General features: G+C 35.2%; 2 protein-coding genes and 1 long non-coding RNA gene across 7 annotated transcripts in view; 1 reads left to right on the top strand and 2 right to left on the bottom strand.

Annotated features, from left to right (window-relative positions):
* Positions 1-2,669, bottom strand: part of LOC104585734 (large ribosomal subunit protein uL2-like) — a 3,534-nt gene extending 865 nt beyond the window's left edge. Inside the window, exon 1 of the mRNA XM_010242704.3 lies at positions 2,103-2,669. Within this exon, the coding sequence (XP_010241006.1) occupies positions 2,103-2,542 (440 nt within the window). The 5' untranslated portion in view covers positions 2,543-2,669. The remainder of the gene's footprint in view (positions 1-2,102) is intronic.
* An 8,194-nt stretch (positions 2,670-10,863) lies between these two features.
* Positions 10,864-42,832, top strand: LOC148803903 (uncharacterized). 5 transcript variants are annotated; one of them, XR_016080267.1, is made up of 7 exons: positions 10,864-11,120; positions 11,217-11,374; positions 16,278-16,350; positions 35,225-35,280; positions 38,912-40,885; positions 41,461-41,619; positions 41,731-42,832. It is a non-coding gene; the product is annotated as an uncharacterized LOC148803903 (long non-coding RNA). The 5 variants fall into 5 exon arrangements; XR_016080266.1 differs by having other exon boundaries at positions 10,865-11,120; positions 38,912-40,575; positions 40,808-40,885; positions 41,503-42,832; XR_016080264.1 differs by having other exon boundaries at positions 10,865-11,120; positions 38,912-40,575; positions 40,808-40,885; positions 41,461-42,832.
* Positions 25,566-27,197, bottom strand: LOC104585764 (small ribosomal subunit protein mS79 (rPPR3b)-like). Its single transcript, XM_010242740.2, has one exon. The coding sequence runs from the start codon at positions 27,046-27,048 to the stop codon at positions 25,906-25,908; it is 1,143 nt and encodes a 380-aa protein (XP_010241042.1). The 5' UTR covers positions 27,049-27,197; the 3' UTR covers positions 25,566-25,905.
* Positions 42,833-68,666: the final 25,834 nt, after the last annotated feature.

Here is a 68,666-nt window from a genome sequence, read left to right as displayed (position 1 = left end):
GGGAAAGGTAGGGAAACCATTACAAACCTTGTATTGGTTTCCCCGACGTTTCCCTTTCCCCATCTTTTCCTTCAAACCAAACATAGCCTAAGGAACCCCTAGCTTTAACCTTGGTCGTTTTAAAGACAGGCTTTTGGTTCCCTCTTCTTCATATTTTTTTATTTTGTAAGAAACAGTAAATTCCATTGATTAACTTAAGTACAACTGTCACCACTGAATGAATGGTGGAGAACCCTCAAGAAAGATTCTTACAAAACAACACAGAACAAAGCCACCCTATTTACTCCCTGTTTTGCTAAAGCATCGGCATTACCATTATCTCATCTTCTAGTTCACCTGACCTAAACCCCAAGCCCCCGAGTTAAAATCATAATTTCCTTTAAGTACTGCCTGAAAGTCTAAGAGTCCAAGCTTCTCTTTTGCAGCCAGCCAATTACCAGCTTGGAATCACCTTCCACTTCCAACTGTTTCAATCCTCATTGTTTAGCTAATCTGAAACCTTGGAGTAAAGCCAACATTACTGCCCTTAGAGAATCTCCTACCCCAATCGGGCCCAAGAAAATGGGCCAGCACTCTTCCTCATCTCTAAAAACACCCCCGATTCCAGACAGACCTGGGATACCAGCAGATCTCTTCCTCATAAATTTGCATCCTTTTTTCCATTCAAAATTCAGAACATGAGGATTACAATACTAACCAACCTTTCCCCCACCACTGAAATTAAGAGTGCAACTTGAGTAGACTCACGTTGAATGAGCATTTGTTAAAATTTGAGAAGGTTAAGGCCAGATGCAGTGTAATTTCTTCAAACCAGGTACCTGACATGAAGATCACCAGAGCAATACACTGCTAAACCTAATCATTCACAGTTCAGAAGTTTAACCACATATTTCAAAGAGAAATCCATAATTTAACAGAGGATATGGCATTGAACAGAATAAAATCACAGAACGGGATTCATGTAGACAACCAAATATGAAGGACAAGGCCTAGTTGAGTTGAGATGCCTTAAATGTAAACTCCTTAGTGTAACTGTTAACAGCAGCACTCCTAGTCCAATTTGATCTCTTCTTCATAGTATTCAAAGGTCTAGGAGGTTTTGAAGAAACATGTAATGAGGCTTCATCAGAAAAGGACCTCTGGTCAGACCTAACATACCCCGCAGCTTTCTCTTCTCAGCCACCAATCATATTTTCTCTATATTGTTATCCAGAGATTAAACCATCTCTACAAGATTTTCTGGTTTGTCATAGATGTGTTTTCTTGTATTCCAAATAATAAACTAATTAATGCAGATATGATTGTCAAGATCAAGAAAAACGTATCATTCTCAAACCCAGAAAATCCTTCCTTTTCCTAAACCATGAAACTACAGATGGTTGACCCAAGAAACAATCCAGCAGGCTACACATACTAGATCCATCACTGAACAGATGAAACAATGTATTGTGACAGACATCTTTTAATGGCCAAGAATCGCAGCAATTCCAATAGAAGTTAGAGAACACATTCTTAGGCACGACAGTCAAATAACATCTAGTTTCTCATATCCCGAATGCCAAAACACATGTCAGTGCCAAACGGGCAATGCAGAGATCAGATAAGCATCTTGCAGCGATAAAATTACAAGGTAAAAAGTTAATAGATTGCCTCCCATCCACAAAGGATATGCTACAAAAACTCATAAGAACATAAAACATGCAAACCATCTAACGACTGCTCAGAAACTAGAAGTTGTTATATACCAGCTTAGATAATAAGCTGTCATGGAAAGCATTCCTGTTACATCCAACATAATGTATGCAACTACAAGAAATGTTGGTTAAGCTGCATTCACTACAGATCCATTACGCGTGCAGCTAAAAAGGAGAAGAAAAAAAACAGATTTTTTATAATTAAAAATCCTGATTTATTTCGAAGCTATAGTCTATAGCGTACAAAGTAAGTCAATAAGCAATAAAAGGAAGATTAATCCTACATAAATGACAAAAAAAAACGATTCCTAAAAGAAATGAATAAATGAAACGGTACAGAAACAATGAGAAGAAAATTAAGAAAAAAACATCAAAATCAACCCAAATTTAGTTAAAGTATATACATACCTGGTAGTACCATTATCCGGGTTATGGCTGATAACAATCGCGTAATCTCCAGAAGATCTAGCGAAGACCCCACGGTCACCGACGTGGTGCTCGACGTTGCAAACAACAGCTCCCTCAGGGACTGATCGGAGTGGAAGAACGTTACCCACCATGAGATTAGCCTTCTTACCACAGTAGACGAACTGACCGGTATACATGCCCTCCGCAGCGACGAAAAGCTCCTTCTGATGCTTGTAGCGGAAAGGATGGCGGAAGGTTACCCGAGCGAGTGGTGCACCACGACCTGGGTCGTGCACGATCTCGGTGACGACACCCTTGAGGTATCCATTGCGCTCACCGAAGTCAAGGCTTCTGAATCTGGCCGGTCCCTTACGGTGGTGGGTGTGGGACTTGAATACTGATCCAGCACCCTTACGCTGCGCTCTGATCACACGACCCATCTCCTAGGGTTAGGGTTTTGCAGCGGCGGAGAAAGATGAAGAAGCTTCAACACTAACAGTTCGTTTTATATCGAAGTCCCAACCCTAATCTTACAACTCAACTATCCATTGACATTGAGTAAGGGTGATCATGGGCCGGGCTGGGCCAGGTTTGAGGGCTATATACTATTATCCGAAATTGTCCCTTACGTTTTTACCAATTCTGTTAAGCTCATTCTCAACTCTTTTTTAGTGGTTAGATACATTTTTTTATCAAAAGCTTACCACGTGTTAAGACGATTTCAATTTATTAAAAAAAAAAGAATAAAATGGTTAAAAGTATGGAATAAACTTGGGAACATTTTAGAGAAAAACAAAATTTACTAAAAAACTGATGCAGTATCGGAAAATGCCAATAAGTCCCAAGACACATAAGAAGTTTGGATAACATTATTAATCCAACAAAGTAATCAATTGCCGAGTTAGTATCAGCACGAAACTTCAACCTTAGTTCGAAATTATCAACTTAGCACGAGCACAAAACTCGTATCTTAGTTTGAAATTACCAAATTAGTACCAGTGCATAACTTCTATCTTAGTTCAAATTTACCAAGCTAGTATTAGCGCATGACTTCTATTCTAGTTCAAAATTACCAAGTTAGTATTAGATCGTGATTTCCAAATTTTTGTTCAATTAGGATTTTCTTTTTGAAGAGTTTTAATAGGATTCTATAATGTAGTGTTTTTATAGATTATGAAATTTTCTTATAGGAGCCATAAGGGTGTAAGTCTATATAAAGAGTAGCTAGGGGAAGGGTCAGACAATTTTATGTTGATTTTCTCTTAAGTATTCAGTGAATAGTTGTTCTTCCTGTTTATTTCAGCTTTTGTTTTTTTCTTTGAAACTTTTCTAAGCCAGAAAGTTGGTATCAGAGTTCAAGTTTGATCATTCTTTGGATTGTGGTTTTCAAGAAGAAACAAGTGGCTCACATTATGGAGCAGAAACTCAACAATAAAACACAAGAAGAGATGGCAGAGCTAAGAAGACAGGTCGAGACATTTGCTCAGGAGTTGAAATTGTTGTGTTCCTGTTCGGAAATAGGGGACAGTGACTTCGATGCAAGTATCTCCATGTGTTTCTTTTCATCATCAAGGCAAGCAACCAGGTCAGTTGTAATTGCGGGTAGTGACAAGAGACGGTGGGAAGCGGGTCTCAAGGTTGAAATTGCGAAATTCCAAGGAGGTATAACTCTCGAAGAATTCATGGATTGACTCTTTGTGGTAGAAGAAGTCTTGGAATTCAAGGAAGTTCTGAAAAATATGATAGTGTCCTTAATATTTAGAGGGTGAGCAGTAGCATTGTGGCATCAATTGAAGATTATGTGACAGAAAAGAGGTAAGGAAAAGATTAAGACATGAGAGAAACTCAAGGCAAAGATGATGTCAAAATTTCTACCCCCTAATTATATCCATTTACTTTATCAAGAATTACAAAAAGGCAAAGAAATGATATAGAAGATGAACATACAAAGAAGTTTCATTTATTAGTAGCCTAGAATAAATTAGCTAAAACTGAAGATCAATTGGTGGCTAAGTATATAGGTGGGCAACATGCTCTGATCATAAAAAGATAAAGCAACCAACCTAACCAATTGGGATGAACCCAGACTAATATGGCCAAACCACCCCCATGTAGTTATCCCAACCTGCCTCTAAATTCAACCACCTAGTCGTAGTCCAGTTGGCTGAACCAAAACCAAGGTTGTGGACCTGATCAAAACCAGGTGGGTCTACCTGGACTAAAGTGCTTTAAGTGTGGTAAACTAAGCCATAAATTGTTAAATGCTCAAGGGTGGTAAAAGAAAAAAGGTGATCTTTGTAGAAGACGAGAGTGAAACCCAATTGAAAGCATTTGACTATTCAATTGAAAGTATTTGACTATTCAACCTCACCTATGTTTGACACTTATAATGAAGAAACCTTAGAGGGAGAAATGGTGTATGGGGATATGGGAGAGGCCTTGGTGATGCAACGATCATTTATAACTCCTAAGGATGAATCATCAGATTAGCTAAGGAATAATATCTTCCACACCACGTGTACTATGGGTGGGAATGTAGCAAGCCTTGTAATTAATAGTGGGAGTTGTGAGAATATTATAACAGAAGTAGCCATCCGCAACATGAACCTAAAATCTCAACAACACCCTCACCCTACAAGCTTGTATGGCTAAAAAAAAAAGAATAAGACTCCAGTCACACAACGGTGTTTAGTGAGCTTTTCTATTGGCAATAATTATAGTGATCATGTATGGTGTGATATTGTATACACAGATGCTTTCCATTTGCTACTTGGGCACTCATGGTAATTTGACTGCCATGTAGTCCATGACGGGTGAAAGAACACATACTCTTTTGAGTTTAAAGGAAAAAGACTGATCTTATGTCCTTCACAAGATAATATCCTAAACCGAAACCCAAAGAGGGTTTTAGCCTCTTTGCCATGACTGAATTCACAAATGCCTTAAAAGAGACAGGTGTTGTATATGCTTTAATTGACAAGGGGCTTGAGCTGAAAGGTATGAGGTTCTAGAAGATGTGAGATCTTTACTTAATGAATTTAGTGATGTGTTTCCTGAGGACTTACCTATAGGATTACCACCATTAAGGAATATCCAACATTACATAGATTTAACACCGGGTGCTAGTCTCCCTAGCAAGGCCCATTATATAATGAGTCCTACTAAATATGATGAGTTACAAAAGCAAGTAAATGAATTGATTGCTAAGGAGTTCATATGAGATAGCATGAATCCATGTGTAGTTCCCGTTTTGTTAGTGCCAAAGAAGGATGGCACTTGGAAGATGTGTGTTGATAGTCATACAATTATTAAGATAACCATCAAATACCAGTTTCCAATTCCACGCTTGGACAACATATTAGATCAGCTTTCTGAGGCTAAGGTATTTACTAAGTTGGATTTGAAATCGGATCACCATCAAATTAGAATTCATCCTGGTGATGAGTGGAAGACAATGTTCAAAATGCGGGGTGGTTTGTATGGATGGCTAGTGATGCCATTCGGTTTATCTAATGCACCAAGCACATTCATGAGGGTCATGAACCAAGTTCTCAAGCCTTTTATTGGTCAGTGTGTTGTATACTTTGATGATATTATCCACTGATATGAACTCTCATATAGACCATTAATATGAAGAAGTACATCATTGCCACAGATTGGGCCTTATTCCTAGGGTATGCCATCTTAAGGGAAGGAGTTTTTGTAAACTTAGAGAAGGTTTGTGCCATTATTGAATGGCCCATCCCCAAGACACTTATTGAAGCATGAATTTTCCATGGTCTTGCAAGCTTTTATGGGCAATCTATTAACAACTTTAACACTGATATGGCACCATACACATATTGTATGAAGACTAATACCAATTTTGTGTTCACCACTGAAGCAGAAAGGGCCTTCATTGAGATTAAGGCACGATTGACATCTGCACCTGTGCTAGTTCTTCCCAACTTTGAGCAACCCTTTGAGATTGATTGTTATGCCTCTAAGGTTAGAATCAGTGTTGTTCTCAGCCAAGGTGGTCGGCCCATAGCCTACTACAATGAGAAATTAAATGGATCACACCTCAACTATTCATCTTATGATGTAGAATTTTATGTCGTGGTGCAAGAACTCCAATGTTGGTGACATTATCTCATCTATAAAGAGTTCATCTTATAATCAGATCATGAAGCACTTAAGCATATTAGGGGCCAACATAAGTTGAATGCAAGACATGCTAAATGGGCAACATACCTCCAAGAATATTCGTTTGTGATAAAATACAAATCGAGTGTACACAATCAAATTGGAGATGCGCTCGACCGAAAGAGAGCCATGATATCCATGTTTCGAGCATATAGGTATCGGGGTTTGATACTTTCTGTGAATTATTTTTCACTGACCCTTATTTTGTTGGTATCATAGAGGATGTGTAAGCAAGTAGTAGGACATGCTTTGTAGTATATGATGGCTTCCTATTCAAGAGAACCCACTTATGTATACCTGATTGCTCATGGCGGCTGAAATTGTCAAAGAGCTTTATAATTAATGAAGGGCATTTTGGGTAAGACAAAACAATTCAGCTCGTTTCAAAAAGTAACTATTGGGCTAAGATGATGAGAGACATCACGAGGTTTGTGGAGCATTGTCACATATGCCAAGTCTCTAAGGGGACAATAACCAATGTTGGATTATACATGCCCCTCCTAGTTCCTAAAAAACCATGGGTAGATATATCTATAGATTTTGTTATTGGGTTATCACATACCCAGCGACAAGTATATTTTATAATGGTGGTTGTAGACCATTTTTCAAAAATGGCTCACTTCATGGCATGTAGGAAGGCAATGAATGCCTCACTTATTGCTGGTTTATTCCTTAAAGAGATTGTCAAACTCCATGGCTTGTCATCTTCGGTTACTTCAAATAGAGACTCCAATTTCATATCACACTTTTGGAGAAATCTTTGGAGGCTAATGGGTATCTCATTATAATTAAGTAGTTCATATCATTATCAAATGGATGGCCAAACAGAATTAGTCGATAGGAGTTTGGAAAATCTTTTGAGAGCCCTTGCAACTAGCCATGAGCAATAGTGGTATCTCTTATTAGATTAAGCTGAGATTGCTTACAATAGGTCAAAAAACAAGAGCACCGAATACATCTCAGTTGAGATAGTATATGGGGCCAATCCCCGTAGCGTCCTTGATCTTTCTACTAGCACTTGGCTAAACCCAATTCATGACAAGGCTGATGATATGGTGCAGAAGCTTAAGAACCTCTAGAAAGAAGTCCACAACAAGCTGGAGATAGCCAATGCTAAGTACAAACATGATGGAAAAATGAGGAAAGTAATATTTGATGCGAGAGACTATATTTGGGCCATTTACCGGTTGGGCAATGTGGAAATCTGTCACCAAGAAAGGTTGAACTGTGTGAGATAGTTGAAGTCATCAATGAGAATGCTTAGAGATTAAAGCTACCTAGCCATATACGTACCCATGATGATCTTCAATGTCAAACACGTGGTATTGTATATTGGCTATCATTTAGATGACGATTTGAATCAAAGGACAGATTCTCTCCAACCTAGGGAGGATGATGCAGTATAGGAGAAGGCCAATAAGTTTCTATGCAAGTTGGAACCACTCCAAGACACATAAGAAGCTTGGATGACATTACTGATCCAACCGAATAATCAATTACCTAATTAGCACCAACACAAAACTTCTATCTTAGTTTGAAATTACCAAGTTAGCGCCAACGCAAAACTTCTATCTTAGTTCGAAATTACCAAGTTAATGCCAACACATAACTTTTATCTCAGTTCGAATTTACCAAGTTAGTGTCAGCACAAGACTTCTATTATAGTTCAAAATTACCAAGTTAGTATTAGATCATGATTTCTAATTTTTTTTGTTTAATTATGACTTTCTTTTTGAAGAGTTTTAATATGATTCTATTATAGAGTGTTTTCATAGATTAGGAAACTTCCTTGTAGGAGCCATAAAGGTGTAAGTCTATATAAAAAGTAGCTAGGGGAAGGCTAAGACAGTTTTATGTTGATTTTCTCTTAAGTATTCAGTGAAAAGTTGTTCTTCCTGTTTATTTTAGCCTTTTCTCTTTTCTTTGAAGCTTTTCTAAATGTGGTATGTTTCTGTACTATACCAAAAACTATATGGATTCTAGAACAAGTACATTTTTAGCATCAATATTGTTTCCTCAGAAAACACACCACATTGGCACCACATTAGAAGTCCATTTTTTGGAAAACATCTGCTGTTTAGTTAGTCATTTTTCTGAAAAAATATTTTCTTAGATCACATCTTGGAAATGACATTGATTCCAAACACTGCCCAACTTAATGGGTGACCCTTCAAGGGATGCAAGGTGGTATGAGCTGCCCTACAAAAACAATTTAACTCAATCCTCATGAATTATGAAATAGGCCTTTTGGATTCAAAGGTTGAATGAAAATTTGGTGATAAAAATAATAAAATTTCCTAAACAACATTGAGAAGATTAGGGGTGGTGATGGGAGTGGATATGTAATTTTAGTGATATTAAGGGTCATTTTGTCTCAAAATTCCTAGATAGATTTTCTAGAGGAAACATTGAAAATGTCGAGATTATGGTCAATAACATCAACTCTATAATGACAGCTAATCAAAATGAGGAGTTAACTAAGGAAGTGGAAGAGAGTGAGATTTGAGAGGTTCTTAATGAAGGAAGGTGAAATCCATCATATGGATGGCCAAACCTTGCTAGATGGTTGGGCGGAATTTTAAAAATTTTCTTACAGCCTTGTAGGAATCGTATTCCCTGATTTAGAAAAACTGTATTTTTTAAGGATTGTTTTTGCATCGAAAATGGATCAGATCTAAAACCAAACTAAAGGGAGAAGTATAACTAATACAAATTCCACAAATGTAACTCCCAAAATGGTAGTTCACGCCCAAACTGAACCCCAAAACCAGCCTCCACTGAAGATGGCACAGTAGATCGTACAAGGGAGGTGAGTATGAAATATTTCTGATATTTTCTTGCAAAAATCAGAAATTAGACTGATCAAGATCAGCCACAAAGGTGGAGAATGAATTAGGGTTTCTGGGGTAGCAATAGCAGAGAGAAAGAGTTGATAGCAAAGTGATGTAACTGGAGCAATTCGATCTCTCATTTTTTTAACCTTAAGGAGTATCACTCCTAATCGAATTAGGAGGTTCATAATCCAAATCTTTATTTGGATTTGTAATCTCTTAGCGAATAAGACTTATCCTCTTATCCTAATGGATGATCCAAACCCTTATCCAAACCCATATTCTCCCAAGTCACATGACTACTACTTAAGTTGTCATGTGACCACTCGATTAATCCAATTAATCATGGGCTTTAGGCCCATTAAGCAAGTAGCTCACGTTCCTAGGTAGTTGTTGGCCCATTTAGGCTCAATTTGTATGGCCTAGGACCCCAACAATGACCTTACATAAGCCCATATGGGTTTGGCCCAGCCTCTATGAAAAGGCCTAGCCAAATTCACTATTAAGTACAGTAAACCCCTGAGTCCATCAGTATGGGCTCTTAATGGGCCCAACATTTATAGTTAAATGATTATTGCATCCAACCATCCTATGAAGGTCAAGGATAATGGACTTAAGTAAGATATAGTCCATTAGGTAAACAACCCTTAATGGTCTCTTACATTCAACCTCTCAGCCCATAATGATCAAACACTGCCCAATAGAGAAGGACCTCTCCCCTAACTACAAAGAGCAGTGTTGCACTCTTTGCTCAAATGGGTCCTGGGAATTAAAACCTTTTGCAAACACTTTTCTTAAATATATATATATATATATATATATATATATATATATATGTATATGTATCATATAAATATATTTTACAAAACAAATCTCAAACACGGTTGAAATCGACTACCGATAGTTTTGGTTTCCATCAGAGAGAGTGCAGTCCCGATCATTCACTTTGTCCGACAAAGGGGTTAATCCTGTCACTATGATCACCCATTCGAGTGAATTCTCAAACTGCCCCAACATATCCAGGTTTTGACTCCCAAAGGATCTCACTGATTGGCATATCAAAAATAGCTCGATCCGACACCCAATGCAGTACCATAATCAAGTCTAGGGGTTATGTGTAACTTTCCAGTTTTGCCCATCAATGTCCAAGGTCCAGGGCATAACTGGAAAATTGTTCGGGTTCAATTCTTCAAACAAACACACACTACATGTGCTCTGGGTCCAACCCTAGCAGTTGAGACAAGTTGCCCCAACTTCTTTGGCAGCACACTAGTGTCAGCATTGGCAAGATAAACTCCTAAAGTCTATTCAGTGGCTAAGAACATTCTAAACTAACACGAGTCTCATAAGTGTCTAGTTTAAGGGGTAATTACACAGAAACACACCAATGACAACATAAAACAATTATATACTTTTATTCATTTACAATAAATGCATCTGTACATTAATCTGATTGGAGCTAAGAGAATACACTGTCTAACACTTAACTCTATGGAAGATTGTAAGGCACCTGGCCAGATGGATGAATGTCTTCTTTTTTAAGAAGCTCTAGGATATCATTGGCCAGTTTGTGGTTCAAGTTGTGAAGGATTTCTTTCACTATGAGGAAATGACTAAGATTTAAATAGGGCTTTTATTGCTTTGATCCCAAAATGTGAAAATCTTGAAAACATGGATCACTTACGACTAAGGCTACATTTGGTTGGAGTGCAAATGCTGAGTTGTTGCAAATTTGCACCTGTTTAGTAAGGGTTAAAAAATATATCAATTTTCGATGCAAAAATGTGCATAGACAAAGGTTTGCATCGAAAATAAGGAAAAATATTGCTTCCTCAAAATGAAATAAAATTTTGCACTGATTGTTGGTCGAAGTAAATAGGTATTCTGATTGCATTGATTTTGAGTGTTTTCTCCAAACCCTTGAAGAGAAAGAGAGATAGAGGTGGGCGACTTTGAACCGTGAGAAGCAGAGTAGAACAACTCTGAACTACAAGTGAGAAAGGTAGCTTTGGTGATCTTCACGATCTCTAAAAACTAAGATGGGTAACTTTGTTCTCATTTTGATATTTGGTCTCTCATTTGTTTTTTCCGTTTTCAGGTCACCTACCTCGCTAAGTGAGATTTCCAAATCCACCGATTTGCCTTCGTTTTTAGGTTGCCTTTGATCTACTTTGTTGTTTGTTTGGTTTTCCTTTTTGAAGAGAGTCCCAACCTCTTCATTTTTAGTGTGCTTGATAATTTGCAAGGAAAGCAAAGGTATTGTTACTATCCTTTTTCAAGTTCCATCCATCTCTTTTGCCATTGAATCTGTAACATTGATCAGTAGCTCTAGTTTCTAAAAACGCATCTTTAATTCCTAGCCATAGATTTTTTTAATGAAAACTAGTATCTTACTAGTAGCTATTCTAGAAAACAAAAGTATGCAAGCACACTAACAATGACAATAACAAGCACATCCCGCCAAACTCTAATAAGTTTTGAAGAAGATAAAAAAACAATGTAGTCCAGTACATTAAATCTAGTATTAAATACCAAATAGATAAATGGAAATCTTTATGTTCAAGTTACAACAAAAGATTGAGTATATAAATAAAATAAAATAAAATAAAATAGATAGAACAAAATTATGAAAACGGATAATTTCTTGAGTAGTTTGCTAAAGCCTCAAGCCATTAAAACAGTCTTTTAGAGTAGTGGATTAATCTTGCCATTCAAGTGATGTACCAAAATTTTCGAATTCTAGATTTTGATGCTTATGATGATCAAATTAAACTAGTCTTTCATAATTGGTCAATCTCTTTGAATGGTGGGTCCAGCCTACTTGAATATGTAGTATATATGTAGCAATGATGATGGTCTACTATAGTTTAGACTCTAGAGGATGAAAAGTTGTACCAAATTTTTCATCTCAATTAAGTAGGGTTTTTAAGCTTATTCCGTTGACTGGCTAAAACTCAAACTTGGCAACATTAACTTTTATCCTATTTTATTGATATTCTGTCATACTCACCTTCACCATGTCATTATCTTGCTTTATAGGAACAACTTAACATTAATATTATAAAGAGAATGGAGATGATGCAGAGGGTGTTGATGAGAATGGTGGAGATGGGGGTTCATGGGCAATGATGGGGGAAGAGGAGATCAGGGTGGTGGATGGTGGTAGTAGCTGAAATCTTGGTATGCCACTTAGATGGTTAAGCTTAACAAAATAATCCTAGGAGGTCTTTCTGATGGTTGTGATTGGAGGAAATGATGAAGACAAGTGAACCAAAACCATGTGCATCACTTGGATGGTTTAGAACCTAAAGTTTGAAGTCCCCAACAAAATACAACACCCTTGTACAAGTTTTTTTACAATTTGGTCAAGATTTGTTCTTTACCAAACCTTGCTATCTCATTCAAGGAAAGTGGCGTAAAAGCTTGGAAGTAAATTATTCAACAACTAAAATCAAATATTTAACTATCTTGTTAGCATGAGTCTCATTAGTTAGCAGCAAGACTTCCATTCCATGATATTTCCTAACTAAATTAGCAGCATGAATCCTATGTTTTATTCCGTAGGAAAAAGAATGTGTATTCCAATAATCTTTATTGAGGATCCTGGGTCCTTTTGAGCAAAGATGGATTTCAAATAATCATTATTTTAAGTCTATGTTTTGTTTGCGTGTGTGTGTGTTTGTCTTCATGTTTAGGTATGTGACTGTGAGAGAGAAATTAAATCAGAAACATTATAATGGGCTATGGATGGTAGAGAGAGAGAGAGAGAGCTAAGGCCTTGGTCTCTGGCTATCTACAGCTTAGATAGATAGAATCTTAAAAAGAAAAGAAAATTTTGGCTGGAATTTCCACGAAAGGGACCAACAATAATAGTTAAATAAGTATCTTTTAGGCTTCAATAATTCCCATTCATCACTTTATTGAATTTCTTTTTACTACTCATGTGTGGTTGAAAGTTGATTCAGATTGCGGACTATATAGTGCTTATTATTGACTCAAGTGCATCCATGATATGTCATGCATTCACATTTAATAAATAAAAAACAGAAAGAAATGGTCTTCACAAAGACATTGATTCATCACTCATTTGATTTTGGGTGTTCAGATCTAGATGATGGGCCAATAATATTTTATCTTAAAATTGACCATTAAATGATAGTGAGAATTTATACTAAATAAGCATTAATTTTGAAGTTCAGGGAAAAAAGAAAAAGCTTGCTTGGTTGAGGGTTGATTCTTTTAATAATGGATGTCATCATTCTGACTTTCCTAAAGACTACCATCGTTGAGTTGAACAAACAAAAGTAGATGTATGGTTTTGCAAGTCAGAGTTGCCACAAATTGATTGTGAAGCCATATTGATGTTAGTAGTTGAAACCCAAAAGTATCCCCACTAGGAAACTGAAATCAGAAAGTGTTTGTACTCTGTACTACTCCTTATAGAGGATAAATCAATGTATATCCTTGTGAAAAACACAGAGGATGAGTGTGCCTTCTCATTTAATGGGTTCTAAAAATGGGATTTACTAAATCAAAACTCAGATTTAAGGCCATCAGTGCTGAATTCATTATAGCTAAATACTATCATTGTTTGATATTCTTGAGTTGCATATGTACTAATCACATTATCCTGGCACAAACTCAATTGATATAGGTTCAAAGTCTATTCAGTTAATATCTATGATTTCATCTATGTAGAACTTTACCCTATCTTGCGTATTGTCCTTTCCTCTGTACAAAGTCCAGTACTTTTTGCTATTAGAACGACACAAGAAACTAGGTTCACAATCAACTCTTAGAAAGATAAGTATTTGCAAACATTACACCCTCAATGGTATAAAGAAAAGTTAGATCACTGTTTGCATTTGTTTTGATCATTTTAACAAAGCACAAAAAGAAGTCATTGTTGCCTACCAAGACTTTACAAACAAACATATAATCTATACCTTCTGTTAGTTTTCTAACACTTTTTGTGGCAAAAGTGGGGATTACTCCTGTTCTTTTTACTCAACCGATTCACAAAGATAATTGGGTAGGTCTTGCCCATGTTAATTGTGTTGCAAAGGGGTATGGGATATTTGTTGCCGCAGATGAAAGCTGCTAGAGTTTTCTTGACATACAAAAAATTATAAAAGGAAATCTTGCTAATGTCATAAACATTAAACTTGCCAAAGTTGGAGTTATGGGGGCCCTTAAAATTATTGAGGCAGTAAAAATTAGTAGGCTTGAATTTGATGATTGGCGGGATGGTTGAAACTAGACTTGCCATGGGCTTACTGGTCGTCTGGCTTCAGGGCTTGGATGTTCAAGTAAGTGTAGCTCTTGTTTATTATTCATTACTTTTAGCATATATTGAAGTGGTCAGTGACTTATTGATTGCCTCTCTATTCCCTCTCTCTATCTCTTTCTTATAAGTCTAAAATAGTGCATCCCTTCAAAATTTCCTATTTGATTTGTTTACCCTTTTGCTCTCAGAGGATCTAGTGGTTGGTGGATACAAGGTTTAAAATTTCAATAAGATACGCCTGATATGGGGCGTATCGTATCATATCTTTCAAAAACAAATACGGGATATGCATGGAAATCGGGCATCTCATCTTTTTCATATGTATCAGGGGTGTATCGGGGCATATCGAGGGTGTATCGGTAACTATCAACGAAAAAGATACGACCAAAAACTAAAAAAAATAAAGGGGGAAAGCAAGCTTCTTTTCTCTGGAATAAGCCTTCTTTCACCCTCAAATGACTCTAAAACTCCGAACCTCATTCCTAGAGTGCTAGATTTACAAAAATTAGCAAGAAACAAGTGTGAATCGTTATTTTTTTTGAAGATTTTTCAAATTTTGAAAAAATATGGCAAAAATAGGTAAGTTTTTTTTTTTTTTTTAATTTTTACAATATCTTGTGATTTCTTTTTTTTTTCTTGAATGTTTAAATTTATGTTGATCTACATTTCTTACATTCGAAATCACATTTTTTTTTGTGTTATTAGTAGATTTATGGAAATTTCATGAAGATATTTGGGGAAAATATAAATTAACAAAAAAATTGAAAGTGTAATTTTTTCTCTACCTATAAAGACTAAACATGTTTTAGATCTATAGATTTATCTATCATATCCATAGAGCGATTGAAATTTCTTCTTTAATATTTTTTGATTTTTTATATTTTTAGAATTAAAAAAATAAATAATGATTAATTATATTTTATCATTTGATCACAACAATTGAATATATTATAATTCTATGGATGATCTATCATATCCACATACCAATTGAAATTTCTTCTTTAATAATTATATATTTTTTTTATTTTTATATTTTTAGAATTAAAAGATAAATAAATAATTAATTATCTTTTATGATTTGATCACAATGATTGAATATATCATAATTCTATGGATCATCTATCATATCCACAAAGCAATTGAAATTTCTTCATTAATAACTATTTTTTTAATATATTATGTAATGTTTATTTATTTTTCTATAATTTTTGGAAATAAATAATAAATAAAAAATATTTAAATAATAAATAAAAAATATTTAAATAATAAATAAAAAATATTTAAATAATAAATAATTATTAATTATATTTTCACTTAAAATTTGTGCCAATGCATGTTTTATGGTTGGATAGGAGAGTTGGGTTTTTCCATTACATAAAACATTAAAACTTAAGAATTATAATTTATAAATTATAGTTAAGCATGGGATTTTTAATGAAATTATAATTAACTACATTATGTTTCTTCATAAAACCATTAAAGTATATTAATTTAATGTATATACACCTCATTGAGGTCTTATATTTAGTGTTATTGATGCATTTTTATGTTTTATTAAAGTATTTATAGTGTTTCCAAGTGTATCTATGCGTATCTTAGTTTTTCTCCGATATGCATGCGTATCCAAGGCATATCCCGATACGCCTCTTAAAATTTCCTTTTCAATACACTTGGCGTTTCTGATACTTTGAACCTTGGGTGGATATGAACGTATATTTATTTTTTTGAAGATTGTTTTCTTATTCTTTTTAGTATTTTATTGTCCATGTTTTATTTAGTATTCAAGTTTGTATGCCATCTATAATGTTAATATTTTAAGCTATTGAATTGCATCATTATTAATGGTAGTGCTTGTTTACTTTTTGTGTCTAGTTTCTAGTGTTGTTTATAAGTTCAATAATGCTAGAGGCCATGAAGGTTTCCTGCATTGGGATACTATTGCATGGTAAGTCATCCTTTGTAGTATTTTTTCTTTTAATATATGCATTATAGGGTGGTTAATGCTTCTTCTGCCTTATCCTCTTAAATATTTCATGTAATCTCAAGATAAAATTTCATGTCAAGTGTGATGTTGTGACTAATTGTTAATTTCTATTTGAACTATGGATGTCATATTAGCAACATGTTCCCTAAAAACAAAGAATCTTGGAGGGAACATATTTTGAGATTTCTTAACTAATAATTTTCTAATTTAAGTGCTTGTTTCATTGTTAGGAAAATTCCTTTTGTTAGTTCTTATTTTTAGATGTTACAATCATAAACATGCCTCATTTGCAAATACATGTTAGACAAACCTTCATTTGCAAGAATGTTTGCAATTCAAAATATGGCTTAATGAATTCTTGATTTATGGGTTCAAAAATTATACTTGAGTTGTAAATCAACTTCTGTAAAGTACATCCCATAGACTGACACAACTCAAGGTTCAAAATATCAATACAGGCTGATATGCCGGTAGGGGCATATCGACCTGTATCTTTGGTCACCTTTTATTTTATTTTATTTTTTCTTTGAAATTGGTTCAGAGGGGTTGATGAACTAGACCAAACCCCGAAACTTCCCCTATAGGGCCGTATCGGGAAGCCCCCAATATGATATGCATTGATTGATACGCCCTGATACGTTGTGATTTTTTGATCCTTGACACAACTGCTATTGTTTTGTCTCTATGATCTTTCTTATGAGCAGGGGTTTATAATCCTTATATTTGTATTCACTCTACTCTTTTGTTAATGCACTTTTGATCATTGTTATGGACCAATCTAGACAAAGAAATGATAACTACTTAGTAGAATATATAAACAAAACATTTCTTAAAGTTATATATAGGTTTCTTTGAGTTGCAAACATTCATTACTAGGACAAACCATTTCTCTTGTATTATAATTTACGAATTAACTCACACCAACCATGTTAAAACATTGAAAGTGAAAAAAAAAAAAGAAAATAACTAGCTTACATATCTAGGAGAAAAAATAGATTGTTAACTTGTATCAAAAGGATTGGGTTCTCTCTATACTATTCCTATAAGATTGGTTTCTTGTGGTTTTACAGATTTAGAATTTCAAACCATGTTATGACAGGTAGTAATGAAGATGTCTTCCGTAGACTTAGAGGTAGAAATGAGTGAAATTAAACCTATTGATATTAGTGGCAGGATAAAATTTTTGTTAATGGAGGAGCTATTTGTTATGGCAATGATTTTTAATTTCCTAGAATGTTGCCTAGTGTGTTTGGATTGTGGAGTTAAAATGGTAGCTAGGTTTCTTATTATTTTTGTTTATGAATTGTAGGTTTCTTCTTATAATGAATGTGTTCATAGGATAGCTATTTTTTCAAGAACTTGATTATGTGAAATAAAAAGTTTTGGTACATTAGGTGGTTAGGATTGAATCATTTGGGAGGAGAATTGAGTTACAATTTTGTTTGGGATTAGGCAATTAGGACTAAGATTTTGTTAGTGAGTTTTGTTTTGGCTACAATAATTTTGTAGTTTTGTTTGGGATTAGGTGATCAGAATTGTGATCCTTTTTTTGGTAAGTGTATCTGCTAAGATCTTGTTGCTTTTATATTTAAATTTGATATTTTATAGACAAAAATTTGTTCATATGAAAAAAAAACATATTATATGTTGATATCCTGTTGCTCTTATGATTAGTAAACTTGATATTTTATAGGCATGAAATTGTTTTGTAGGAAAAAACTGATATTAAGTTTTTTTTTCATATGACACTTTGGCATGGATGTTTTAAACTAAACTAATAAAACATCTGTATTTATTGTTGTTTGCACAACAGAAAAATAAAAAATGGAAAGACAAATCCTTAGTACAAATATTGATATGAATAAATTATTTTTCAAAAATTTATGAATAAATTTCTGAATTGATATGAATAAATTTTTCAAAATTTATTGATATGAATAAATTATTTTCGAAAAATTCTGAATTTATGAATAATTAATTATTGAAAATATACAATTTTTTGGAAAATTAATTTTTTAAAATTAACTTTCACTAAATTAAATTAAAAAAAACATGAAAATTAGTTTAAGAAAACACTAAATTAAAATTTCCCAATAAATACCAAAAAACTATGTAAACTACCTATAGCTATGAAAATTATAAATAGTTACCAAATATAAATTATCAATATTAAAATTATCTAATAATTTTCCAATTTAATAATTACCAAAAACCAATGTAAATTAGCCAATAAATACCAAAGACCAATGTAAAGTACCTATAACTATGGAAATCATTAATAATTAGCAAATATAAATTATCAAAATTAAAATTCCCCAATAATTTAAAATTTAATAGTTACCAAAAAAAACCAATGTAAATCGTCAAAAATTAATTATTGAAATTATTGAAAATTTTCCAAAAATATAAATTACCCAATAGATACCAAAAACCAATGTAAATTACCAATAATTGCGGAAATTATTAATAATTACTAAATATAAATTATAAATATTAAAATTCCCCAATAATCTTCCAATTTAATAATTAGAAAAAAACCAATGTAAATTATCAAGAATGAATTATGGAAATTATTAATATTTTCCAATTTAATTATTTTAAAAATATATTAAATTTTCTAAATTGTTATGGGAATTATAAATATACTTAAAACTCACCAATAATTTTTATGATTTAATATTTAACAATTTACAGAAACTAATGTAAATAAAATATCAATAATTAATTTTCATGGGAAAATTTAGTTTTCAAAATCAATAATTTTATAAAATTACCTAAACATTACTCAAAATTAATTTTTTAAATTTATAAGAATAAATAATTATATTAATAATACTAAAATTTTAAGGTAATAATTATCATTTTCATATAATAATTAATTAAGACATAAATATTGAAAACTGATTGTTTAATAATTATTGATATGAATAAATTAAATTTCAAAATTTATGTATTTATGAATAATTAATTACTAAAAATATCAAAACAAATTGATATTTTAATTATCCTATATGTTTAATGTTTGGGAAGTTTCTACCTTTGCTACATTGGTGAAATGGGAGGTAGGGTGACGTGGCTAGAGGCTAAGAGCCTGATGATGTGGTAAAGTGAAGCGCTCAGGTAGGGAGAAACTTGTTACATAATGTTTTAAACTTGTTACATAATTTTGTTTTAATATTGAAATAATTATTATATTTTTTTTAATTTAAACTTTACTTAGATAAACATAGATGAAAAGTGGGAGAGGATAAATAGGAATTGGAGATAATTTAGGTAAGAAACTCTTTCCTAAATTAGAGATAATTTAGAAAATAAATAGGAATTAGAGATAATTTGGGAGAAGTGAGGGATAATGGTGCCACATGGCTAGACATAAAAAAATCAACTCTCACTTTCTTCATCTATTGGTTGTTTGTAAAAATGACATTGAATAAAATAAAATCAAAAATTCAAAAAAGGAGAAAAATGACATGAAATTTTTATTGACTTTAATAAATAAAAATAATTACAAAAGCTGACTTTTTTATTACGTGTTGGGCAAGAGACCCGAACACATGAATGGGTCCCACCTTCAAATGAGGAGGGAAACCCAACAAATCTCCCCCTATTGACTCATGAGGAGGAGTGTGCAACTCCTAAGTCTGTAATGCTTCTACAAAGCTCATGCTTCTCCCTTGATAATGCTTTAGTCATTATATGCAAATCATTCTTGTTGGTATGTATCTTTTCTAACTTATTCCAATACATCTTTAATCCAATAATATCTTAGATTAACGTGTTTGGACTTAAAGTGAAAGCTGAAATTCTTGCTTAAGTGGATGGCACTTTAATTATCACTTCCTTAAAGCCTTTCTTTTTCTTCTCCCTTGCCCTTCTAAATGCCTATTTTGTTGCTTGCAATCTAACCCATCCAGTTCCTGAATTAACTTGTTTTTTCTTCAGCAAATGCTTTAAATTCATCATTTCCCCAGATTTTTAACTTCCTTTTTAGTTTTTAGGTACTTTAGCTTCCAAAGAAAACAAAAATCCAGTCCACCCGTCAACTTCAATTTTTAACGCTATTGGTCAATGATCAAAGTTGAACCTAGGCTTGATCTCTTGGAATAAGTTGAGAAAGTGTTCCTCCCAATCTGTAGTTGTCGGGAATCTATTTAGTCTACAACTAACCAAATTCTTCTGCATATTTGACCAAGTGAGCCTTCCATTGTGGAGGGGGAGGTCAGGAAGGTTGTGCCTAGCTATAAAATCAGAAAACTCTCTCATACTTCTATTGGTTTTCTTGTTATTAGAGGTTTCATGATTGAATCTAGTAACATTTAAGTCTCCTTCAATACACCATGAGAAATCTTTGAACTCATGGAGAGAATCAGGCTCTTTCCAAAGTCTTTCTTTGTCTCGAGGGGAATTGGGCCCATACACCCCTGTCAAAATCCAGTTAAAACCATCAAGCACATTTGTAAACAGAACGGAGATGGAATCTCCAGAGTCTACTTCTGTTCCTGAAACCACCTCTTCTCTTCAGGCAATAATTATTCCTCCTACTGTTCTAATAGCCAGCATTAGCAAGGCTGTCCATTTCTTATCTCTTAAATCCCAAACATCTTTTATTAATTTCCTGTCCACCATATGCTTCTTAGTTTCTTGAAGGATGATGTTAGCTGGATTTTCCCTCTTTAGGGTTTCTTTACATTCTTTCCCTTACCAACTCTATTTGGTGGGGGTGAAATCACCTTCTGATTTATCGATCCCTGATGAAGTCTTTTCAGTTCCCTGTTCGTCCCTTTTTTCTTCCTCATTCCTGTCTTGGTCGGAGTACTCTTGCTTTTGTTGCTTTTGGTAGCTCCTTCTCGTCTAGTTTCCGTTACTTCATTCAATTCTTCCATCCCTAGATTACTAGCCAACTCCTTTATTCCCAAAGTTCAAGTGCTGGCTTCTTTTTATTTCACTAGTAACTCTTCACAACTTTGCCTATGTGGACCGCCATCCTTGTGACCAAAGTGTGAGAAGGACTTTGCCATCGATTGGAAAAGCAAGGCACTTGAACCTGGAAGAATAGAGGACTCTATATGAGAAATAGGGGAAACAATCGAAGAATTTAAAAAATTGTAATCAAGGTTAGAAGAGGAAGGTAAGGTATGGCCTAGGTTGAGGTAGTTAGAGACAGCCAGAGGTATACAACATCGTCCCTTTTGCAGATGCCCTAGTTCGGTTCCATCTCCATTATCTAGCTTCACTAACTACATCAGTTTGTAGAATTTCAACACTTCCCCAATCTTCTCTCCCTTAAAAAATGAGCTTTGATCTTCTTGGGCGTCAGAGACTTCCTCAGAGAAGTAAGAGCTTAGCTCTGTATTGGACTTAGAAAACTCTTCCTCTTTCGTAGGATGCACCGAACAAGGAATTATAGGCCTATTCACTTCTCTTCCTTTTCCTTTTGACAATTTCTTCACTTTCGAAAGTGGGTGTTCAGGGATGTTAGAATTGTTCGCTCCAAAAGCTGGAGAGACCTTGAGGGCTTTGGTCCTAATTTGGTCCAATTTTCCAAACCGTAAAGGGTTCTCAAAACAGATTCGGGTTGGCCCACTAGGTCGGTTCAAGATTTTGGTCTTTCCTAGAACCGATCCAGTGAGCATTTTGTTTTTAGCCCACTCTTTCTTAAAATTTAGAAGTCTTTCCCTTTTTCTTCTTTATCAATTATTGCTATTAGGCCATTCGTTCTGATCGTCTCTTCCGTACAAGTTTCTGCTCTTTAAACTTTTTCTTTCTTTATAAGGTTTTTTAAAGAGACTCGCTTTTGGATGCTTAGACCTTGCACAAACTCCTCTACACTGCAAATGTCACATCTGCCACTCTCGAAGCTCCATCCACGTGTTGAGAGCCATTTGGGCAAAGTTAACTCAGTGGTTTGCAGTTGTGACTCGTTCGTCTTCTCCACACCGACAACCAAGAAGAACCAAACATTCCTATCAAGTAGAGGGATTGAGTGAGGTATGGAATGAATCCCCCTGTTTCTTACCCTTATTCTAGCGAAACGCAGCTCCTAGAAGTGCTTCATTTTTACGTTGATCTCTTCAAGTCCCCCACATAGTCTCCCGATTAAAACGAAAACCTCCTCTTTCCACAGGTGAAAGGGTTGACCCTAGATGACTATCCAGCCGTTGAAGCTTAAAGAGTTTAGAATTGCATTCACCATCGGCCACCAACAAGAGATCGAGCCCCTCTTTCCAAACACGTAGATTTTCTCAACTTTGTCCAGGCCATAACTGCCTCTTTTTAAGGAGTGAAGCCCACTGCTCTACTTGAATCAAAGGGAGTTAGCTGCAGCAAATTAGGGGCATGCGGGTTTGCAGTTAGCCCCAACTCCACTTCCCCCTAGCTCTGGTCTTCTGGCTTTGTGCAACAAAGAAAATGAACCGAAAGTTCATCCAGTTATAAATTGCAGAATGACAAAGCAAGTCTGGAATTTGATAGTCCAACACCCAATTGGGCCTAACATAGATGATAGCATTGCTTCATGGATCTCAAGAATGTCTAGGCCCAAAAATGCTAAAGATGAGAGAGAAAATGGACTATATAGTCTTGAACATGTGGAAACAAAGAAACATGCATAAATTCAAGAATTCCGTTAAGTTTGAAGGTGTGATAAAAGACACTTGCAATCAACCAACCCTACTTAGTGGGTTAGGGTTTGGAGTTTAAAGAAGACAAGAGTTGAAGAAACAAGTTAAAGAATTAATTAAATATCGGCTGTCTGGGGAGTTCTTGTTCATTAATATTAATCGCATGTTGTATGACATAAAATATCCACAAGACCCGTTTATAAAATATAAATGTGACATGTTATACAAGACAAGAGGATCATATCTAGGGATGTCAATGGACCGGTTTTGGAGTGGACCCCATCCAAACCAAAATCAATTTGAACGGATTGGATGGATCAACAAGTCCATCCGTAATGAATTTATATTGGATTGAGCCAATATTTGGTTCATTGATAGAAGATAAGAATATAGGTGTCAATGGACCAAGTTTGGGTTAAAATTAATCTAAAACTAAAACAAATTTGAATATATTAGATGGTCCAAACATAGAATTGGACTGGTCCAAAATATTCATTGGATTGGACCCGGTCCATTTGCAATAGACTCGCATTGGACTGGATTGGATTATACCAAATCAAGTCCTATTGACACCCCTAATCATATCCACTATTGTAATTGCCACAAAGAGACGCCATATGGTTTATGAAGTAGTGCATGCATTAAATGTAGTATCTGTTCTAGAATCAAAATCGAACGTTAAGAGAAGAAATAATGGAAACAACTAATGAACAACTCGTATATCGAGTTTCTAGAACCTAGAAATATTCAATGAAAATGCCACACTCATTAAATCACATAAGTCAACAATGAATCAATTAGTTCTACACAAGGATTAAACTATTGGTATTGGGTATCATATTGTGCCATTCAGATATGGATATAGATACGCTTTGGAAATGTATATATATAGACAAAAAAAACATGGAGACACTTGGATATGTTGGGAAATGTGTATAAATTCCATAAGTAAATTAATAACATTACATTTAAGGTAAAAATAGTCAAAATTAATGTATAAATATAGAAAATTATTTCTAATGGTATTTGTGAATAAATATATTACAATTAAAATAACGGGATGCATAGAAATCATACAATTTTATTGATAATGTATCAATCCAAAGTCCTAAAACATATTATATAAATTTTCACAAATTAATACATGTGCAAAGCTATCATTTAATTTCTATTGAAGTTCATGTCACAAAATACATGTAACTATTATATGTAATTATTATATCAATTATTTTTTATTTTTCTATTTTTAATTTTTAACATTAATAAAAAATCAACTTAAAATTAATTCTCAAATGTTTGGTAAACAATATTTTTATTTTTGTAAACAATAAAAATACTATTATAAAATGTAATTAAAATATCAATTAATAATTTATAAAAACATATAACCTTAACTTAATTTTTAGTTACTAAAATTATTATTTCATTATTATAATTTTATGAAATAAAAAATCATTTTTGATATAAAAGTAGATTAGTGGATTTGGCAAATTCAATTTATATTATATTCTCAATTATTTTGTAAATAATATTTTTATTTTTGTAAATAATAAATAATTTTTATTTAATGCAAATTAATAATTTATAAAAAATTTAAGATACATGCCACGCTCAAATTTATAAATTTTAAGTACTAAAATAGTTATTCTATTATTAAATTTTTATTTGTAATAAATTTTTTAAAATTAAAAACCACTTTAATATAAATGTGAATTTAAGAAATTATTTACTCCATTAATTTACAAAATATTAATTTTGAATAATATTTTTTAATCTTTACTTGGAATTGTTAAACATAAATATATGTATTAAAACTGATAAAGGTTTATTTTATTTTACCTATTAATTATTATCATACGATAACTATTGTCTCAGTGGCTTACCGCGTATAAGTCTTATGCATTGGGTGGGATACAGGCTTAGTGGTAGCATTTCCCGTATCCCCATGACCGATACCGATAAGATCGTGAAGATATTTAAATCCTTGGTTTGACACATTTAAAATGTAGCATCTGGCTGGGATGCAAAGGGAGGACCCAAATGAGTTCCTTCAAGGAGATCCATCTCATCAGATATGCAGATGTTTACATTGCTCTAGGTCCCCATGAATTTTCCAACCATAACATTCAATTCCAACTATAGCCTTTTTGTTTAGTAGCCATATCTTTTTCTCCCGGGGTATATAGAAGATCAAGTAGCATCTTCAGTAGATAATATTAATTACACCTGAGAGGTGATGACATCTGATATGCCACTCCTGAGTCCTGTCATCCTACCCAAACTGAACCTTTCTTTTCTGCATGGTAGAAAATACTAATACCAGTATATAAATATGATGAATGAGAAATGAGAACATAAAAAGCGCAATCACTATAACTTGTACCATGCATACATCAAAATTTGGATTACTCGCACAACAAGCGGCTGCAATATTTCCCCTCTGCACTCTGTTTCTGTGGTCTCAAATAGTTGCCCTGTTTCAACACCTCTCTTATAATGCCCATAAACAACTCGATACTCGAAAAAAAGAGAGAGAGAGAGAGAGAATCCAACAGATGTTCTGAACTTATAGTATCTAATGTCAGCAAATCCTTTCTGTTAAGTTCAACATACTAAAAAAGAAAATTAAGCATATCAACCAATTTGATCATAGAAAATGGCTAGCCATACTGTCACCTACTTTTTTTTCCTAGTACAATGAAAATATACTGATTGTCATTCGATCAGGTAAAAGTGTCATGCTTAAAAAGACAAACTTTTACAGGTGGCTCTTGCTAAATAGGAATTAGAATATAATCACGAACTAGAAACATCTAATTTGGATGAACTTACATCAATAAAAAAAAAAGGACTGAACTTACACAATCAAATATGCACCGAACAATTTCAAGGTGCATTAGACAGGCATTTTCAGACTAGAGCGAGAGTAACTCTTGGACCTCCCAAGCTCCACAAGTTTCTTTGCATCCTCAACCTTTGACTCTTTGACCAATCCATCTACCACAACTTGCAACAGACCAGCATCCACACGGCATCGGTTAAGACTTTCCTTGCAGAGCTTAAAGGCTAGACCAAAATCTTCTTTTTCACAAAGGCAAGGAACGAGTGTTTCATAAGTTGGTCGGTTCGGGGTGCAATCATTTTTCTCCAATTCACTGTAAATTTTCTTGGCTTCTTCTAAATTCCCTTCATTACAAAACCCTTTAATTAAAGCATTGAAACTAAAGATATCAGGTTTCACTCCCCTAGTCTTCAACTCATCAAACAACTTAACTGCCTCCGATGTTTTTCCTAGAAGAACAAGGCCCCGCATCTTAGCATTAAAACTTTGGACATCTGGAATACAATTGCTCTTTTCCATTCTAGCCCAAATCTCCTCACCATCAGAAAACCGGTTATCCCCGTAGAACGCATTCAGAAGCGTGTTGAAAGTAATCAGGTTCGGGCTAACACCATTCTTTTCCATCTCATCTAGAAATGAAAGCGCAGAATCCAACGACCCCCTGTCACATAGAGCCCGGACCATAATATTATAGGAGAAAAGATCCGGGGTTATCGACAATCTCGACGGAAGTTCACGGAAAATCTGATCAACCTTATCGAAATTCCTAGAATCGGCACAAGCCGAGAGGAGGGCGTTGAAGGATTTCACCGTGCGTGTGCATTTTAATTCAGGTAATTGATCGAACATCCTGCAGGCATGCTCGGACATGCCGGATTGGCCATAGAGAGAAATAAGCCGGACCGCAAAACCCTCTTTGGAGATGTCGGCATACTTCTTCTGGTGTTCGAGGATCTCTTCTACCCATGAAAATTTCTTGGCCCCGGCAAGGCGACGGACCGTAGTTTCATAGATGCGGTGCTTGCAGCGAAATCTATAGTTATCGGAGCAAGATTTGAACTTTTCGACGAGCTTTTTGAGGTCTCGTTCATGGAATAGGCCATCAACGGTTGTCTTGAAAGTTGTAGCAGTGCTTGGGATGGTTGCAGGGGAAGAAGTGAAGAACTTACGATGGAGAAGGCGAGCTAAAGAAGACATGATGTCTCGTCAGAAGAGAAAGTGAGAATGTGGGTGCAGTGAAGGAAAGTAGTTTTCGGGGTTTAGGGTTTATAGGGCCGTTGAGAATTTCTTTCTTAAAAGGATAACACAAGCTCTCCGGAACCCATTGGATTGGAATTTTCTATTTCTTGCTTCATTTTTGATCATTAAGACGATGGAAGATTTTATACAGTGGGTCTCCCTTTGTCGGGATGAACCGTGAACGGAGTCCAGCATCACATCGATTATCATATTCGATCATGATCCGTTCTCTTTATTTAATCGGGTCGGACTCGGATCTTGCAACTATCATCCAAATACAATATGAGACTACTTCATCCGTTTATAGTTATGATCGGATTCATTTGTCTTTACTCTTTACTAATCGAATTGGATTCTAATATGATTTGAGTTGGATCCGATCCAAATCCAATCCAATTCTAAGGTAAAGCCCAAAATCGGGTTAGTTGTTGATTTAACAGGCCATATGGGATTATAGGGTGGTATTGAATAGAATGTAGTTGGAAGAAGGATTAGTGCTTTTTTTTTTTTTGTTAAGAGCTTAGTGCCCATTTGGGGGGCATTCTTTTTATGGATTTTGGGAGGGGGGGAAGTTGGTCAATGAGATTTTGGTTCCCATTAAACAAGAACCTCATGTTCTTTTTTTAGATTTATGTGGGGATCAGCTAAAGTTTATTTTCCTGGGTAGGTAAGTGATACCCATCTCCTAGGTGGGTAAATAACTTTCCCACCTAGGGGGAAAGTTGCCAACACTTGAATGGGACAAAAATTCTCTTTTTAATAATTGATTTTTATGGCTAAAATGATCATTCCTTATTTACATGAGAAATAAAAGAACATGGGTAAATGCACTTGCCCCGCTAAGTGTTTCCCAGGAAAAACTTACCCAGGTAACTGTATTTACCCAAGTAAGTAACTTACCAAAAAGAGAATGGGGCTTTGGAAAGGCTCTCGAAGCACTGCTTCTAGCATTCTGAGCTATGCCTTACATGGAAGAGTCTGGATTTCCTACACATCCCGATTTGCACATTTTCCTGCACATCCTATCATAATGTGCCAGGTCAGCCTCATACTATTAAATTCCTACATGTGCGAAGTGATTAACGGATGTTGGGAGAACTTCCGTTTCTTTGCTTTTTTATTTTTAAATATTAAAAATATTAAAACAAAAAAAAAGAAAAAAACCTTTTCTCCATCATCAATGGTTAAGGACGATTTCTCTAAGCTCTCTTTTTACATGAGAGAAACAAAGTAAAGTCGGTTTCTAATATGCAACAAAAGGCAAACAACAAAATTTGTTGTTTATTTACATCATTGCAGGTTTCCTTTCTCCATTTCCCTCTACAACAAGAAAAGCAATGAGATCACTGATACCTTTCTGTGCAAAATACCTTGAAACAAGGTGTCTCCTCTAGTGGAAACAAAGTCGAGCCTGAACTTTCTAAGCAACCACAACAAAGAGAGCCTCCCATCATGTGATTTAACTTTATGCTTGGTTTGGGTCTAGTCGGAGCTTCTATATTTGGCCAAGGCTATTTTTCAAAGTGCTTGCAGTGCTCTAGAACGATGGAAAAGATGAGCTCCCAAACTTGTCTAAGTCATCGTTGTTGTGTCTTGAGTAGACTGTAGGCATCTCTTTCTTTCCATTCCATATTTTACACTTTCAACCATTCCTTTTTGCAAAAGCCTTCTCACATAAAAAACAACAAAAAAAAAGAGAATATGGGCTAAAAATTTTTACATAGATTTGGCTTCATGGCGGTAAATCCCTTGAAGAAGAAGAGGGTTTTCTAATTTTTTAATGTATTTTAATATTTAAAACTAAGGAAATAATACAAATGGATGCTCTTCTCACATCCGTTAACTAGTTATAGGAATTTAATTGTGTGATGCTGATCTGGCACATTATGATAGGATGTATAGAAAAATGTGTAGATTGGGATGTGTAGGAGATCTGCACTCTATATGAAAATGCTAAAAGCTGTATTTGGTAAAAAAAATTAGAAAGCCCAAATCACTATAGTTCAAAATGTCATTTGGGCAATTAAAATATAAAGCTACCCGGAGTTACTTATCTAAAACATGAATGCTCAACATGAGCCACTTCTTTGTAGTAACTTAATTCAAACACATAGAGCCAACAGAGGGGTAACTCAGTTTGTGCACTTGGCACACTTGTGAATTGTTCCAATAGTGGTGCAGTTTCGAATCTCGCTATTATTATCTTTGTAAGAAAAATAATTGTGTGATTACTTGAGGTCGTTAATATGATGTTTTAATGTTCACTTAAAAAAGAGTAACGACCCCTATGGACCGGGCCTAATCTAATTTCCAATATTTTAGTATAGTATGATTCGACCCAGATTGGCTATCTTATTTTGCTATTGGCCTTGGATCCAAAATTTTGGGCTTTTATATTTTTTGGGCTATATAGTCTGAGCTTAGCCCAATATATATAAATTTTAGTGCAGATCAGGTCTGAGACCGAGTTAGATAGATTGGACTCAATCTTGGGCTTGGCTGACTCAAACCATAAGTCCAATTTCTAGGATTGGGCCTGGGTTGAGCTTAAACCTGGCCCAACCCACCCGATTTTCCACCCTAGCTTTCGAATCAATTTTTATGAGTCTGGATCTGCTTCTCACAGAGTGCACCTCACACAAATCCCTATTTGACTTTTATTGGTAGAATCAAGGTTTAAAATTTCGATACGATATATCTGATATGGGGTGTATTGTAATGTATCTTTGAAAAATAGATACGGGGTACGCATGGAAATCAGACGTTTCATCTTTTTTCATGCATATCAGACTTGTATTGGGGGGCGCATCGAGGGCGTATGGGGGTGTATTGGGGCATATCGGTAGCGTATTGACGAAAAAGATACAACCAAAAATAAAAAAAAATTAAAGAGGGAAAGCAAGCTTCTTCTCCCGAAATAAGCCTTTTTTAACCCTCAAATGATTCTAAAACAACAAACTTCATTCCTAGAGTGTTAGATTTGCAAAAGTTTGCAAGAAACAAGTGTGAATCGTTAATTTGTTTTAAATATTTTTCAAATTTTGAAAAAATATGACAAAAATGGTTTTTTTTTTCAATTTTTTATAATATCTTGTGATTTCTTTTTCTTCTTAATTGTCTAAATTTATGTTGATCTACATTTCTTACATTCAAAATAATAATTTTTTTTTTTTGTGTTATCAGTAGATTTATGGAAATTTCATGGAGATATTTGGGGAAAATATAAATTAACAAAAAATTTGAAAATGTAATTTTTCTCTGTCTATAAAGACTAAATATGTTTTAGATCTATGGATTTATCTACCGTATCCATAGAGCAGTTGAAATTTCTTCTTTAATATTTTTTTGATTTTTTATATTTTTTAGAATTAAAAAATAAATAATAATTAATTATATTTTATCATTTGATCACAACAATTGAATACATTATAATTCTAATGATTTATCATATCCACAAACCAATTCTTTAATATTTTTTTTTATTTTTTGAATTAAAAAATAAATAAATATAATTCTATGGATGATCTATCATATCCACAAAGCAATTGAAATTTCTTCTTTAATAACTATTTTTAAATATATTATATAATGCTTATTTATTTTTTATAACTTTTGGAAATGAATAATAAATAATAATTACTTAAATAATAACTGATTATTAATTATATTTTCACATAGAAGTTGTGACAATTCATGTTTTATGGTTGGATAAGAGAGTTGATTTTTTCCCATCCCATAAAACATTAAAACTTGAGAGTTATAATTTATAAATTATAGTTAGGCATAGGATTTTAATGAAATTATAATTAACTACAATATATTTCTTCATAAAACAATTAAAATATATTAATTTAATGTATATACACCACATTGAGGTCTTATATTTAGTATTGTTGATGTATTTTATGATTTATTAAAGTATCTATAGTGTTTCCAAGTGTATCTATTGTATCTTAGTTTTTTTGCAATATGCATGCGTATCCAAAGTGTATCCCAATATGTCTCTTAAAATTGCTTTTCCGATACACTTGGCGTTTCGGATACTTTAAACCTTGGGTAGAATTCGAGTTCGGAAAACCAATGGAACTTACATGATCTGCAAATATTACAAATAGACTAACACATAGAGTGGGACCCACAGTCCCTATCTTGAATTTTCTGTTATAGAGATAAGAGAATGAATGGGGGGTACGAAGAAAACTGCACAACCTCTTTTGTTCGGCCTCAACCAAAGCAACAATTTGATCAACTTGGTCTTTCTTGTAGCTTGAAGTTTTAAAGGCTATTTATGGATTATTTTCTCTTTTTGTTTTTGTACTAATTCATTGGATGTGGGAGCTAACACCTATGGGTCAGAATGCTTAGATTTTTATTTTCTGATTTCATTGTCGTAGGTGATAGTTTCTAGAGGAGGATGATGAAAGTAGAAGGGATCTTCACGTTTGCTAGGGCAAACCAGACTTTGGAAGAGAGAGAAGCAACTCCAATAATCCATGTAAAAGAAAATCAATAATTGGGTATACTTTGGTTTTACAAGGTTTTAAAAACCGACCCAGAAATGGAACCACTGTGGCCACCAATTTCTGGGTCAGTGGTTCGACCATTGAATGGTTTATATTATAAGGCAAATGTTGGTATTGATCTTTTTAGACTTTGAGTTTTTATGAGAAAGAGGTTGTGGTTGTCTGCTGACAAAGAAAGAAAGAAAGAAAGAAGAAAAAAAAAAAAAAAAAAAGGAATGGAATGAGAGAAAGGAAATGAAGGAGGGAAGGAGGGAAAAAGGAGGAGGGAAGAAAAAGGAAGAGGAGGAGGAGGATTCGACTTTCACTGATGATGATGATGGAGATGATGACGGCGACGACAATTGCAACGACAATAGAAACATAGATCTTAGATCTGATTTCTCTCCGGTTTCTAACCTCTACAATTTTCTTCTTTCTTTTTTTCTTTCTTCTTCTTCTTCTTCTTCTTCTTTCTTTTGTACTTGAATCTTAGATCTGAGATGTTTTTCTCTTTTTCTACTATACCTGCGAACCACTATCCGGGTCGAATGGGTTAACGGTTCAACTGCCTAGGTCAACAGTTCTTTGACCAAGTCAATGAGTTTTGGCCCAAGAATGGGTTAAGGGTGAAATGGAACCGGTTGCCTGAATGGTTTCCAGGATGAACGGCCCGACTGTCTGGGTCAATGACTATTCAGAAACACTGGGTTTTACTCTTGTGGTGTAAATTTGCCTCTCCGTTTCTTTCTTGTTTATTTGTTTGATCATTTGAAAATGATCTTTATCATTTCTCTCTTCTCCTGAATGGCATTAAGATCCGGAAGTGATATGCACCCAGCTTATTGATCTCATTTACTTTGTATAATTTTGTTCATTTTCCCCACTTTCCAATAGATTACAAGTGTTCTAATTCATCTTTTGCTTCAACCTTTGGTGGATAATCAATACCTAAACAACAAAGGCTTCAGTGGTTATTATATTATCAGATAGCATACTATTTATTTTTTTTCTATTTACATCCTCTCACGAACATGTGTTGGGGCCTTACAACAATCACCCATGGGATAAAACAACAATGTATTTGAAATAGCAACTAAGAGAAATCCAATAGCAACAAAAATAATGAAATCCAAGCAAATACAAATAAAATAAGCACCACCAAGAACACGGAATTTATGTGCTTCAGCTTTACTGCCTATGTTCACAAGAGAGATGAAAATTTTTCTTCACTATGAAAGAAAATGAGAAACAGTATAGGTCCCTTGTGGCTTGCAACCCAAACAAACCCTTAACCCTTTTACACCCATTCTCCCTTTCCTCTCCCAATCCAAAGAACAAAACAAGAGAAAAACTCCACCCTTACAACAAGAGCACCATTTTTCTCTCTACCTTTCACTTTCACTCACTACCTTACATACAAAAGAAAGTTTTTATATGTAAAACCCTCTTTAACCTCAAGATGGACCGCATCAACCGTTAGATTAAAAATAATCTAGCGGTTGAGAATTAAGACACAACCCCAACAATCTCCACCTTGGTTTATTTTTCAACCACTTTGGAGATCTACCGTTTGTGCCTCTACCCGTTCGCAAATATCACAAACCTCCATTAGCTTTATCAAACACCACTAGCTACACATAACTTGAATCACTTGGTCCTAACTCCACTTGATTCAAATAAAACGACCAATATACTTATGTACAACTCTAACCCAATAAGGTGAAAACCCTATAACATTTTTCCCTTTTACCTTTTTTGAAATCGAAGGAACTCTTCAAGGATCAATAAAGTTCTTAAATGATCCTCTTTCTTTGTCCCCCTTTTGTTCTTCTCTATATTTCTTTGTGTACTATGTATATTAGTTTCTTCTAGATCATGTCATTCTTGTGCTACTCATAGTCACCATTTTCTGTATAAAACTTCAAGTCAAGAGACTTAAAACATTTTTCGCGAGGAAAGAAACAAAAAATTGAAAAGTTCAATTAGCAGCTAACTCCCACATACATCAACAAGACAGCCCACTTATTAATCCAGAATTCTCCCTCTGAACTTTGTTTTTTGGTTGTACAGATTTTCAGGCTTTCTTATTTTAGGGAATTCAGATTTCCTTTTTGTTACTTCTCAAAACAGAAATTCTGTTTTTTTTTTTTTTGTAAAAAATGTAGATTGAAAATGGCTTTGTAGGTAATCCACATACATGTAGTTGTCAGCCGGAAACATCCTTGACCCAATCAATGAAAAATAGGACCATCCTGCTTGGGTCATGTCACCTTTTCTTTTTTATTTTTCTTTTCTCTTTTGTGGTGGTAGTGGTTGGGGTTTTGCTTTGGTGGATTATCACTTTGGGAACATTTGCATCTGGAATCAATGAAGCTAATAAATTTTTCCTTTCCCCTTAACTCCTTAAGGAATAAAATTAACAGAAAAGAGAACCCATTGATCAAATTAAAAGTTGCTTTTCTTGACAGCATTGTCTATAGCTATAACTTAAGGTACTTAGGCGTATAATAGAGAGATCTGAATTCACTCATTTAACATTTCAAGTACTAGATTGATTCTCTATATTTTCTTAGTTCCCCACTCAAACTACAAGCTAGAGTCTCTTTTCTCCTCCCCACTAGGGAGGGTCTCTCTCTTTTGAGCCTACAATATGCCCTCCTTTATATATTTGATTGGCAATATAAAATAAATTAGTTTCTTATTTTTTCTAAAATAAAGGTTTCCTACATATCTTATCTATGGAGATTGTTTTGAGGTAACTGCAAATACTTATCACTTAATTGATTCAAGTGTTATGTCTTACAGTTGCAGTATTGTATGCATGAGAAAGACTTGCTAATAACTAAACTCAACTAAGCCTATCCCAACCATATGGGGTTGGCTACATGAATCTGGCTCTACCATCCTGCTCTGTTCACTGCTATATCTATTGTTAAACATCGAGCCCTTACATTCTTTCTAACTACTTTGACCAATGCCCTTTTTGGCCTGCCCCTAGATATTTTAGACCCTTAAACTTGTAAAAGGTCACACCTTCACACTGGTGCTGTAGATGGTCTTCTCTGCACATGACCAAACTATCTTAGCCTACTTTTGTTCATTTTATCACCTAGTGGAGCCAATCCTAGCCCTAGGTTCTATTGAATAAGTTCATTTTTGATCCTATACTTTCTAGATTTTCCACTCATCCATCTCAATATTTGCATTTTTGACACAGTTATGTTGTTTCTTGACATCCCAACCCTTTGCTCCATACAACATTGCTGGCCTTATAGCCATTTTATAAATGAGGAAAACTTGATAATAAGTAATAATTATGTCTCTTATTCTCTTTCCATAATAACCCTACTTTGTATTCTGTGGAGAGTGCGCATGTTTCATGCTATTTAACCTGTTTTGTATTTGCATAACTTGATTAAAATAAGTTCCAATGTTTCCTCATTCACATTTTCATATACTAGATACATTCTGTAACTGTACATAACATCCATGAAATAATTAGATTAGAATTTCCTTTTAAGTAATTTCAATTTGCATTCAACATATGTTTTCATGCTTTGTACCATGTGTACTTCATTCTGATATACCTGATAATGTGGCAACAATTTCTATTGTATACTGGTGGATTTCAGGTTCACTTAATAAAGTTCTGGAAGATGATGCTCCATTTGATATGTGCTACTGCCAGGTAAATGACTTGTCATAGTTGTTATCTATCAAAGTAACTAAAATAGATCATATGTAGTGGTAATGATGGATAGTATTCATCAATAATATAAAATCTAATTGTCCAATGACCTAGTAAAGGTCACTAGAGTAACTATTGATTGATCTTTGCAATCCTGTAATTTTCCTGGACTAATTATTTTGAAGGCATTAAATAGTTGGAGACTTGTTTGACTGTTGAACTATTTAGATAGAACGAACATTTGAAAGTCATTATGGTTGAATCTTCATTAATTAGATGCTTCTATGATTTGTTTTTTGATCAATTCTAAGAATTATAAATGAAACTGAAGCAAACTATTTTTTCTTATTATCTTCAACCTTCACAAAGGCAGAGCCTTATCTACTGTATATTATAGTTGATTTCTTTATCAATAATGATCGGAAGTTTTTTATTCATGAGAAGAAAACAGAGACCCATACTAGATAGCAAGCTAATTGGTAGGAAATATGGAAACATAAACATCTGGTTCCTAGTATATAAAACAACGTAGAACTAAGCAAACAGACAAGCATAAAAACATACTTCCAGGTCTGATGAATAGCCCCTGGCTTTAGTGCTCCTGATTCAATGTTTGATCTCTTAATCCCCTCCTCTAGAAAGTGAATCAGAAAAATCATTAGCCAATCTAGAAACTGACCTTAACATGCTGTTTAAGATGGAAGCTAATTAATGCCTTTGCCTCTTTGAACATAAGAGTCCAAGGACCTTCTACTGCTGATCGAAGGCAATTCTCTATTATAGTTGATCAAAATCAAACCAACCTGCATTAAGTCCTGATTCATACTCATCCAATTGGACCATTCGCATGCCTCATGCCTTTGAGGAGGTGGGTCGCATGAAATCTATGTGCCACCAAGGATAAGACAGAATTCTAGTTTCATACATGCTCAGACAAGGAAAAAACCAGCATGTGTGAGTTGCCTCTGTCATTGTCCAGATTTTTGTTTGTTCATTTATTCTTAATTTCTCTAAGTTATCCTAGGATGAAAAAAGTTGTTAATAGTCTTGTTTCTTAAGTCAAGTTAGTAATTGTTTTATTGCTTTATACAGATAGAAGTTGATATTTTGTATTTTGTTATTTAGCTGGTGACCCTTATAGGAATGCTATAATTAGATTTTAGAAATTTACTATGAGTCCTATTAAGAAAGAGTCAGAGAAATTTTTAACTCAGGCTTCATATTAGTCTATATATGGATTACTGTTCCTTGTTTTTTTTTCCATTTTTGTGAGTGTGTAGAGCTCAATTAGTGCCATTGAGTTTTCTTGGATGCACTCTTGCCACCATGTGTAGAGGGTTCCACAGATCCAATTGATTGTTGATATTTAACAACTATAGAATCAACTCAAACTTGATATAAGAAACTCTTAGGTAATAATTATTTCTTCTATATAGACCTTAAGTTTGTGGGGATTGGTTCTAGGTATAACCTCTATGTTAAAAGCTTAACATAAATAACCAGCCTTCACTCTTCTTTTCTCTTTGACAAGTTTTGTCAAGGGGTTAGCATGGTTGCCTCTGATGTGTTTATTGACATTTCTCCAGACTACTGTAAGGACATTTGAGGTGGATGTAAGGATTAGTTTGTTTAAACTGAGAATATGAGTATATGACATTGTGCTTGCTCAATAGTTGGTTTAGAGAATTAAGTAGGATTTCATGGGCACCAGATTACAGCTATCTGGAGTAGTGTTGCATAGAGCGCATGGTGATGGATGGATGAATTGAAAGCAGTTCCAAAGCATCAAGAGCAGTGTTTAATAAAAAGAAGAAAAAGAATGGAATAAGAAATTGATGAGAAGTGGTCCTTAAGTATTACTACTAGTGTGAAACTTTGAGTGCATTAACACAACCCAACTTTAATCTTTTCATAAAAATAAAAAGATAAACTGAGAAATATGCTACCTCTTAGTTTCCTGTAGTGGTATTACATATTTCAACTAGTTATAGTAGAAGTATTACATGATTGTTGGTCAGCAACTCAACATCATTAATATATACTACTAGAACTCAAATTATAGTTCCTAATGCCAACTATTTTCTAAGATCATTCTGTCTTTACTTGACTCCAGTATAATGTGAGCTTATGGCGCTTAGTAAATTGAACCAAGGACATATGTCCTTAAAAATGCAATCTGCTTAAGCCAAGCCTAAGGGCATACATCCTAGTTAAAACTGCTGATTGCTTCCAATTACTAAATAGAACTCCTTCCTAAAAATGTAAAAAAAAAAAAAAAATCTAAAAGAGATGTATATCCTACTTAAAACTATACTCCACTTAATCCCTCCCCCTACCCCATTTAAATGGATGCGCACCCTTAAGCATTTTACAACTTTAGGCTGCCACCACATGCTCTTTGTTTCATGAACCATTCAATTTATGGATGTGGTTGGTCAGGGGATCTTCATAGTTTAGGGGATGGTATTTTCTCTTCTTTTAATAGTTTATATGAAGCATAAACTGATGCATAATGTTAAGCAGTTTTCCCTGCATTATATTATGATGATGATGTGGAAAGACTCTTTTTTATAATGTGATGCATGATAGAATCTAAAATCTGTCTGTGTGTCATGAGAGTTTTTATTTTTGTTGTTTTTTTTTGGTGGATATGTTGGGTAGATCAAAAGAAAAGTTAAGGCTTAATAAATGATTTGGAACAAGGCAACAGTTGGTATCATCAATTACTATACCTTGTTGGTTTAACTTATAGCTTGTTTTGGTGCCATGTCAAACGTTATAATTTAATCAGTTTTTAGTAGTGCTTGAAGCCTTGAACCCAAAATTGCTATCATAAAAAATTAAGTGGTTTCTGCTTATTAAGGAAAAAATTTGAAATCATGTTCATTTCTCGTTGTCCTGAAATGACCTCATTTCTACCTTGACAATTGGAAATGCCTCTGTTTAGACTTTAGATAGTTTACTTGTCCTCTCAAGTACAATTGAAAGCCACAAGGGAATTGTTTAGTTTCAGGTGGCTAAACATGCTGTTCATGGATCATTGTAAAAAGTATTAATTTAATGGTTAACATACGCTATTCAAAAGGAAAACTGAAGAGATCCATCAAGTCAATAAAAAAAAAAAAAAACACTGAGGTTGAGTTTGATCAATATTTATTTCACAATGATTCAAAACTTGGATAGTTCTTTCTATGGTATATACTATATTAAATCTTCTGATTGAGCTGCTCTGTATGACCATATGCAATTAGTTAATAATCTCTTACTTTCCTAATGTTGAAGCCTCTAAAAAATCTTGAAACCTGTCATATATATAGTGCCCGCTGAACAGTAATTGCCATTTCTCTTGTTTAAACTAGATTTGTCATATATTGTTCTGATCTGTTCTTTCTGAGCACATGTACTAGTTAGCATTCTTATTTCCTAATCTTCAAGTCTGTCAAATGTAAAATACAAATACCTACTTAATAGCAATTACAGTTGAAGGACTTGCATTTGGGAATAGTGTGTAGTGGATTAATTTTGATGAAGAATATTCTGAAAAGGTGATTATCTTGTGTTACGACCATATCATCTCCTTGTGGTTTCTATACACGTGTACTGATGGAAACTTTACTTTTCTGCTGTTCAGAAATCAGAAGTTCAGAGATTCTATTCCCATGGGTATCAAGTATAATTTCCACTTAAGAGTTACAGTGTTAATGTCAGTATTTCTTTTCCACTCTCTAAGCTCCATTGCTAACAATGGTTCTACTTGTTCGACTGTTTTATCTTCTGTATTTTAGTTACAAATTAACAATGTGCAAAAGCTCCTTTTGGGGGTAAATAAAAGGATGAGAAACCCTGACTAGTTGATTATGGATCTGACTTCTGATTTACAAAATAGGGGCCATTACTTAGTGTAATGGTAAAATCTTGGGCTGGCAAGTGTGAGAGGACGGATTTGAGTCTGAGGGCAGCCCCTTTGTGTCAAGAAAGTGCCCATCGTTATGACCATGCCACTCTGAATTACAAAATGATTTTTCAATGCGTGCTTGAACTATCCCATCTATGCCATGTGTCAGAAAAACCATACGGCCACAATGTATTATTTCACCAAAACATGTTTCCTAGTATTTGCATTCTTGCTTTTAGGATAGGTTTCCTTTAATTATTTAGCATGGATAGGATAGGATATTTCTGTATTTTAAGGTTTTTACCAACTGGACCAGAGGTATTGAACGGTTTTTTTTCCTAGTCATGGGTCACCAGTTAAACCGGCCAGTCAAACCTGTTAATTAGGGAGAATGACCAATCAGCCCAGATCAGAATTGATGCCAATTCCCGGGCAGGATGTGGTTTATAGGGGGGAGGGGGCTGGAATTCAGAATTCTGCATCGGGTGTATCTGTACTTCTCCGTATTAATTATATACATATATTCAAAATATATAATTATATTATGCGTATAACATATATATTTTTTATTTTAGTTTTACTTTTTTAATACTAAAAATTAAGGTTTGAGGCCAAAGGAGGCATTTTGGCAAAAAAGTGGGGCAAGGCACCTTCGGCACCCTTGTTTGCATATATAGCGAAAAGTTACCCAAAATCAATCACCCCAATTGGACAACTGAGCACAAAGTTATGGTGTCCGGAAGTTCGGATAGAACTTAAATAAAAAAAAAAGAAAAGAAGAATAAAATAAGCTGGATGGTTTTATGGAACCGGGACTGGTTCATTGGTTTTCAGGTTGAATCTGCCTGTTGGCCGGTTTTTATCATCCCATCACCTGGTTTTTAGGGCCTGACCGAACCAGCCAATGGGCCAGTTCACTGTTTTATCTGTCCGAGCAGCCAGTCCAGGCTGGTTCTCTAAACATCAGTTTTCACACTTATTCTGGAGAATCTATTCTTCTACCTCTTTAGCCCAGTCTTCTTGTTCTGATATGGATGATGGATGGCGAGAGTGGTAAATGATTGACCCTACAAGAGGATACAGTTAAAAAAATTCCCCACCAAAAACCCAAATTGATTTGTATATTTAGCCATTACAGTGAACTACTACCAGCTAAGTTTTATGGTTGTCTTCGAACAATGTGCAAGAGGTATTAAAATGCTAAAAATGCATAAGATCTCAATATATATTGATAGAGCTTACCTGCATTTGCTTTTGCAGTACGACTTAGAACTTGTTTTTGTCAAGAAATTCCATGAATTTGTAGATGAGCGCTTGAAATTTGAAAAAGCCAGAATTTTCTGAGCTAATGCAGAGAATTGGTGGTTGGGTGATCGATGGATACAAATTAAAACACAACAGTGAGTATATTTCAAATTTTAACTCTTAGGTTTAGGCATCAATCTGACGCTGTTGAATGAGGCTTTCACTTTCTTCTTCTTTTGTCGTGTTTGGAATTATTATTCTACATCTTCACGGAATGTCTAAACTGTTCTTCTGTTGGTATATTATATTAGGTAGTTCAGTGAATACTTGATCTTTTTCTAAATCTATGAGGAGTTTCCTTGATCATTTAATTTGTGCTTCCAGTAGTAACATGAAGGCTAGGCATGCTATCTCAAGATGAGTGAGAAGTAGCTGCTTCTATATTTGGCATTTGTCTTGAGGAAGGTAATTGGGCATCTTTTGATGTTTCAATATCATTGTTTTCTTATCTTAAAACAAAATGTTTTAATAACGTTGTTATCCTTGCTATTTTACCTACAAGATAACATATGCTGCTTGAAGTTGCAAAGTTACTGATAAACAAGAAGGAAAAAAAAAGAATATATGCTGCTCGAAGCTTTAATATCTCTCTGTCGTAATTGATCAATTCATCCATACGAAACCAATAATGAGAAATTCTTCTTTTGGAGGATACAATTGGTTTTAATTGTTTATATACACTGCTAGCTCTTGATCATCTGTCATTATGGTAATTCGTAGGTGTTGATTAGCTTTTTTCTGTATGAGGAGTGGTATAATTAGAGGGATCAAAGTTTACCAGAGTTAAAAGTAAAACCAATTTGAAGGTGCTCTTTTACCTACAAGATAAAAGTAAAACCAATGTGTGTGTGTGTGTGTGTGAAGGTGCTCTGTACCTGTACCTTGTTATATATCTTTATGTCTTTATCAATCTTCATTTTCCATTGCATGATTTTTGCCGGCCGATCGATCAGCTGCCTTTTTTTCATTCCATGCTACAGGCATGACGATGACGGGTTTAATGAAAAAATACACTTTCTCAGGGGCCCCGCTGTCTGTAGCACGGAGCAACAGCAACTGAGCTACTGATCAATTATGATAAATGGAATCACCCATCAACGCTACTGATCCCATGCATGCAGCTAGCTTCTTCTTGAAATGTACCATTCTGGCGTTCAGCATGGAATTGGGCAAGCTCATGTGATATTATATATTGGATGTTGCGTGTTTCTTGTTTGAGGCTTTGAGCTAATATTTTCTGCTAATCTCAGATCGAGAGGCCAACCAGACCTCACACAGTCACACACTGACCCCAGTGCAATGACAACAGAGGAAATAAAAGGACAGATGCAAATATCAAAGGGCGACATCACGTACGTTAGCAGCACGGACCGACGGTAGGTGATGTTTGTTGGCCTCGAAAAGTACTCCATCCAAATAATTATTGTTACATGGCATGGCCAGGCCACCGGAGTCCGGACTGGTGGTGGGTGACACCTCTGCCGCTGTCGTTCTATGATATGAATGGAGAGATTATTTTTCAAGTTGGTACATTATTCAGTTCTCTATAATTGCAGTAACACTGATAAAATTAAGCAGCAGCAAATATAAACGCAATCACTATTTTGCATGCTTGCATCTTTTGTTGCTATAGTACAGCACCTACTCCATGCAGCAGATCTCAAGAGTTCGACTAGTCTTCCTTTGGTGATAGCGCTTTTCCTGATATTTAAATCATGGCATTGGAAATATTCATCCACTACCTGTTTGCCTACCAACGGATCCATTAAATTTGTTCATAGCATTGGAAATATTCATTTATCAACTGATATTTGTTTGAAAGATGCATTACATATTCCTAGTTTTAAATTCAACCTCTTATCAGTAAATAAATTTGCTGAGTCTGCCCAAATAAAGTTTATATTCTTACCTAACCATTGTCTGCTGCAGGACCTGCAGACTGAAAGGATTATGGCAGTAGGGAAACTACTAGGAAGTTTATACATCCTACCTGTTTGCCTACCAGATGGATCCATTAAATTTATTCGTAGCATTGGAAATATTCATTTATCAACTGATATTTGTTTGAAAGATGCATTACATATTCCTAGTTTTAAATTCAACCTCTTATCAGTAAATAAACTTGCTGAGTCTGCCCAAATAAAGTTTACATTCTTATCTAGCCATTGTCTGCTGCAGGACCTGCAGACTGAAAGGATTATGGCAGTAGGGAAACTACTAGGAAGTTTATACATCCTGGACAACTCTTGTTTTAGAAAATTCAGATGTAATACAGAGCCAAATAGTGACAAGTTGTTTTTGAATTTCAATGATACTTTTTTACCTTGTAATGCTGCTGTTTCTAGAAATGAAAGTATGGCTACTTCAAAAATCTCTCTTTGGCATGGCCTTTTGGGACATGCTTCAATTAAAGTTTTAAAGCATATTGATTTTCTTAAATGCTTGAATTTACAAAATGAGGTTGGGTGTGAAATTTCTCACTTGTCTAAGCAACAAAGACTACCTTTTCCAACCAGCAGTATCACTACCCAACAACCCTTTGAATTAATCCATTTGGACACTTGGGGACCATACAAAGAGCCTTCAATTACTGGAGCCACATATGTTTTAACAATTGTGGATGACTGTTCCAAAGCAACTTGGACCTTTCTGATGTCACACAAAACCCAAACACTTGCCATTTTCACTCAATTTTTTAACATGGTTAAGGCCCAATTTGATAAAACTATCAAAACCATAAGGTCTGACAATGGAACAGAGTTTACAAACCATGGCTTCCAATCCTTTCTTTCTAGCAAAGGAGTGTTACATCAAAAGACATGTCCTTATACACCTCAACAGAATGGAATTGTTGAAAGAAAACACAAGCATCTCTTGCAAGTGGCAAGAGCTCTCATGTTCCAATCTTGCTTGCCAAAAAAATTCTGGGGACATTCCATCCTTATGGCTACTCATATTATAAACAGACTACCCTCATCAGTGTTAGCCTGGAAATCTCCATTTGAAGTCCTATTTCATAAACCACTGGATTATACCAATTTAAGATGCTTTGATTGCTTATGCTATGTGACAAATACATTACCTCATAAAAACAAATTTGATCATAGAGCATTTAAGTGTATATTCATTGGGTATAGTCTTGGCCAAAAGGCCTATAAGGCCTATGATTTGGAAAAACATGAAGTTTATGTGTCAAGAGACATAAAATTCTATGAGCAAATCTTCATTTTCAGAACCAATTCAGTTTCTGTTGACAAAAATCCATCATTTGTTTTACCACTACCTTCTCCAGATGATATTTCAGATTTTTTACCAACCCCTACACCAGATGCATCATCACCCATACCATCAACAGGGGAGCCCAATGAAACACCTAATTTTTTGGATTCACCAATCTCTGAACCGGTAACAAAAACCACTGGTCCACCTTGTGATTTACTTCTTGAAACTACAGTCCCAGTTACTGCAAACAACCTACCCCCTATCAGACAGAGTACTAGAGTCAAAACGAAACCAACTTGGCTTATAGACTATGTTACTAACTTGGCTTGTAGCAATGTTAGAACTACTGACAGAATCCTCAATCAGTCACAGGTTCATGCATCATCACCTCACACACCTCCAACATATCCCTTTGTTCAATCACCTTCACTTTCTGCATCATATTTATCCTTTTTAGCTAATGTGTCAAATATTCAAGAACCAACTTATAATCAAGCCAGTACTAATGCTGAATGGACTAAAGCAATGAATGAGGAATTAGAAGCATTAGAGAATAATGAAACTTGGGAACTCACTGATTTATCAGAAGGAAAAGGGGCCATTGGTTCCAAATGGGTATATAAACTGAAGTTGAATCCGGATGGCAGTGTGGATGGATACAAAGCCAGGCTGGTAACCAAAGGCTTTCACCAGGTGGAAGGGACTGACTATTTTGATAGCTTCTCTCCTGTGGCCAAAACAGTAACTGTAAGAATTTTTCTTGCAATTGCAACATCTAAATCATGGCCTATCCATCAATTGGATATCAATAATGCATTCTTGCATGGGTATTTGGATGAGGAAGTCTACATGCAACCTCTAGAAGGGTATTATAAGGCTGTCAAGGGTCAAGTCTGCAAACTGAAGAGATCACTCTATGGGCTTAAACAAGCCTCAAGATAATGGAATGCTGAATTTAGTAACAAAATTAAGGCTTTTGGTTTCCATCAATCAGCTCATGATCACTGTTTATTTGTTAGGCACTCATCTAATTCCTTCATTGCATTGTTAGTGTATGTAGATGATGTGCTTTTAACAGGTACCTCAGAAGCAAATATCATTTCAGTCAAACAGTACTTGGATAAGCTATTCACTATCAAAGATCTTGGCTACGCCAAGTATTTTCTGGGTTAGAAGATTGCTAGGAGTTCTTCAAGTACTGTTCTTAACCAAAGGAAATACATTCTTGACATTCTAACAGATGCTAGACTCCTAGGTGCTAAACCAGCTAAAACACCTTTCCCCAAAGGTCAAAAGCTGTGTGCAAACAAAGGCACCCCACTAGCTGAACCAGAAAGATATAGAAGGCTTGTTGGACGTTTATTGTATTTGAATATTAGTAGGCCAGACATTAGCTACTATGTACAACAGTTAAGTTAGTTCGCAAACTCTCCATGTCACTCACACTAGGAAGCTGCAATACACTTGCTTAGATATCTAAAAGGTTGTCCTTCAAAAGGCCTTTTTTATCTAGCAGACAATTCTCTTCACTTGGAAGCTTTCAGTGATGCAAACTGGGCCTCCTGTTCTGAAACCAGAAAATCCTTAACAGGGTTTTGCATTTCTTTGGGGTCAACACTCATTTCTTGGAAGACAAAGAAGCAAACAACAGTCTCAAGATCATCAGCAGAAGTAGAATATAGGAGTTTAGCAGCAACGGTTTGAGAACTTCAATGGATCTCCTATGTTCTCAAGGATTTTGGCATCCAATTAAAACTTCCAATTCCTCTTTGGTGTAACAATCAAGCTGCTCTACACATCACTGCTAATCCAGTGTTTCATAAAAGAACAAAACACCTGGACATTGATTGCCACTTAGTTAGAGAGCAGTTTAAGCAAGGCTTTATCAATCCTCAACACATCTCCACTCATCACCAAGTAGCTGATGTTTTTACAAAGCTACTTTCTAGTCCTAAATTCAGCAACTTCATGTCCAAGTTGGGTTTGCTTGATATCCACCAAACTCCAACTTGAGGGGGGGATGTAGAGTTACTTACTCTTAAGTCATTCGTTAATTCTTTTTTTTTTTCTTTTGTCTTTTACTATTTAAGTTGGTCTTCTGTTATTGGCCGATGCTCTGTATATAAACTCTGTTACTGTAACCCTTTGGACTGCGAGAAAGAATAGTTTTCTCTCCACTTTCTTCTTCCTTCCTTCCCATGTCTGTCTTTTTATTATTTCCCCTATTAGTTCCATCCCTTCTGTAGGGTTGATTGGTGTTTTGGGTTTTGGCAAATAACCCACTAGAGTCTTTGCTTTCATTAAAAGCTGTGTGTACTTCTCTCTGTTTCTCAACTCTGAGAACCAAGGAATAAGCACGGTTCACAGAGGGTAAGGGTTCCATTACAAGGATTTGACTCCTTATATTATCATAACAGTCACTTAAACCCATCAGAAATTGCATTAATCTATTGAATGAATGCAAATCGACAACTGCCTTAGCAGAACCGCAGGTACAAGGTGGAATAGGCATTAAACAGGTTAGCTCATCCCACAACCTTTTAAGCCTAGTGTAATACATAGCTACTGATTCATTCCCTTGAGTTATTGAACTTATATCTCTTTGGATTTGATACAGCAAAGGCCCATTGCTTTCACCAAATCTTTCAGCAATTTTATCCCAGAGTTCCTTCGCTGTAGTAGTATAAAGAAAGGCATCTGCTATTTCTTTTGAGATTGAGTTAAGGATCCAGGAAATTACCATGTAGTTCACCCTTGTCCATAGCTCAAACTCTGTTGTTCCTTCATCTGGCTGAGCAATCCTCCCATCCACGAAACCCAGCTTCAGTTTCACACCTAGAGCTATCTTCATAGATCTGCTCCAGGTGAGGTAGTTGTTTCCAGTTAATGATGTTGTAACTAGCATCATTCCAGGATGATCCGAACTGTGCAAGAAGAAAGGGTCTCCGTTCGAGTTGTAGGCTGACTCTCTTGTAATCTCTGCAACAGCTCCAGGGCCGGTCATATTTCGACCATTACGAGTAACAGAGGTATCCACCTCTTCTTCCATAGTGTTGATAGAAAAACAGTCAAAAAGAAAGGGTAGGCACCAGATATCGTCGCTCTGATACCATGTACCAAAGCAAAACAACAAGAAGAAAAGGCAAGAAGGAAGGAAGAAGAAAGTGGAGAGAAAACTATTCTTTCTCGCTGTCCAAAGGGTTATAGTAACAGAGTTTATATACAGAGCATCGGCCAATAACAGAAGGCCAGCTTAAATAGTAAAAGACAAAAGAAAAAAAAAGAATTAACGAATGATTTAAGAGTAAGTAACTCTACAGTCGGCTTAGTTCGGTCAGTATAAATACCCCCCTTCCCCCTGAACATTTACATTCTAGCATTTTCCCTTGCTGTTGAATGTTGATAATGAAATACTTTAATTTGTGCCAGACATGTCAAAAGGAGGAAGCGGCTATCATTGATTTAGTGAAAACACTACAGAAGAGTTTATGGCAGAATTGAAAGATATAGATATTCTACCTTTACAAGCTAAGTAAGCAAAAGTATGTGCAACTATAAATAGAGATCCATGAACATATAAGCATAGATAAAAGAGAGGTGATGGAAAGACTTAATTTAATTAATTAGCTTGTCCAAGTGCGACCAATGAAGTTGTTCTATCCTGTGTGATGGTCCCCTGTTGCTTGTACGAGTTACACAAGTTGTTGAGAGTCAGAAAAAAACTTTTAGGCTATGTTTGGTTTGAAGGAAAAAGTAGGGAATGGAAAGGAAAAGAAAGGAAAGGAAGGGAAACCTTTACAAATCTTGTATAGGTTTCTCTGCATTTCCCTTCCTTTCCCTACTCTTTCCTTCAAACCAAACATTTCAGTAAGGTTAATAATCTGCATATCTGTGGCTACTTCCAAACCTCACTAAGGGCACGAATGGGTCTTGTGTAGTTCATTCATCTAATCAGTTGCTTTCCTTGCCACCTCTATGGGTTGACGAGTGATATTATAAAAAATTAACCGGTTCGTGGCTTCCCAAATTAAATAAATGACCATGCACCATTTCTCAAAGATGAGAGAGAGCCCATGCTCCCTATGATATTTTTATATGTTATTAATCCAATTTTGTGGAACTTGGTGGGGAGGTTGTTGGTGCACCATCTCTTGGTTGAAACCAATTTGGGCTTACAACCCAATAGCATGGCTGAATGGACATTTGAAGAAATGTGAGGATTCCACTTCTTGCTTACACAAGGAACAAAGTAAGATTCAGATGGTGTACATGAGCCATTTATTACATTTGTCTTTAGTCAAAATGCCTTCCCATAGGAATTTAATTTCCAAGTAAAACCTAGAAGTGGTAAGGCTCTTGGAGCTTCCATAATAATTTCCAGCTAAAGTAAGGAGAGTAAGAGGTGGGTAATGAGGTTAGGAAGGTTTTATATGCTGATTTCATTGTGTATACTCCTATTAGAAAGTTTGGATATGATTTGCCTCTCTTCCTCTCTCTCCTCTCCTAATCCTAATCTCCTTATCTCTACTGTTTCTTATCTTCTTAACTTCCTATCTTTTTGTGATATACTTTATTTCAAACTCTCAAGAGTTCTGTTGCAATCACAATTATTAGTTTTATAAATACACAGGGGTTCGACCTGCTATGGTAACCCATTTATCCTGAATTTAGTCTATCGTGACTTCTTCTCCAACTTAGTATTAGCAAGACACCATGGCTTCTAACGGTGACACAGCTTCGGTCTAGAACTCCGTACAAAGCTCTTAGTCCAACACTCCCTCAGCTGGTGGTTTGATCTCTTCCTTAATTTCGACCACATTGCACTATCTCCCTATCAAACTAACAGGAGAAAATTACCTATTATGGAAAGTGCAACTGCTTCTGGTTTTCTATACTCACAAGGTCATGGGTATTGTTGACAGGACCATCAAGGATCCTCCAAGAGAAGTTATTGATCCATATGATCCTAACAAAAGATTGTCGAACCTTGCCTTCGCCGACTGGTTTCAATAGGTTCAACTTGTTCTTAGTTGGATTATTTCCATACTCACCAAAGGGGGTTTCTCTCAAGTGGTAGGGCTTCAATCCTCTCATGAGGTATGGACTGTACTTATGAAATCTTTTTTTTGCACATTCTCGTTCTCGTATATTTCAGATGCATAGATAGTTGCAGAGTCTTAAGAAGGGTACTCTTTCCATCACATAATATATTAATTGAGCCAAATGTCTCTCTGATAATTTATCTGTTATAGCCGACCCTATTAATTCTACAGATCTTATACTTTATGCGCTAGCTGGACTAGGTCCAGAATATGAATCGGTGGTTACCACTGTGACCAATCAGTCTGACATGGATCAACTAGGCATCGATGATGTCTTAGGCATTCTACTCAGCCATGAAGCATGAATGGAACAACATCACACCCAAACTCCGTATCTCTCTGGAAGCTAACCACACCTCCTCTAAAGGCAAGAATCAATCGCCTCAGGAACAGAAGTGAACATTTTCAAGTAATAGAGGTAGAGGTCATGGTCGTGGTGGTGGCTCAGGTGGTTGGTTCAAGGATAATGGTGGCAGGGATCATGGTCGTTCCACTATTATTTGTCAAGTCTACAACACTCCTAGACACAGAGCTCTCAAATGTCAATGCAGGGAATGATCTTAATTATTTGCAAACTGATGAATCTGCACCTACTACTTATCATGGATGTTTCTCTTCCAACTTTGATCCTACATGGTACCCTGACTCTGGTGCCACACATCATATGACGCAAGACGTTGACAATCTACAAAATTGATCTGAGTATGGTGGTTCAGATCAGGTGAAGGTTGGGAATGGAGCAGGTTTGCCTATTGCTCATATTGGTTCTTCTATTATTGCGCATAACTCCCATTCATTTGATTAGTTGAATGGTTTGATGCATGTTTACACTATATCCATGAATTTGTTGTCTATTAGTAAGTTTACAAACGATAATGACATATATTTTGAATTCCATCGCGATTATTTTGTTTTGAAGGATTATACGAGAAAAACAATACTGTGAGGACCCAATAGAGATGGGCTTTACTGCTTCTTGGGTAGTCTCAGCATCAAGAACACTTCTACAATTGCATTTGTCGGTGAACGCACTACAGTACATGGTTGGCATCAATGATTGGGTCACCCTAGTCTTCGTGTGGTGAGGCAAGTGATATCCAAATTTGGGCTACTATTCTCTACTAGTAGTGTTCCTTCTGTCTATGAGGCATGCCAGTTAGGTAAAAGTCATAGGTTGCACCTTTCGTCTTCCAATAGTGAGTCTAGCAGTCCATTAGAGTTAGTTCATTCAGATGTTTGGGGTCTTGCCCGGTTCAATTAAATAATAGTTACATATATTATGTAATTTTTATTAATGATTATAGTAAATTTACTTGGTTATTCTTGATGCGAAACAAATCCGATGTATTTGAAATTTTTCTTAAGTTCAAGAGTTATGTAAAAGTTTTATTTAAGAAAAAAATTAAATGCCTGCAATTTGATTGGGGAGGAGAGTACTGACGTGTATCGTATTTTCTGACTGCTCATGGCATCACACATCGATTTGCTTGCCCTCACACTCATGAGCAGAACGGTGCTGTTGAATGAAAACACCACCACATCATTGAGTCTACCCTATCTCTACTGGCCTCCTCAACTCTCCTGTATTCCTTCTAGGATGATGCCACTTCCACTACTGTCTACTTGATCAACTGACTTCCTACATCACTGTTACGAGGTGCTTCTCCTATTACCGTTCTCTTTGGAAAGACACCCGAGTATAACCTGCTTCGCACTTTTGGTTGTGCCTGCTACCCTCTTCTCTGGTCATACAATCATCACAAATTCTCTTATAGATCTCTTTGGTGCATATTCATCGACTACAGTGACTCCCACAAAGGATATAAATGCATACATCCTCCTTCTGGTCAATTGTATATTGTTTGTCATGTTGTGTTCGATGGGAGCTTCTTTTCCAACATATATTCTTCAACTTTAGCTACTTCCGCCGATGGCACTGGTATTACCATTCATGTGCTGCTAAATATACCTTCATTGCCTTCTCATTCAGCTGATCCACCAGATCCACCACCATCTCCGACTCTTTCTTCCTCTCCCCCGTTAGCTACATTTACATCAATGGCCTCTCTTCCTCCACTACATGGCACTCAGTTATTACAAGACTTACTTGAAACCACTGCACCCATTCCAACACCAACTTCTCGCCAACACACTATGCTCACTTAGTTGCACTACTGAACCATCTTGTTTCTCTAAAGCCTATAAAGATTCCTCTTGGTGCAAAGCTATGTCCCGTGAATTCAACACCCTTGTATCTAACAATACTTGGACTCTCGTTGTCTCGTACCAATCACATATGCATGCCATCGACAATAAATGGGTTTACAAAGTGAAACAACGAGCTGATGGTTCTATTGGTTGTTACAAAGCCCACTTCGTTGCACAAGGTTTCAGCCAGGTTTTGGGTGTTGATTTCACTGACACATTCAGTCCGGTGGTTAAACCAATCACCATTCGCACTATTCTTACTCTTGCCACTGTTCTTGGTTGGTCCCTTCAGCAATTAGACTTTGATAATGCCTTCCTGAACGGTTATTTCTCAGAGGAAATCTATGTTCACCAACCTAAGGGCTTTGAGGATCCTATTTCTCCTTCTCATGTTTGTAAGGTTAACAAAACTCTTTATGGTCTTTGGCAAGCCTCATGTGCATAGTACTCTCGTCGCAGCACTTACTTAGCTCAACTTTCAAATGTCGATAACCAATCCCTCCTTGCTTATTTACAACAAGGATTCAGTTGTTCTCTACATGCTGGTCTATGTGGATGACATTCTTCTCACTAGCTCCTCCTCATCTGCCCTTGATGATTTAGTCAGCATGCTTCACCATACTTTCTCTTTAAAGGAACTTGGTCCTGCTCGTTACTTTCTTGGCATGGAAATCACACCACAACCACATGGTATCGTTTTTACTCAACGATGATACATTTTGGATCTCTTACATCGCACCAATTTGGCTGAAGCTAAACCTCTCACTTCTCCCATGGTGGTTAATACTAAGCTTTCCAAGTTTAGTGGTGATTCTCTTTCTAATCCCTCAGAGTACCGGAGCATCATTGGCACTCTTCAATATGTCACTATTATGAGGCCCTATATCTCCTTTTTGATAAACAAGGTTTGTCAGTTCCTTCATTCTCCAACAACAAAATGTTGGGTTACTGTTAAAAGGATACTTCGGTATCTTAAACATACTACTAATCATGGTTTGCATTTTTACTCCACATTAGCTCTACTTATTCTCTAAGCTTTCTTCGATGCCAATTGGGCCGGATGTCCTGATGACAAACATTTTACTGGAAGTTATCTCATATATTTGGGTTGCAATTTGGTTGCTTAGAGTTCTAAGAAGCAACCCATCATTGCCCAATGTAGCACGAAGTCTAAACTCCGAGCTTGTGCAAATGCTGCCACCGAACTTCTTTAGGTACATTCCTTGTTACATGATTTAAAACAACCTATTACACATATCCCCATCATTTGGTGTGACAATATTGGAGCCACATATCTTGCTACGAACCCAATATTTTGTGTTTGTACCAAGCACATTGAGGTTGATTTTCACTTTCACTGAGATCTTGTTCTCAAACGATCTTTATCTATTCGATTCATTTCCTCTGATGATCAAGTGACAGATTTGCTCATCAAACCACTAAGTGGGTCTCGGTTTGCTTCACTTCAATCCAAGCTTCATGTCCTTTCCAGACATTTCACTTGAGGGGGCATGTTAGAGAGTTTGGATCCGATTTGCTTCTCTCCCACTCTCTCCTCTCCTAATCCTATTATCCTTATCTCTGTTGTTTCTTATCTTCTTGTGTTGTACTTTATCTCAAACTCTCAAGAGTTCTATTGTAATCACAATTATTGGTATTACAAATACACAGGGGTTTGGCTTGCTCTGGTAACCGTAACCCATTCATCCTGAATTTAGTTTATCATGACTTACTTCTCCAACTACTCTAGAGTTAGTTTTTTTTTTCCCAAAGAATCTTGTCTAAGTCAAGTGAGAATTTAGGTTCATTGATAGGATGTGATTCAATGTGTTTTCATCCACAAGTTGTCTTAGGAGTTGTCGATTCCATGATCCATCTAAAGATAATAGCTTGAGAACTTTAATAGAGGAATGGTGAGCACATTGATGGTTGCTTAGGTATGGAACATTTCCATTAGAGATGGAACCCATAGATCTTGGGAAGTTAAAAAAGCTTGACCATCATTAATCAGTCATAGAAGATCTAGCTTTAGCTGGTATCAGCACTCGATTTTTGCTTGGTCTCCCACCCGAACTTCTAATTTACCCCAAACACCTGATCAGACCCATTTGATCTCTCCGAAACACCCAAAAATCATAGCCTTTAGCCTCAAAGCCCTTAAATTTATCGTTAAATTTTCTTGATACCAATCTGATGGACTTGATCAACCCCCATGTACACTTCATTCCGTAGATTAAACACCACCATTAAACTCAAGACCTCCCAAAATACCTACCCACAAAATTTCAGGTCAAGATTCCTCCATTTACCCCTTCATCAAGCAAAGATTCTATTCTGATGCCTTTCATTAGCCTAAACACTTGGAACCCAGATTCCCTTGATATTAACATGTCTGAACTGATCAAACCAAACTATTAAACTCTGGATACATCAAAACACCTGTCCATAAAATTTCAACCCCATATTCCCCCATTTACCCTTTCATCAAACCGAGATTTCGTTCAAGATCATCTTATCAAACCCTATCAATCACCTCAGACTGTCAAAGACCCTACCCTGTGTTGTTTCACCCAAAAATGCCTTTGTTTATCCCTCCATTGCACCTAGATTTCGTTTAGAGACTCCAAATTAATTGGATTCCAAATCCTTCAGATTTGGGCCCATCTGGCCCTATCTGACCTTATTAATCACTTTATACTGTCAAAAAACCCTGCTCTATGAAATTTCAGCCCAAAACACCTTTGTTTGCCCTTTCATTGCACCAAGATTCTATTTCGAAGCCCCAGATCGATTAAACCACTATCCTTCCAAGATCAGCCCGGCCCAGGCCCAGTTGGGCCTATTAAACCCTGCCAATCACCTTAGGCTGTCTAAAAATCCTACCTTGTGAAATTTCACCAAAAACTGCCTTTATTTGCCCCTTTGTCGCACCAAGATTCCATTATGAGGCTCCATATTGACGAGTTAAGCCCTTTCCAGATCTGCTTGATCCGGGCCCAATTGGTCCAATCTGACCCCGCCAATCAACTCAAAAGGTGTAAAAATCTTATCCTGCCAAATTTCAGCTAAAAATCCTCTTGTTTATCCGCTTATCCTAAAAGATTCCATTTTGGCCAATCTCGTTGGCCCACGTGTGCAAACCCCCTCTTTGCGGTCAGACCCACCTTAACCCTCTCGCAATTGACCCAAACTCCCCATCATTAAACCAAAACCTCGGCTCAACCCCCCTTGGACCATTTTGACCCAATTTGACAAAATTACTGAATTGCCACTCGGACCCCAAAAATTATTAAAATTCCATTTTAACCTAATACTTGAACCTCATTTTCATTCATTCGAAGGGAGGAATTCGAAGGTCACTGTTCATCATCCCCCAACCTCCCGAACAGAGCAACGGCGAACGACACCCCTCCCTTCACTGATCTTTATTCCTTTTTCATTCTCTCTCTCTTTCTCCCTCTTCTCTCCATTCCTTTTTCATTTCACATCCCGTACACCGCTGTGGGTCTCTCGTTCGTCATTCCCGCCGGCTGACAGTAGAAGAAACGGCGGCGCGTCGTGTTAGCTCCAACGTACATTCTGATTATCAACTCTGAAAAGCTCAAGCTCGGAAGTCTATTTTCCTAAAATAGATCCCTTCAGACTGATTCTGAACCAGTGAGGTCAAATCCTGAAACGAGACTGCGGTTCCCTGTTTTGCTGACTGAGTGCAGGCCGAACATCAGACCAGGTGAAGCTCCATATACGTTGCGTTTTCCCTCTCATGATCTGTTTCTTTTGCTTGGTATTTTCTTACAAGATTTAACCATGAAATAGCGAAGTCTGGGTAGAGAGTTTGGCGGAGCTAGTGAAGAGTTCCGTCAAGCCAGCTCCAGTAGGTCCGATGTTCATCCAAGTCCGATGTAGCCTGCTCCAGAATTCTTGATAGTTGTGTGGAAATTTTTAATAGAAGAAACCTGTTAAATTCTTGAGAATACTTTATCATTTGGATTCTGTAGACAATGAAATTCTTGAGAATACTTTATCATTTGGATTCTGTAGACAATCAACTTGTTAAATTCTTGAGAATACTTTATCATTTGAACTCCTTTATCGATACATTCTGTAGACAATGAAATCTCTCTGTTTGATCGGAAACATCAAGTCATGACTTAGGATAGCCTCTGTTGGATCTTTTCTTGTATTCTAGCTAGCCTAAATTTAGTGTTGGATTAGCAAAGTTGATAAACAATTTATGTAGACTGTATGTTCTGTTCTTTTCGTCTTTTGTCTAAGTTTTAACTGTAATTTCAAGTCGAGCATCTGGAAATCACGACTGCAGACTCCCCTCTTTCTCTTTTGGTTTAATGTTTAGATGCAGTCAGAGAAGCTAACCAGCATGACTTCTCGGGCGGGAGTTTCTCGTTACAGTTTAAAAAAAGGAAGGAAAAACAAAGAAATAAGGCTGTGTTTGGTTTGAAGGAAAAAGTAGGGAAAGGCAGGAAAATCTGTACAAGGTTTGTAAAGGTTTCTCTATATTTCCCTTCCTTTCCCTACTTTTTCCTTCAAATCAAACACATCCTAAAGGTTCGTGAAAAAGCAAAGAAATAAGATGAGGTGAGAGAAGCTGTAAAATCGGGAAGGGTATGAGAAATATCCTTGGGCTAAAATGCAGAAGGGTGCTGGTTGAAAAAAAAAAAGATAAGAAATATGAATAAATAAAAGATAATAATAAAGGTATGATAAAAAAATATAATTAAAAAAAGAAAATCAGTAATGGCAGATTTGATCATCATATCCGGACATTTTAGCTTGACATATTAGATTTCTATGTGAGAGGGAAAATCTGTTAAAAAACATATAAAAGATGAAAATATGCATATACATATATGTACATAAAAGAAAAAAAGAAATCAAAAATAAGAAAAGAATAAAAATAATTAGGTTAAGAATACAAAAGGTTAACAAAATATCTGCATGTATGTATATAGAAAAGGTATCCATAAATTGAAATCAAGTAGGCTTCCACAAGAAAATAACAAAAGAGAAATAAGTAAAAATATATTAAAAAATAAAAATTAGTAAAAAAGGAATTTAGATAAGTATAATTAGGGTTTTTTCTCTTGTGCTATTTTGTTTATTGATTTGAGTTGATCTTAGTCTTTTAAACATGTTTGTATGTTTATGCTTGTTTGGGATAACCATGTGTGCCCCACCTATTAGACCTGGGAGAGGGCTGCCTAACCCCTTCCCTCTCCCATTCAAGTCTTATCTGGGCTGGTTAGCCAGTGCTTTGAAGTTGTTATTTAAAACAAAAACGATTTTGAAAATCATTTTCGGAAGTCCCATCACCTTCATTTCCTTAACTGATGGGTGACGACTCCATTTCCAGCCCCAATGAACCCTTTCCCGATGCTCAGAGCTGGTTTCATAGAGAATGAGATTATTTTTACCATGTGGAGCTAGTTGTACCCTTCTTAATAGAAAATACATTGCGTAGGGGAAATATTTCTGCTTGACGACTAATGCCCATTGTGAGTGGGAGAAGCTAAGAAAGCGCCATATTTTCTTACCAAATAAGACTTTAATTTATTCATTGGAGCTGATTGTCTAAATCCAAGACCATCTAAAGTTTTGGGGAGGTATAATTGACGGGTTGTCGAAGCCCTCAAAATTAATGCTAGTCCCACAATAAATTTGTAGTAGTAGTGGTACTAGGTCGAATCCCACAGGGAGCTAGGGAAATAATTTCTCAGTCAAGTGTGCAATATAAAGAGTGGAAAAATTAAAAAATTAAAAGTAAAAAAGAATCAAGAGAGCAATATCAACTTAAGAGAAATCAGTCTTACCGAATTCTAATTCAAGGGTTCGGATTTAACCAATTGGTCATCGATCCTAGGTAGATTTCGGCAATCTTGCAATTCAAGCATTTAACCTTAGATTTATTAGGATAGCCATAAAAAACCTTGTGTTTTCCTAAATCAGCTGACCAAACCCAACATTCAATCAACACTTATCACTAATCGACTGGGTACGATAGCGTTCCATATTAACTAGTGATAGCATTAAACTTTGTGAAAACAGTTAAACCAAAATAACAATAATTGAGATAACTGCAATTATCGAATCTTGTTCCATTGATTCCCTTTAGGTTAAAACATGTCAATACATTGGTCAAAGGTTGTCGCGAACAATTAACCCAGAAAGATATTAACCTAATTGCTACTTGTATCACTATTTGTGACAACTACGGATCACCAAACCATGGATAGTAGTAGGAAAATCAATATTAACTAATTTGTTAGACTAATTAACATTAACATCCATAGAGAGTAAGCACAAGAATCAACGAATATTTGAAAAAAAAAGCAAGAACTTGAATTAAATACTGAACCTAATTGCTACTTGTATCACTATTTGTGACAACTACGGATCACCAAACCATGGATAGTAGTAGGAAAATCAATATTAACTAATTTGTTAGACTAATTAACATTAACATCCATAGAGAGTAAGCACAAGAATCAACGAATATTTGAAAAAAAAAGCAAGAACTTGAATTAAATACTGAACCTCACGATGACACAATCGAACATCCCCCCTTGAACCAGAAAAGAAAAGCTTAACTGCTTCTCAGAAGGCCAAACTGATCTTTCTTGATTGATCAAGTTGCTTGATGCTTGATTGATGGATTTTTTTGATTGATGCTTAAGGCTAGTCCCCCCCCCCCTCCCCCTTTATATAGCTGAGGGAGAGGGCTGTTTTCCAACTCCTTTTAGGAGATTAACCTCAAAACTTAAATCTAGTGATCTAATCTCAATCATCTTATCTTTCTAAGATTATATTCAAAACTTAAATCTGATAAGACTCTCTTTCTGGAGATTACATTCGAAATTGGGACTCTTGGCTCTTGAATTCGGGTTGGGCTGCTTTAATAACTTGGACTGCTACAAGGCTTTTTTACGAATTGGGTTTCAGCTGTGAGATGGGCTTTGCTGTGAACTTGCTCCGACTTTGGGCCTGATTTTGTCTTCGATGCAGACCGAATCTGTCAAAACCAAAACATAAAAGTTGTGGGCTTATTCCTCATCTTTCCAGTGCATCTTGAATTATCCAAATCGGAGTCTAGAATAGAGAGTTATGCCCAAATTACTGAATGGTGCCGAAACTGTGCAAAATCATCCGATTAGCCTTGTTTTCTTCCAATCGCCTTCTTGTTTGCCCTGAATCGAAATACAAGAGTAATGAGTCCAATTAAATGTTAAAATAATGAAAAATAGTGAATATTTGAAAATAAAAATATGTACTTTTTAGTCTCATCAATAATTTATTCTTTGACTCTGTATGCTTAGATTCCTTGAGATTTGATTGCCACCGGAAGTCTATTGAGCTTTTGTCACGTAGGGAATGGCCATTAGTATTTCCTTCACCAAAAAAATGTTATTTTGTCAAGGGTTGCAAAGAGGAATTGCCATCTCATTTTGCCAAAAGCTTTAGACATGTCTAACTTGATGGCAATTGAATCCTTACCTCTCTTTTGATGTTTCATAGCGTGCAGTATTTCCTTCCCCAAATTGGTGCTTTAGAATTAATAAAAACCAAATTGGTGTTGTTAATCTGCTTGGAGAGGTGTTCTGAAGTAAAAAAAAAATCGTCGTGTCATGTCAAAGATGTCCTTTGATGTATTTGCTTGACTATAGTAGTTATTTCCTCTAATGTGCGTGGAGTCATGAGAGTTTGGAGTTGAATGATTCCTCTATATCCCCAATTCTTGTGATTGAATCTTTGAAAATTCCAACTATCTCCTTGGGTAATCAATAGTGATATTGATTTTCGAGGGAACGTAACTTAGAGTATTTTTAGGTGAGCAATTCTGTTAGAGATACTTTGAAGATGTTGGTGGGTAATTTCGAATTTCTCCTTGTTCCATGAGGAAAGAGACTCTTTACGTAGCCTTAATTTTGTGTTGATTTGGTATGATGGCGAGCCGGAGAAATTGGATAGCCAAACATTAGTGATAATTTATCCACATTTATCATGATCATACCAAAATGGTAGAAAATGGAACTGGGACCAGCAGGGAGTAGAAGTATAGTCTGTGTTTAATTTTATCGTTCAGCCTCAAGGTAGAAGACAATGAACAATGTCTTCTTTTGAAGGGTAGTTTTGACATTTTCAATAGATAACTAACGGTCAGTTAATGGTAGGGACCAATTTGACACTTTTTGAAAGTTTAGGCATTACAGTGACACGTTTGAAAGTCCGGGTACTAACTTGACACTACCCCCAAAGTTTAGGGTACTAAAGTGGAATTTTCCCAATTATAAAAAACATCGAAGTAACAATTCTATAAACCACCTTTGTGTTTTGACTCTAATAATGGCCTCCCTTATAGTTTTGAAAAAAAAAAGTACAAAATACCTTCTTTCCCTTGGCTTTACAGTAACAAAGACATTGAATTTAACAAAATATCCTTATCATTGTTAATGCATTGTCATACACAATTTAAACTTTCAACCTTACCCTCCACTAATTTATTTTGCTAGATAATTTTCAAAGAATAATTCTCCTTGCTCTTTTTGGACAAATTAAGGCAAAAAAAGCTGAAGTGAAGTAAAATTAATGCATTACATCAACATTTTTTATTTGGAATGATGACAAAAGGAAATTAAATTTAATTAAGTATATTAAGTTTTTATTTTTCAGTAGAACTTAAGTTGGTTTTGAATTAGTAAAAATTAATTATAAAACAAATAATTTTTAGATAATTTTGTATTAATTTTAAAATGATATTAGTTTTTAATTTATCTTATTCTTTTTAATATATTAATAAAAATATTTTTATCAATAACAAAAATTAATAATTATTTTTATTTGATTTAAGTAACTTAATAAGTTATTTGTATTATGGTATATTATTTTTATTATTTTCAAATGGAATATAAATGGATCATAATTTTAAATGGAAGAAGATTATTTAGCGTAATGATATATCATTGAATATCTCAATTTCAATATAATTAATCTTTACTAATAATTACAATTTAGTGTAAATATATCTAATATATATAAAATGATAGTTAAATTGAAATGGATATAGATATAGAGAAAGTTAATGAATAAAATCATAGTGAGTTTCCCTCTCGTTTTTTCTGAAAGCAAGTTTCCCTCTTGCTATGGGAGCAAGTTTTCCCCTCGAGTCTCGTCTTTCTGAAGATGAGTTTCCTTCTCACATCGTGGTATGTGATGTTTTTTCTCAATCTTTTTGTTTTGGTATTTGGCATTAATGAGCATGCGAAAGTCTTGGGTACTTTGGATGTAGTGGTTAACTATATAACGTCTTCTTTGGTGCGTTGGGTAGAGGTAGCATTTCCTGCAATATTTGTCAAGGTTGTTGGGCTTGGTGGTGATCTAAATGAATGGGGTAACGAGAATACTTAAGGATATTTGGCTATTGGTGTGGAATTTAATTTCGTTCAAGCCATTTCCAGTATAGGTTGTTTTATTTGATAGACCTTGGTCATTTTCTATAGTAATTATTTATTTTGGATTGCCAATGGTAATGGTCTTGATGTCACACGATGCCGATGGTTCTAATCATAGCACTAACCCATTTGATAGAGGTAAAAACCAGAGTTTTTCAAGGTCTCACTTTTGTCTCATAGCACTAACCCATTTGTCTCATGTATTTTTTACCTAAGGGGGTTGCCAACTTTGGAATCGATACTGGTTTTGTTTCTTCCCAGCAACCATGAGAAATCCGATTGTTCGTCGTCTATTGCGAAGGTTATTGAGATTGTTACAAGAGCGGAAGATGGATAGTGGTATTCTAATGGTGTTTGGTGAGGCGATCTAAGATGCGGAGAACATGGTGCAAACTTTTTTTTTTCAGAATCATCAGTATCATGGTGTTGCAATTTTGGTAAAGGTGGTAAATTCTATCGAGATTTTAGGAGCATTTTGCGCTTCTATGCTTAAAATTAATGGCGTGATTAAGAAGGCATTTAAGAGAACGATTTTTTTTTTGGAATATTACAAATTTGCTTCAAAATTTTTGACTTTGGATTGGATTGGCATTTTAGTTTTATTTGTGATGGATTGGGTTGCAATGCAACATCCAAATTTTGGAGTTCGATTTTTTCGTTGATCAGTTGTTGTCATTGCCAAACTAATGTTTATTTCGTAGGTTGCCTAGCATTACTTAGAGCACCTTGTTTGGAATGTGGGTGGTTTCATTCATCTTTGGATAATGGCATCCAGTTGGGAAGCACAATAAATTTAAAGTGGGCATCTCCCAAGGAAGGTTATTTATCCTAGATACCCTTCGAGGGTCCTCATCCACCTATTTGATTAAGTTCGTGTTTTTTGGTGTGTTTTGTTTTAAGTGTATCTTCTTTCAGTGTGTTTAGTTTTTTTTCTCTGATCTATGTCTTTGATCCTTCATTGTTTCGGGATTTCTCATTGACTTTTCTATCTTTGTTGGAGGTTCTTTAACCTTCGTTTCTTGGCATTTGCTTGATTCTTTATCAACGCATGCAAAGGTTTTGCTTGATGACACTTCTGGTGCTCTGCGTCTAGTGAGTTCTTATCTATTTTCTTTTTACTTTAATGTTGTTGTTAAGTCTACTAGTTGTTTCTAAGTGATGTGCCTTTTGAGTCATTTAGTGTTTCTTGTCGAGTCTCTTTCTTGTAATGTAAGCATTACCAATGAAGTTTAGCCTTTGGTTTAAAAAAAAAGAAGATAAAGTCAATGAATTTTGTAAAATTTAATGAAGTAATGGAGATGAGAGAGAATTAATGGCATTGGTTGTTGAAGGAGAGAGTGAATGGCATAATTAATGAGGAGAGATTATTAAAAGAGTTAATGAGAGAGAGAGAGAGAGAGAGAATGGTGAGTTAATGAGGAATGACAAAAGTTTTAAAGGTGATTGGTCGATAGTTGAGTTATTTTGTTTAATTTTAATAAGTAACTTACTAAGTTATTTGTATTATGGTTAATTAATTTATATTATTTTCAAATGGAATATAAATCGGTTTTAATTTTAAATGGAAGTAGATTATTTAGCATAATAATATACCATTGAATATCTCAATTTCAATATAATTAATATTTATTAATAATTACAATTTAATGTAAATATATCTAATATATATATATATATATATATATATATATATATATATATAATCATAGTTAAGTTGAAATGGATATAGATATAGATAAAGTTAATGAATTTTGTGAAATTTAATGAAGTAATGGAGATGAAAGAGAATTAGTGGCATTAGTTGTTGAAGGAGAGAGTTAATGACATAATTAATGAGGAGAGATTATTAAAAGAGTTAATGGGAGAGAGAGAGAGAGGAGTGTTAAAAGTTTTAAAGGTGATTAGTTAGTACTTTAGTTATTTTGTTCAATTTTAAAATTAAAAAACTCATAAAAAATCACGAAAAAGATAAAAGGCTTTTGAGAATAAACCAGGAAAAGGATAAATAGTGACTTTTAGAAGAAATCACAAAGTAGGAAAGTGCCAGCTTGGCACATTCCATTTTAATATATAGATATATAGATTCAACCCTTCATTAGGAACCTTTTGCATTTACATTTAGGAATGGCCACTTGACCTCTTAAATCAAGTGGAAAGTGTGAAGGGGCATGTACCCAAGGTTTTTGATTCCAAAATACCCTATATCACATATTCCACCCCTTTCTAAACAAAGTGATAATGTGGGGAGAGGGTGTGTTTGTTTTCTAAAAGGCTGATAAGAGAAATATTAGGGTTATTTTTGGAATGAAAACCTTGGACCAATGTCCCCTCATATGTTCTGCATGCCTTAAGGTCATGTGACCATTCCCAATGGATTTACAAAAGGTTCTTGATGGAGGGTCATTTTAAGTAAAACATATGCAAGGGGGTGTCACCCAAGTTAAAATTTTAGTTTATTTTAAATTTTAATATCAATAAATTATATTAAAACAGGACTATTTAAGTTAAAACTTAAATATAAAAATAAGATAAATAATACTAGTACACTTCTAATAATTTAAAATTAATAATTAATTATCTTATAGCAATTATTAATTATCACTATTTAAGAAAATATAATTTAAAATTCATTAAATCCTATTTATAATTAATTACATATCATCAAACCTTTTTTACCAAGGTTTTAAAAACTGACACGGAATTGGAACCACTTTGGCTTCTAGTTTCAGGGTCAGCGGTTCAACCGTCCGGTTTGGGCAGGTCAAACCGATAAGATGTAAAATATAGTGTCAAATTAGGATTTAGGCTAAAGTCCACTGTATATATACAATATTATGAGAGGGAAGTGTGAGACTTTGAGGAGGTGGTTGATTAAAGATGTGAGAAAAAAAAAAAGAAAAAGAAGAAGAAGAAGAAGAAGAAGAAGAGAATGAAGCACCACTGACAACTATCTCCATGTTTGTCATCACCGTTGCTGTGCATCACCGTTTGCCCCCTTCTTACATCTCTCTTATCTCTCTAAATCTCTCTCATATCCCAAATTGTTAGCTTCATTGGTGTATCTCAAATTTCTAATATCAGATTGGTGTCTAATCTTTCATATCTTGCATCGATTTTTCAATTTCTTCATTAAACTTGCAATTTTTTTGTTGTTGTTACAACTTAAAAAGAAACACAAAAAACTTAAAATCAAAATGGAAAAACTAAAAAACCTAACTAATTTTGACCATTGGGTTGAACAAGATTATGAGATATGATTTTTTTTCAATTTTTTATTTTTAATTTTTATTCCAAAATAAATAAAAAATTTAGAATTAGTTTAAAAGCAATCTAGGAACCGTTAACCAAGTCGAATGGTTTAATGATTAAACTGTTCAGGTCATCGATTCTCTAACCATTTCAATAATTAGTTTTACAAAATAAAAATTCAGAGCCAAAGCATAATTAGTGAACTAATCGGTTCCCGCGCCAAATAGTTTAACCATCCGGTCTAGTCAGATTTTTAAAACAGTGTCTTTTACTTCGATTTTACGCAATAGGGAAATTGTTTAAAACTCACCATCACTTTTTACGAATTCTCTTAAATTCACCATAACATTTCAAAACATCCAAAACTCCCCATGTCAGTAAGATAACAGTAACTTGACTAACGAACATTGCTAATTTACTATTTTGCCCTTTCTTATATTTGACTCATTTTACAATATCCTAAATGATAAAAGTTTTCAAAACAAAATCAAACAAAAATTAGCCATTGCACCCAACTAATATTGCAATAAATTTTCAAAAAATATTTCATAGAATTAGATAAAAAATTACAAAAATATTTTTGCATTAACTTGCAAAGCCTCGATGGGGATTTACATTCTAGATTCAAGTTGCAAAAATTTACAATACATATTTACATTATTTAAAACATTAGAAATCTCTGGAACTTCGAATCATAATCTTCGTTCCTTCACAACTTCAAACGGGATATAGGAGCGAGTGAAGCAAGAAGGGTTAAACTATGTTGGGCATTAGCAGCTGCTGTGTTGATGGCTGCAGGCCAGTCCAAAAACCTTCATAATCATCAGCCAAAGAAGTACGCGGTAGTTATGCTCATGGACTGTCAAAGCCTTTTGGAACCACCTCTCTAGTTTTTTGATTCTTCAGTGAATTGGTGGTTGTCAACAGATGGAATTGGAAATGGAACTGGGTTATTTTCCGTTTGCTTTTTCTCAAATGAAGAAGATGGTAGACTGGTAGAGTGATATTGGGCTTTTCCACTTTTTCGCTTTCTTTATGTTCGCTGGGTATGATGGAATCAACTTAGCTTACGGGTTGTGGCTTGTTGATTTTGGATTCCATTTCGTTTTATCGTGTGAAAATTTTGTTCATTTTAGTGAGAGAAGATATAGGAGCATAAATTGCAACCTCTAGCCTGTACCTAGTAGATATTTGGTACCTTTTTACATAGGGCTCAATTCACGTGAACAGATTCAATTAAGAGCCAAGTGGGAAATGAAGAATTAGAGAAGAAGAAGGGATGAGATGTTGTGGTCCAAAGTCCAAACCACTATTGAATGAATCTACTTACGGCAAGAAGTCGATGTGTCTCATCTGGCTTCATCTGCAACCTCACCACCTCAGGCAATCAAGGTGGAATCGAGTCCTTAAAATCTATATTGGCAAATCTTAATGACTTCAAGGAGTAAGCAAGCAGATCCATTCCATGAGCCCACAACGTCTTCTTTGCTTTTCCTTTGGGTACAAGCTCCTCAATGGCCACTTTAAACTCCCCTCTCTTTCCTTGTTCCCCTTTCAGCAATCCCTCTTTCACTTTCCTGGCCAAGACTAACAACTCTTTCAGCAGAGTCACCGATAAGGTGCGGCCACAGATGGAGGTGTGAAGCCAAAGTGCCAGGACCCAGTTGTTATCGAGTAGAACGTAGAGGCTCGCAAAAAAGATGAAAAAAAACACACCTCTTTAATGTTGCTTATGATCGCCAGTGATTGGCCAGTGGTGGGTAACTCTGTACGCAAAGAGAAAGATGAAGACTTGCAACGACCGGAAGATTTGAGCGAGAGAGATAGATTGACACACAGAGAGAGAGATTTCGAAGAATCTAACCGTAAAAGGACCGTTTTTCCTTAACTCGCCAGTGGACAAATTCTGTCAATGAATATTAACGATAATATAATGGAAGTTGAGTTATAGAAAATAAGAACTTATTGAAATGGGGAGTTTTGGATGTTTTGAAAAATTATGATGAGTTTAAAAAAATCGTAAAAAGTAAGGATGAATTTTAAACAATTCCTCCTCCTAATAAAATCCGTGCATGGGTCTCGATTAATTTACCCTAAAATAAATGTCCACTCCCCAATGGGGGAGGGGGTGCTCCTCCCGCTAGATGATTCAGCTCTTTTGGTAAATTCAAGTCGTTTCATCGCTTTATGTACAATTCACTGTCGGGAACTGATTATTTGATCAGTTCCATTTTTTTTCAAAACTGTTTTTTCCCTCAAAACCGTTGATTTTGGTTAGTAAACCGTTAAACCGGCCGATTAATCATTCGAATCGTTTGAACGGTTTTGACCGTTTTCTAATTTTTTAATTTTTTTGTTAAAACGGGCTAGCCATTCGGGTCGAACAGTCAGACCGTTCGAACCAATAACTGGACCCTGACCGGTTCAGTCACCGGTTCGTTTTTAAAAACCATGGTACAATTTATTCGTGCACCGTACTTCATCCGTATTGGCCGTTGGATGGACTTTGAGATTTGCATAGAGTAAATCCAACGGTGTGGAGCTCCGAAATTTGCTCTAAATTCGGCATCAACAGGTAACGTTTCATTTCCCTGCTTTGCACAAAAATATGTAGGGCAATACACAAAGTTACTGGCTTACTGCTAAAGCTAAAGCTAAATCTAAAGCAAACTTCTACTCTCACTTCGTCATCCATTATTCACTTCTTCCGTGCAATAAAGACGAATGATAAGAATGCTTTTGAGGGCAATGGCATAAAGAAAGAGCCGTTTTTCTGTAACTGCTTAATTACTTAGGGTTTTCATCAAATACCATGCTCATGTTTGAGAGTGATTGTTTGATAAATAAGCGCTTATAAATGTTTGGTAAAAAAGTACTTTTTAAAATGATGTGACGGACCAATAATGGCCAGAAAAGAAATAAATCCTTAAAAATAAGCATTTGGGCTTATTTCTCAAACACTAACACATGTTAATTGCTGTGGTTCTAATCCAAAACAAAAACACTTAAAAATAAGCACTCACAGGCATAATCTAAAATCACCTATTAATGTGCTTTTACCGAAAACGCCAATTAGTGCATAGATTATTATGCAGTTACAACTTGCAAGGGACGGCCGGACGGGTAACATTTTGACATTTAAAACACCTTACCGAACATGATTGGATGTAAAACTCTTTCCATCACTAGGTCACAGGACGTGCAGTTATTAAAAGTTGTCTGATTTAACTTACTTTTGGAATTGCTTATTTTAATTAAGCACTTATTAGGAAAAGCACTTATATGCATTTGAGAAATAAGTCTAAAAGTGATTTTTTTTTTAGAAAATAAACCCATTTTGAATAAGCTATTTTTTTTTTCAAGTGCCTTTTGAAAAAATACTTATCCTATATAAACACTCCCAAAATAGAGGCTTAATAGTTCAATTTAATTAAAGATATGAAAACACAAAAGTTAGAAAAAAATAGAAAATAACTTATAAATTGTTTTTAAAGTCATCCTACAATAAAGATTAGAGATTACAATACCTTTTTTGGGTCATTTAAACATGATCACCTAAACTGAGCAGAAAATTTCAAGGGTACTGGCCCATAATTATATATTCAAAAAGTACCCCTAACACTTTTTTTCTATAGAAAATAAAATTGATCAAACAGAGCCAAATAGAATGGTTGTTTGTGTCTTACAAAGGGCAAAAGTGATATTTTCTTTTGATTAAATTTATGCAAATGGACATTAGAGTCAAGGCTATTATTTTCTATTGTCATATAATGGAAGGTCAATTAAGTAAATCGGTTGCAAATTATAGGAGGTATGCAATTTTGCAAACTATATGGTAGGTTTTATTAAATCTATGAAACTATAGGGGTGTTTTAGTAAATGACCCTTGTTGTAACACATATTATGGGATTATCTTTGACCAAATTAATATTTCTAAAAACTGGATTTCAAAAAAAAATTCTAAAAACTGGCTTTTCAAAGAAAAAATAATTTTTCCAAAAACTGACGAATCTAAAAACCATTTTAACTGTTGTTTCTTGTGTATAAGGATCTGGTCTGAATCTGATAACATTGCTCTAATTTATAAAATATTCAGGGTCTATTATCGATGACAAAAAAAAAAGGTAATTTTAGTTTAATTCACCTAAGAATTGATAATGCCATCCTACAGTGCGGGATAGTGTTGAAGTATTCCTAAGTTAGGGGGAGATGCTATTTATAGGGGTTGGGGGTGGGGATAAATACATTTGGAGGAGTTACAGTATAAATACATACAAAATAACATAAAACAAAAATTCTGCACTCTACATATTTATATTTATACTCCTTTCAAATGGAGCCTTAGGGAATTAATAGACCACCTCTGAGGTAGAGTGGCCTGTAGAAAAAAAAAAGCCAAAAGCAAACATCATCATACCAGACCAGACCAGACATCATCTAATACAAAGTGAAATATGTCTTTTTATGGGACCCACTTTTTTCTTTATTTTATTTCTTTTTTGTTAACGTGGACCCACCTTTTCAGGCAAAATGTTCCTTAAAATTCCTGAATGTTAGCATTCAGATAGAGAAAAAGGGTACAAGCCATTGGATTTGAATCTACGTTTAGGAGCTCCCTTATATGCTTGATCGGTTATTTACATTATTCGAAAGATTCCAATCAAGTGGTTAATGAAAGAATTGCCCAGATTTTTATGTAGTGAAAGGAGTTTTGAATTATATATAATCGATAGCAATAAAGACGAGATGTGAGCGCATGCCCCCTGGGCCTGGCCCCTGCCAACTGGCGCTTTGCATAAGCAAAAGCAAAAGTAAAAGAGCTCAATTACTTCGAAGCAAAAAGCAAAAACTCTCCCTTTTATAACTCGTTACTGGTACTGTTCTGTTACGCAAATGCCAATTGGACACAGCTTCTGTAGAAATCTACGTGTTCTAGCTTTA

The sequence above is a fragment of the Nelumbo nucifera genome, chromosome 1 (assembly GCF_055504915.1).
Source record: "Nelumbo nucifera cultivar China Antique chromosome 1, China Antique-T2T, whole genome shotgun sequence".
Lineage (NCBI taxonomy): Eukaryota > Viridiplantae > Streptophyta > Magnoliopsida > Proteales > Nelumbonaceae > Nelumbo > Nelumbo nucifera.
Note: the sequence above shows the minus strand (reverse complement) of the source record. Positions and strands in the feature narration are given on the sequence as shown.

Coding starts and splice junctions, on each gene's coding strand:
- LOC104585764 (XM_010242740.2), bottom strand. CDS start 27,048: ATGTCTTCTTTAGCTCGCCTTCTCCATCGTAAGTTCTTCACTTCTTCC.